General features: G+C 41.8%; 1 pseudogene; it reads right to left on the reverse strand.

Annotated features, from left to right (window-relative positions):
* Positions 1-39,394: 39,394 nt before the first annotated feature.
* LOC121175592 lies at positions 39,395-60,714 on the reverse strand (annotated as a pseudogene).
* Between the last annotated feature and the right edge of the window lie 234 nt (positions 60,715-60,948).

Here is a 60,948-nt window from a genome sequence, read left to right on the forward strand (position 1 = left end):
GTAATGTAGAGTCGAGTCATGTAGTGCAGAGTTGTGTAGAATAGAGTCATGTAGTGTAGAGTTGTGTAGAATAGAGTCAAGTCATGTAGAATTGTGTAGAGTTGTGTAGAGTCGAGTCATGTAGTGTAGAGTTGTGTAGAGTCGAGTCATGTAATGTAGAGTCGAGTCATGTAGTGCAGAGTTGTGTAGAATAGAGTCATGTAGTGTAGAGTTGTGTAGAATAGAGTCAAGTCATGTAGAACAGTTTAGAATTGTGTAGTGTAGAGAAGAGTCATGTAGAATAGTCAAGTCATGTAGTGTAGAATAGTGTAGAGAAGAGTTGTGTAGAGTCGAGTCATGTAGTGTAGAGTTGTGTAGAATAGAGTCAAGTCATGTAGAACAGTGTAGAGTCGTGTAGAATAGTCAAGTCATGTAGTGTAGAATAGTGTTGAGTTGAGTTGTGTAGAATTGTGTCGAGTAGAGTCATGTAGCGTAATGTCGAGTTGTGTAGAATAGTGTAAAGTCCTGTAGAGTTGCATAGAGTAGAGAAGAGTTGTGTAGAGTTGAGTCATGTAGTGTAGAGTTGTGTAGAACAGAGTCAAGTCATGTAAAACAGTGTAGAATTGTGTAGTGTAGAGTCGTGTAGCGTAATGTCGAGTAGTGTAGAATAGTGTAGAGTTGAGTTGTGTAGAATTGTGTAGAATTGTGTAGAGTCATGTAGTGTAGTCGTGTAGTGTAGAGTCATGTAGCGTAATGTCGAGTCCTGTAGAATTGCGTAGATCCCAAAGAGATGATGTAGATTATAGATTTTATATCATACATTGATATCACAGATAGAAATCTCTCCTCTAACTGTTGGCAAGCAAGAGAATAGCTTAGCAGGGCTTGACTCTTAACTCTTTTAAAAAGTAATGAAATCCACCTAAACCAGTGTCTGTGCTGAGATGTACTAATCTAACAGGAGCTGTATTTGTTTTATTGCAGGATCTGCCAGGATGCTGCTCCAGAAGCTGCAGGAGGGAACAGTGCAGATGGTGCCAAAGGTTCTTCAGGCTTTTGAATAAAGACTTCATCAGTGGTTGTAGTTCAGGTAAGTGTATCAGGTTACATGATTTTTAATAACAACAGCTAATGTTCTGTAGCGGTAGAGAAGAGTTGTGTAGAGTCAAGTCATGTAGAACAGTGTAGATTTGTGTAGAGTCGAGTCATGTAGTGTAGCGTTGTTTAGAGTCGAGTCATGTAATGTAGAGTTGTGTAGAGTCGAGTCATGTAGTGCAGTTGTGTAGAATAGAGTCATGTAGTGTAGAGTTGTGTAGAATAGAGTCAAGTCATGTAGAACAGTTTAGAATTGTGTAGTGTAGAGAAGAGTCATGTAGAATAGTCAAGTCATGTAGTGTAGAGTTGTGTAGAATAGTGTAGAGTTGAGTCGTGTAGAATTGTGTACTGTAGAGTCATGTAGCGTAATGTCGAGTGGTGTAAAATAGTGTAAAGTCCTGTAGAATTACATAGAGTAGAGAAGAGTTGTGTAGAGTCGAGTCATGTAGTGCAGAGTTGTGTAGAATAGAGTCAAGTCATGTAGAACAGTATAGAGTCGTGTAGCTTAATGTCGAGTAGTGTAGAATAGTGTAGAGTTGAGTTGTGTAGAATTGTGTAGAGTCATGTAGCGTAATGTCGAGTCCTGTAGAATTGCGTAGATCCCAAAGAGATGATGTAACTTCTATCCTTCATTATTTTCATCTTCATCACACCCACTCCATTTCCTCTTCCTGTTTTTATGCATGTATTATTTCCATGTCTGTCTGTAACATAAGGCATACTTTGTAAAGTTGAGTCAGTAGCTTTATTAATGTTGCTTTGTGGCCTTAGCTCTTCAGTTCATTGTGCATGTGTCCTTAAAGATTTTTTTAAAACATTTTGGGAAGTGCCAAGGGTTAGATTATAGATTTTATATCATACATTGATATCATAGATATAAATCTCTCCTCTAACTGTTGGCAAGCAAGAGAATAGCTTAGCAGGGCTTGACTCTTAACTCTTTTAAAAAGTAATGAAATCCACCTAAACCAGTGTCTGTGCTAAGATGTACTAATCTAACAGGAGCTGTATTTGTTTTATTGCAGGATCTGTCAGGATGCTGCTCCAGAAGCTGCAGGAGGGAACAGTGCAGATGGTGCCAAAGGTTCTTCAGGCCTTTGAATAAAGACTTCATCAGTGGTTGTAGTTCAGGTAAGTGTATCAGATTACATGATTTTTAATAACAACAGCTAATGTTCTGTAGCGGTAGAGAAGAGTTGTGTAGAGTTGAGTCATGTAGTGCAGAGTTGTGTAGAATAGAGTCAAGTCATGTAGAACAGTTTAGAATTGTGTAGTGTAGAGAAGAGTCATGTAGAATAGTCAAGTCATGTAGTGTAGAATAGTGTAGAGTTGTGTAGAACAGAGTCAAGTCATGTAGAGTTGTGTAGAATAGAGTCATGTAGTGTAGAGTTGTGTAGAATAGAGTCAAGTCATGTAGAACAGTGTAGATTTGTGTAGAGTCGAGTCATGTAGCGTAGAGTTGTGTAGAATAGAGTCAAGTCATGTAAAACAGTGTAGAATCGTGTAGTGTAGAGAAGAGTCGTGTAGAATTGTGTAGAGTTGAGTCATGTAGAATTGTGTACTGTAGTCATGTAGCGTAATGTCGAGTGGTGTAAAATAGTGTAAAGTCCTGTAGAATTGCATAGAGTAGAGAAGAGTTGTGTAGAGTCGAGTCATGTAGCGTAGAGTTGTGTAGAATAGAGTCAAGTCATGTAAAACAGTGTAGAATCGTGTAGTGCAGAGTCGTGTAGCGTAATGTCGAGTAGTGTAGAATAGTGTAGAGTTGAGTTGTGTAGAATTGTGTAGAGTTGAGTTGTGTAGAATTGTGTAGAGTCATGTAGTGTAGTCGTGTAGTGTAGAGTCGTGTAGAGTCGAGTCATGTAGTGTAGAGTTGAGTTGTGTAGAATCATGTAGTGTAGAGTTGTGTAGCGTAATGTCGAGTCCTGTAGAATTGCGTAGATCCCAAAGAGATGATGTAACTTCTATCCTTCATTATTTTCATCTTCATCACGCCCACTCCATTTCCTCTTCCTGTTTTTATGCATGTATTATTTCCATGTCTGTCTGTAACATAAGGCATACTTTGTAAAGTTGAGTCAGTAGCTTTATTAATGTTGCTTTGTGGCCTTAGCTCTTCAGTTCATTGTGCATGTGTCCTTAAAGATTTTTTTAAAACATTTTGGGAAGTGCCAAGGGTTAGATTATAGATTTTATATCATACATTGATATCATAGATATAAATCTCTCCTCTAACCGTTGGCAAGCAAGAGAATAGCTTAGCAGGGCTTGACTCTTAACTCTTTTAAAAAGTAATGAAATCCACCTAAACCAGTGTCTGTGCTAAGATGTACTAATCTAACAGGAGCTGTATTTGTTTTATTGCAGGATCTGCCAGGATGCTGCTCCAGAAGCTGCAGGAGGGGACAGTGCAGATGGTGCCAAAGGTTCTTCAGACTTCATCAGTGGTTGTAGTTCGGGTAAGTGTATCAGATTACATGATTTTTAATAACAGCTAATGTTCTGTAGCGGTAGAGAAGAGTTGTGTAGAGTCGAGTCATGTAGTGTAGAGTTGTGTAGAATAGAGTCAAGTCATGTAGTGTAGAATAGTGTTGAGTTGAGTTGTGTAGAATAGTGTAGAGAAGAGTCTTGTAGAATTGTGTCGAGTAGAGTCATGTAGCGTAATGTCGAGTTGTGTAGAATAGTGTATAGTCCTGAAGAGTTGCATAGAGTAGAGAAGAGTTGTGTAGAGTTGAGTCATGTAGTGTAGAGTTGTGTAGAACAGAGTCAAGTCATGTAAAACAGTGTAGAATCGTGTAGTGTAGAGTCGTGTAGCGTAATGTCGAGTAGTGTAGAATAGTGTAGAGTTGAGTTGTGTAGAATTGTGTAGAATTGTGTAGAGTCATGTAGTGTAGTCGTGTAGTGTAGAGTCGTGTAGCGTAATGTCGAGTCCTGTAGAATTGCGTAGATCCCAAAGAGATGATGTAGATTATAGATTTTATATCATACATTGATATCACAGATAGAAATCTCTCCTCTGTTGGCAAGCAAGAGAATAGCTTAGCAGGGCTTGACTCTTAACTCTTTTAAAAAGTAATGAAATCCACCTAAACCAGTGTCTGTGCTAAGATGTACTAATCTAACAGGAGCTGTATTTGTTTTATTGCAGGATCTGCCAGGATGCTGCTCCAGAAGCTGCAGGAGGGAACAGTGCAGATGGTGCCAAAGGTTCTTCAGGCCTTTGAATAAAGACTTCATCAGTGGTTGTAGTTCAGGTAAGTGTATCAGATTACATGATTTTTAATAACAACAGCTAATGTTCTGTAGCGGTAGAGAAGAGTTGTGTAGAGTCGAGTCATGTAGTGTAGAGTTGTTTAGAGTCAAGTCATGTAGTGTAGAGTTGTGTAGAGTCGTGTAGAGTCGAGTCATGTAGTGTAGAGTTGTGTAGAATAGAGTCAAGTCATGTAGAATTGTGTAGAGTTGTCTAGAGTCGAGTCATGTAGTGTAGAGTTGTGTAGAATAGAGTCAAGTCATGTAGAACAGTGTAGATTTGTGTAGAGTCGAGTCATGTAGTGTAGAGTTGTGTAGAGTCGAGTCATGTAATGTAGAGTCGAGTCATGTAGTGCAGAGTTGTGTAGAATAGAGTCATGTAGTGTAGAGTTGTGTAGAATAGAGTCAAGTCATGTAGAATTGTGTAGAGTTGTGTAGAGTTGAGTCATGTCGTGTAGAGTTGTGTAGAGTCGAGTCATGTAGTGTAGAGTTGTCTAGAGTCGAGTTATGTAGTGTAGCGTTGTCTAGAGTCGAGTCATGTAGTGTAGAGTTGTGTAGAATAGAGTCAAGTCATGTAGAATTGTGTAGAGTTGTGTAGAGTCGAGTCATGTAGTGTAGAGTTGTCTAGAGTCGAGTTATGTAGTGTAGTGTTGTCTAGAGTCGAGTCATGTAGTTTAGAGTTGTGTAGAATAGAGTCAAGTCATGTAGAACAGTGTAGATTTGTGTAGAACAGAGTCAAGTCATGTAGAACAGTGTAGAGTCGTGTAGAATAGTGTAGTGTAGAGAAGAGTCATGTAGAATATTGTAGAGCCGTGTAGAACAGTCAAGTCATGTAGTGTAGAATAGTGTTGAGTTGAGTTGTATAGAATAGTGTAGAGTAGAGAAGAGTCGTGTAGAATCGTGTAGTGTAGAGTCGTGTAGAGTTGAGTCATATAGTGTAATGTCGAGTTGTGTAGAATAGTGTAGAATAGAGTCAAGTCATGTACTGTAGTGTTGAGTTGAGTTGTGTAGAATAGTGTAGAGTCGAGTAATGTAGAGTAGAGAAGAGTCATGGAGTGAGTTAGTTCCAGAGTTTGTTTCGTCGTGAACGACGAAACAAACTCTGGAACTAACTCCTTCAGAACTAACTCCTCCAGAACTAACTCCTCCAGAACTAACTCCTCCAGAACGACGAAACAAACTCCGGAACTAACTCCTTCAGAACTAACTCCTCCGGAACTAACTCCTCCAGAACTAACTCCTCCTGAACGACGAAACAAACTCCGGAACTAACTCCTTCGGAACTAACTCCTTCAGAACTAACTCCTCCAGAACTAACTCCTCCTGAACGACGAAACAAACTCCGGAACTAACTCCTCCCGGGAGTTTTGTTTCGAGTTAGTTCTGGAGGAGTTAGTTCCGAAGGAGTTAGTTCCGAAGGAGTTAGTTCCGGAGTTTGTTTCGTCGTTCAGGAGGAGTTAGTTCCGGAGGAGTTAGTTCCGGAGGAGTTAGTTCTGAAGGAGTTAGTTCCGGAGGAGTTAGTTCTGAAGGAGTTAGTTCTGAAGGAGTTAGTTCCGGAGGAGTTAGTTCTGAAGGAGTTAGTTCTGAAGGAGTTAGTTCTGGAGGAGTTAGTTCTGGAGGAGTTAGTTCTGGAGGAGTTAGTTCCGAAGGAGTTAGTTCCGAAGGAGTTAGTTCCGGAGTTTGTTTCGTCGTTCAGGAGGAGTTAGTTCCGGAGGAGTTAGTTCCGGAGGAGTTAGTTCTGAAGGAGTTAGTTCCGGAGGAGTTAGTTCTGAAGGAGTTAGTTCTGAAGGAGTTAGTTCCGGAGGAGTTAGTTCTGAAGGAGTTAGTTCTGAAGGAGTTAGTTCTGGAGGAGTTAGTTCTGAAGGAGTTAGTTCTGGAGGAGTTAGTTCTGAAGGAGTTAGTTCTGGAGGAGTTAGTTCTGGAGGAGTTAGTTTCGTAGTTTGTTCGTAGTTTATTTCGGAATTTCAAAAAAAAAAAATTTTTCGTAGTTTGTTCGTAGTTTGTTTCAAAATTTTTTCATTTTTCGTAGTTTGTTCGTAGTTTGTTCGTAGTTTGTTTCAAATTTTTTCATTTTTCGTAGTTTGTTCGTAGTTTGTTCGTAGTTTGTTTCAAAATTTTTTCATTTTTCGTAGTTTGTTCGTAGTTTGTTTCAAAATTTTTTCATTTTTCGTAGTTTGTTTCATATTTTTTTTCATAATTTTTTTCGTAGTTTGTTTCAGAATTTTTTTCATTTTTTTTCATAGTTTGTTCAGGAATTTTTTTCATAGTTTTTTTGCAGTTTGGAAGGACTTAGTTCTGTAGTTTTTTAATAGTTTATTTAGTAGTTCATGCCCACTCCTGCAGGGTCACCACCTCGCCCATCTTGGACAGACTCCCCTGTTTGTTCTGCAGATGGATCAAGGGGGCGTCAAACTCCAGGATGGTACAGCTGTCTGGAACCTGAAAACAGGATAAAAGTTTAAATGGAATCCCGGTCTATATAATTTGACCACATACCGATACAATACCGCTAAAGAACATTAGCTGTTGTTATTAAAAAATCATGTAATCTGATACACCTGAACTACAACCACTGATTAAGTCTTTACTCACTACACTATTCTACACGACTCGACTCGACTCTACACGATTCTACACTACTCTACACTATTCTACACAACTCTTCTCTACCGCTACAGAACATTAGCTGTTATTAAAAATCATGTAATCTGATACACTTCCCTGAACTACAACCACCGATTAAGTCTTTACTCACTACACTATTCTACACAACTCCCTTCTACACTACACTATTCTACATGACTCAACTCTACACTATTCTACACAACTCAACTCTACACTACACGATTCTACACTGTTCTACACAACTCTTCTCTATACGACTACATGACTCGACTCTACACAACTCTTCTCTACCGCTACAGAACATTAGCTGTTGTTATTAAAAAATCATGTAATACACTTACCCGAACTACAACCACTGATGAAGTCTTTATTCAAAAGCCTGAAGAACCTTTGGCACCATCTGCACTGTTCCCTCCTGCAGCTTCTGGAGCAGCATCCTGGCAGATCCTGCAATAAAACAAATACAGCTCCTGTTAGATTAGTACATCTCAGCACAGACACTGGTTTAGGTGGATTTCATTACTTTTTAAAAGAGTTAAGAGTCAAGCCCTGCTAAGCTATTCTCTTGCTTGCCAACAGTTAGACGAGAGATTTATATCTGTGATATCAATGTATGATATAAAATCTATAATCTAACTGTTGGCACTTCCCAAAATGTTTTTAAAAAATCTTTAAGGACATTTTTGGGCTGCCAGACTTACTCTGGAAAGTTTGGTGGTAGCATATCTTAAAGTACTTAGTACATCTCAGCACAGGTCATATAGAATTCAGACAATAGGAAAAATATTGGCAGCTTCTTTTGGTCAGGGTGCTCTGCCCCTCTGTTTAAAGACTCTTCCTGCACAATGAACTGAAGAGCTAAGGCCACAAAGCAACATTAATAAAGCTACTGACTCAACTTTACAAAGTATGCCTTATGTTACAGACAGACATGGAAATAATACATGCATAAAAACAGGAAGAGGAAATGGAGTGGGCGTGATGAAGATGAAAATAATGAAGGATAGAAGTTACATCATCTCTTTGGGATCTACGCAATTCTACAGGACTCAACATTACGCTACACAACTCTACACTACATGATTCTACACAACTCAACTCTACACTACATGACTCGACTCTACACAACTCTACACTACATGACTCGACTCTACACAACTCTACATGACTTGACTATTCTACACAACTCTACACTACATGACTTGACTCTATTCTACACAACTCTACACTACATGACTCGACTCTACACAACTCTACACAATTCTACATGACTTGACTCTATTCTACACAACTCTACACTACATGACTCGACTCTACACAACTCTACATTACATGACTCAACTCTACACTACATGACTCGACTCTACACAACTCTACACAATTCTACATGACTCTATTCTACACAACTCTACACTACATGACTCGACTCTACACAACTCTACATGACTCGACTTTAAACAACTCTACACTACATGACTCGACTCTACACAACTCTACACAATTCTACATGACTCGACTCTATTCTACACAACTCTACACTACATGACTCGACTCTGCACAACTCTACACTACATGACTCGACTCTAGACAACTCTACACTACATGACTCGACTCTACACAACTCTACACAATTCTACATGACTTGACTCTATTCTACACAACTCTACACTACATGACTCGACTCTGCACAACTCTACACTACATGACTCGACTCTAGACAACACTACACTACATGACTCGACTCTACACAACTCTACACTACATAACTCGACTCTAGACAACGCTACACTACATGACTCGACTCTAGACAACGCTACACTACATAACTCGACTCTAGACAACGCTACACTACATGACTCGACTCTACACAACTCTACACAATTCTACATGACTTGACTCTATTCTACACAACTCTACACTACATGACTCGACTCTACACAACTCTACATGACTCAACTTTAAACAACTCTACACTACATGACTCGACTCTACACAACTCTACACAATTCTACATGACTTGACTCTATTCTACACAACTCTACACTACATGACTCGACTCTACACAACTCTACACTACATGACTCGACTCTACACAACTCTACATGACTCAACTTTAAACAACTCTACACTACATGACTCGACTCTACACAACTCTACACAATTCTACATGACTTGACTCTATTCTACACAACTCTACACTACATGACTCGACTCTGCACAACTCTACACTACATGACTCGACTCTACACAACTCTACACAATTCTACATGACTTGACTCTATTCTACACAACTCTACACTACATGACTCGACTCTACACAACTCTTCTCTACCGCTACAGAACATTAGCTGTTGTTATTAAAAATCATGTAATCTGATACACTTACCTGAACTACAACCACTGATGAAGTCTTTATTCAAAGGCCTGAAGAACCTTTGGCACCATCTGCACTGTCCCCTCCTGCAGCTTCTGGAGCAGCATCCTGACAGATCCTGCAATAAAACAAATACAGCTCCTGTTAGATTAGTACATCTTAGCACAGACACTGGTTTAGGTGGATTTCATTACTTTTTAAAAGAGTTAAGAGTCAAGCCCTGCTAAGCTATCCTCTTGCTTGCCAACAATTAGAGGAGAGATTTCTATCTGTGATATCAATGTATGATATAAAATCTATAATCTAACCCTTGGCACTTCCCAAAATGTTTTTAAAAAATCTTTAAGGACATTTTTGGTCAGGGTGCTCTGCCCCTCTGTTTAAAGACTCTTCCTGCACCATGAACTGAAGAGCTAAGGCCACAAAGCAACAATAATAAAGCTACTGACTCAACTTTACAAAGTATGCCTTATGTTACAGACAGACATGGAAATAATACATGCATAAAAACAGGAAGAGGAAATGGAGTGGGCGTGATGAAGATGAAAATAATGAAGGATAGAAGTTACATCATCTCTTTGGGATCTACGCAATTCTACAGGACTCGACATTACGCTACATGACTCTACACTACACGACTACACTACATGACTCTTCTCTACACAATTCTACACTACTTGACATTATGCTACACAACTCTACACTACATGATTCTACACTACATGACTTGACTATTCTACACAACTCTTCTCTACACAATTCTACAGGACTCTACACTGTTCTACATGACTTGACTCTATTCTACACAACTCGACATTATACTACATGACTCTTCTCTACACTTAATGATTCTACACTGTTCTACATGACTTGACTCTATTCTACACAACAAGAGTTAAGAGTCAAGCCCTGCTAAGCTATTCTCTTGCTTGCCAACAGAGGAGAGATGTCTATCTGTGATATCAATGTATGATATAAAATCTATAATCTAACCCTTGGCACTTCCCAAAATGTTTTAAAAAAATCTTTAAGGACATTTTTGGTCAGGGTGCTCTGCCCCTCTGTTTAAAGACTCTTCCTGCACCATGAACTGAAGAGCTAAGGCCACAAAGCAACATTAATAAAGCTACTGATTCAACTTTACAAAGTATGCCTTATGTTACAGACAGACATGGAAATAATACATGCATAAAAACAGGAAGAGGAAATGGAGTGGGCGTGATGAAGATGAAAATAATGAAGGATAGAAGTTACATCATCTCTTTGGGATCTACGCAATTCTACAGGACTCGACATTACGCTACACAACTCTACACTACATGATTCTACACAACTCAACTCTACACAATTCTACAGGACTCTACACTGTTCTACATGACTTGACTCTATTCTACACAACTCGACATTATACTACATGACTCAACTCTACACTACATGATTCTACACGACTCTACACTATTCTACACAACTGTTCTCTACACGACTACAGAACATTAGCTGTTGTTATTAAAAATCATGTAATCTGATACACTTACCTGAACTACAACCACTGATGAAGTCTTTACTCACTACACTATTCTACACAACTCAACTCTATACTACACGATTCTACACAACTCTACATGACTTGACACTATTCTACACAACTCTACACTACACGACTACATGACTCGACTCTACACAACTCTACACTACATGACTCGACTCTACACAACTCTACACAATTCTACATGACTCGACTCTATTCTACACAACTCTACACTACATGACTCGACTCTGCACAACTCTACACTACATGACTCGACTCTACACAAATCTACACTGTTCTACATGACTTGACTCTATACAACTCTTCTCTACCGCTACAGAACATTAGCTGTTGTTATTAAAAATCATGTAATCTGATACACTTACCCGAACTACAACCACTGATGAAGTCTGAAGAACCTTTGGCACCATCTGCACTGTCCCCTCCTGCAGCTTCTGGAGCAGCATCCTGGCAGATCCTGCAATAAAACAAATACAGCTCCTGTTAGATTAGTACATCTTAGCACAGACACTGGTTTAGGTGGATTTCATTACTTTTTAAAAGAGTTAAGAGTCAAGCCCTGCTAAGCTATTCTCTTGCTTGCCAACAGTTAGAGGAGAGATTTATATCTATGATATCAATGTATGATATAAAATCTATAATCTAACCCTTGGCACTTCCCAAAATGTTTTAAAAAAATCTTTAAGGACATTTTTGGTCAGGGTGCTCTGCCCCTCTGTTTAAAGACTCTTCCTGCACAATGAACTGAAGAGCTAAGGCCACAAAGCAACATTAATAAAGCTACTGACTCAACTTTACAAAGTATGCCTTATGTTACAGACAGACATGGAAATAATACATGCATAAAAACAGGAAGAGGAAATGGAGTGGGCGTGATGAAGATGAAAATAATGAAGGATAGAAGTTACATCATCTCTTTGGGATCTACGCAATTCTACAGGACTCAACATTACGCTACACGACTACACTACATGACTCTACACAATTCTACACAACTCAACTCTACACTATTCTACACTACTCGACATTACGCTACACGACTCTACACTACATGATTCTACACTGTTTTACATGACTTGACTCTATTCTACACAACTCTACGCTACATGACTCGACTCTACACAAATCTACACTGTTCTACATGACTTGACTCTATTCTACACAACTCTGCACTACATGACTCGACTCTACACAACTCTTCTCTACTCTATGCAATTCTACAGGACTTTACACTATTTTACACCACTCGACATTACGCTACATGACTCTACAGTACACAATTCTACACGACTCAACTCTACACTATTCTACACAACTCTACACTACATGACTTGACTCTACACAACTCTACACTACATGACTCGACTCTAGACAACTCTACACTACATGACTCGACTCTAGACAACGCTACACTACATGACTCGACTCTAAACAACGCTACACTACATGACTCGACTCTAAACAACGCTACACTACATGACTCGACTCTAGACAACGCTACACTACATGACTCGACTCTAGACAACGCTACACTACATGACTCGACTCTAAACAACGCTACACTACATCACTCAACTCTACACAACTCTTCTCTACCGCTACAGAATATTAGCTGTTGTTATTAAAAATCATGTAACCTGATACACTTACCTGAACTACAACCACTGATGAAGTCTTTATTCAAAAGCCTGAAGAACCTTTGGCACCATCTGCACTGTTCCCTCCTGCAGCTTCTGGAGCAGCATCCTGGCAGATCCTGCAATAAAACAAATACAGCTCCTGTTAGATTAGTACATCTTAGCACAGACACTGGTTTAGGTGGATTTCATTACTTTTTAAAAGAGTTAAGAGTCAAGCCCTGCTAAGCTATTCTCTTGCTTGCCAACAATTAGAGGAGAGATTTATATCTGTGATATCAATGTATGATATAAAATCTATAATCTAACCCTTGGCACTTCCCAAAATGTTTTTAAAAAATCTTTAAGGACATTTTTGGTCAGGGTGCTCTGCCCCTCTGTTTAAAGACTCTTCCTGCACAATGAACTGAAGAGCTAAGGCCACAAAGCAACATTAATAAAGCTACTGATTCAACTTTACAAAGTATGCCTTATGTTACAGACAGACATGGAAATAATACATGCATAAAAACAGGAAGAGGAAATGGAGTGGGCGTGATGAAGATGAAAATAATGAAGGATAGAAGTTACATCATCTCTTTGGGATCTTGGTAAGAGGACAGGGTGGTGCAACAGGAAGATAAATGAAGTGTGTGGTACAGTGCTCAGTCACTTCTCTTCTCAAACTCACCTCATCACTGCTCCTCTCCTCCCTGATGGATGGCACTGGGGGCCCCACGCTCTGCTTCCCCGACCTCAACTCCTCCTGCAGACGCCTGCCTCGGCCCCGCTCTACACCCCGCTGGCCTTGGTCTCTCTGCTCACTGTGACGCTCAACCTGCTGGTCATCATCTCCATCTCACCCTGCTCCTGTCTCTGGCCGTGAGACCTCACCCATCTTGGACAGACTCCCCTGTTTGTTCTGCAGATGGATCAAGGGGGCGTCAAACTCCAGGATGGTACAACTGTCTGGAACCTGAAAACAGGATAAAAGTTGAAATGGAATCCCGGTCTATATAATTTTCTGTATAATCTTATCTGTATATTGTGAGTGCCTGTGCCCTATTGCATCTGCTCTTTGCTGCTGTAACAGTGTAATTTCCCCATTGTGGGACTATTAAAGGTTTATCTTATCTTATCTTGACCACATACCGATACAATATCTCTACAGAACATTAGCTGTTGTTATTAAAAATCATGGAATCTGATACACTTACCTGAACTACAACCACTGATGAAGTCTGAAGAACCTTTGGCACCATCTGCACTGTCCCCTCCTGCAGCTTCTGGAGCAGCATCCTGGCAGATCCTGCAATAAAACAAATACAGCTCCTGTTAGATTAGTACATCTTAGCACAGACACTGGTTTAGGTGGATTTCATTACTTTTTAAAAGAGTTAAGAGTCAAGCCCTGCTAAGCTATTCTCTTGCTTGCCAACAGTTAGAGGAGAGATTTCTATCTGTGATATCAATGTATGATATAAAATCTATAATCTAACCCTTGGCACTTCCCAAAATGTTTTAAAAAAATCTTTAAGGACATTTTTGGTCAGGGTGCTCTGCCCCTCTGTTTAAAGACTCTTCCTGCACAATGAACTGAAGAGCTAAGGCCACAAAGCAACATTAATAAAGCTACTGACTCAACTTTACAAAGTATGCCTTATGTTACAGACAGACATGGAAATAATACATGCATAAAAACAGGAAGAGGAAATGGAGTGGGCGTGATGAAGATGAAAATAATGAAGGATAGAAGTTACATCATCTCTTTGGGATCTACGCAATTCTACAGGACTCGACATTACGCTACATGACTCTACACTACACGACTACACTACATGACTCTTCTCTACACAATTCTACACTACTTGACATTATGCTACACAACTCTACACTACATGACTTGACTATTCTACACAACTCTTCTCTACACAATTCTACAGGACTCTACACTGTTCTACATGACTTGACTCTATTCTACACAACTCGACATTATACTACATGACTCTTCTCTACACTTAATGATTCTACACTGTTCTACATGACTTGACTCTATTCTACACAACAAGAGTTAAGAGTCAAGCCCTGCTAAGCTATTCTCTTGCTTGCCAACAGTTAGACGAGAGATTTCTATCTGTGATATCAATGTATGATATAAAATCTATAATCTAACTGTTGGCACTTCCCAAAATGTTTTAAAAAAATCTTTAAGGACATTTTTGGGCTGCCAGACTTACTCTGGAAAGTTTGGTGGTAGCATATCTTAAAGTACTTAGTACATCTCAGCACAGGTCATATAGAATTCAGGCAATAGGAAAAATATTGGCAGCTTCTTTTGGTCAGGGTGCTCTGCCCCTCTGTTTAAAGACTCTTCCTGCACAATGAACTGAAGAGCTAAGGCCACAAAGCAACATTAATAAAGCTACTGACTCAACTTTACAAAGTATGCCTTATGTTACAGACAGACATGGAAATAATACATGCATAAAAACAGGAAGAGGAAATGGAGTGGGCGTGATGAAGATGAAAATAATGAAGGATAGAAGTTACATCATCTCTTTGGGATCTACACAATTCTACAGGACTCAACATTACGCTACACAACTCTACACTACATGATTCTACACAACTCGACTCTACACTACATGACTCGACTCTACACAACTCTACACTACATGACTCGACTCTACACAACTCTACATTACATGACTCGACTCTAAACAGCTCTACACTACATGACTCGACTCTACACAAATCTACACTACATGACTCGACTCTACACAACTCTACACAATTCTACATGACTTGACTCTATTCTACACAACTCTACACTACATGACTCGACTCTACACAACTCTACACAATTCTACATGACTCGACTCTATTCTACACAACTCTACACTACATGACTCGACTCTGCACAACTCTACACTACATGACTCGACTCTAGACAACTCTACACTACATGACTCGACTCTACACAACTCTACACAATTCTACATGACTCGACTCTATTCTACACAACTCTACACTACATGACTCGACTCTGCACAACTCTACACTACATGACTCGACTCTACACAACTCTACACAATTCTACATGACTTGACTCTATTCTACACAACTCTACACTACATGACTCGACTCTACACAACTCTTCTCTACCGCTACAGAACATTAGCTGTTGTTATTAAAAATCATGTAATCTGATACACTTACCTGAACTACAACCACTGATGAAGTCTTTATTCAAAGGCCTGAAGAACCTTTGGCACCATCTGCACTGTTCCCTCCTGCAGCTTCTGGAGCAGCATCCTGGCAGATCCTGCAATAAAACAAATACAGCTCCTGTTAGATTAGTACATCTTAGCACAGACACTGGTTTAGGTGGATTTCATTACTTTTTAAAAGAGTTAAGAGTCAAGCCCTGCTAAGCTATCCTCTTGCTTGCCAACAATTAGAGGAGAGATTTCTATCTGTGATATCAATGTATGATATAAAATCTATAATCTAACCCTTGGCACTTCCCAAAATGTTTTAAAAAAATCTTTAAGGACATTTTTGGTCAGGGTGCTCTGCCCCTCTGTTTAAAGACTCTTCCTGCACCATGAACTGAAGAGCTAAGGCCACAAAGCAACAATAATAAAGCTACTGACTCAACTTTACAAAGTATGCCTTATGTTACAGACAGACATGGAAATAATACATGCATAAAAACAGGAAGAGGAAATGGAGTGGGCGTGATGAAGATGAAAATAATGAAGGATAGAAGTTACATCATCTCTTTGGGATCTACGCAATTCTACAGGACTCGACATTACGCTACATGACTCTACACTACACGACTACACTACATGACTCTTCTCTACACAATTCTACACTACTTGACATTATGCTACACAACTCTACACTACATGATTCTACACTACATGACTTGACTATTCTACACAACTCTTCTCTACACAATTCTACAGGACTCTACACTGTTCTACATGACTTGACTCTATTCTACACAACTCGACATTATACTACATGACTCTTCTCTACACTTAACGATTCTACACTGTTCTACATGACTTGACTCTATTCTACACAACAAGAGTTAAGAGTCAAGCCCTGCTAAGCTATTCTCTTGCTTGCCAACAGAGGAGAGATGTCTATCTGTGATATCAATGTATGATATAAAATCTATAATCTAACCCTTGGCACTTCCCAAAATGTTTTAAAAAAATCTTTAAGGACATTTTTGGTCAGGGTGCTCTGCCCCTCTGTTTAAAGACTCTTCCTGCACCATGAACTGAAGAGCTAAGGCCACAAAGCAACATTAATAAAGCTACTGATTCAACTTTACAAAGTATGCCTTATGTTACAGACAGACATGGAAATAATACATGCATAAAAACAGGAAGAGGAAATGGAGTGGGCGTGATGAAGATGAAAATAATGAAGGATAGAAGTTACATCATCTCTTTGGGATCTACGCAATTCTACAGGACTCGACATTACGCTACACAACTCTACACTACATGATTCTACACAACTCAACTCTACACAATTCTACAGGACTCTACACTGTTCTACATGACTTGACTCTATTCTACACAACTCGACATTATACTACATGACTCAACTCTACACTACATGATTCTACACGACTCTACACTATTCTACACAACTGTTCTCTACACGACTACAGAACATTAGCTGTTGTTATTAAAAATCATGTAATCTGATACACTTACCTGAACTACAACCACTGATGAAGTCTTTACTCACTACACTATTCTACACAACTCAACTCTATACTACACGATTCTACACAACTCTACATGACTTGACACTATTCTACACAACTCTACACTACACGACTACATGACTCGACTCTACACAACTCTACACTACATGACTCGACTCTACACAACTCTACACAATTCTACATGACTCGACTCTATTCTACACAACTCTACACTACATGACTCGACTCTGCACAACTCTACACTACATGACTCGACTCTACACAAATCTACACTGTTCTACATGACTTGACTCTATACAACTCTTCTCTACCGCTACAGAACATTAGCTGTTGTTATTAAAAATCATGTAATCTGATACACTTACCCGAACTACAACCACTGATGAAGTCTGAAGAACCTTTGGCACCATCTGCACTGTCCCCTCCTGCAGCTTCTGGAGCAGCATCCTGGCAGATCCTGCAATAAAACAAATACAGCTCCTGTTAGATTAGTACATCTTAGCACAGACACTGGTTTAGGTGGATTTCATTACTTTTTAAAAGAGTTAAGAGTCAAGCCCTGCTAAGCTATTCTCTTGCTTGCCAACAGTTAGAGGAGAGATTTATATCTATGATATCAATGTATGATATAAAATCTATAATCTAACCCTTGGCACTTCCCAAAATGTTTTAAAAAAATCTTTAAGGACATTTTTGGTCAGGGTGCTCTGCCCCTCTGTTTAAAGACTCTTCCTGCACAATGAACTGAAGAGCTAAGGCCACAAAGCAACATTAATAAAGCTACTGACTCAACTTTACAAAGTATGCCTTATGTTACAGACAGACATGGAAATAATACATGCATAAAAACAGGAAGAGGAAATGGAGTGGGCGTGATGAAGATGAAAATAATGAAGGATAGAAGTTACATCATCTCTTTGGGATCTACGCAATTCTACAGGACTCAACATTACGCTACACGACTACACTACATGACTCTACACAATTCTACACAACTCAACTCTACACTATTCTACACTACTCGACATTACGCTACACGACTCTACACTACATGATTCTACACTGTTTTACATGACTTGACTCTATTCTACACAACTCTACACTACATGACTCGACTCTACACAAATCTACACTGTTCTACATGACTTGACTCTATTCTACACAACTCTGCACTACATGACTCGACTCTACACAACTCTTCTCTACTCTATGCAATTCTACAGGACTTTACACTATTTTACACCACTCGACATTACGCTACATGACTCTACAGTACACAATTCTACACGACTCAACTCTACACTATTCTACACAACTCTACACTACATGACTTGACTCTACACAACTCTACACTACATGACTCGACTCTAGACAACTCTACACTACATGACTCGACTCTAGACAACGCTACACTACATGACTCGACTCTAAACAACGCTACACTACATGACTCGACTCTAAACAACGCTACACTACATGACTCGACTCTAGACAACGCTACACTACATGACTCGACTCTAGACAACGCTACACTACATGACTCGACTCTAAACAACGCTACACTACATCACTCAACTCTACACAACTCTTCTCTACCGCTACAGAATATTAGCTGTTGTTATTAAAAATCATGTAACCTGATACACTTACCTGAACTACAACCACTGATGAAGTCTTTATTCAAAAGTCTGAAGAACCTTTGGCACCATCTGCACTGTTCCCTCCTGCAGCTTCTGGAGCAGCATCCTGGCAGATCCTGCAATAAAACAAATACAGCTCCTGTTAGATTAGTACATCTTAGCACAGACACTGGTTTAGGTGGATTTCATTACTTTTTAAAAGAGTTAAGAGTCAAGCCCTGCTAAGCTATTCTCTTGCTTGCCAACAATTAGAGGAGAGATTTATATCTGTGATATCAATGTATGATATAAAATCTATAATCTAACCCTTGGCACTTCCCAAAATGTTTTAAAAAAATCTTTAAGGACATTTTTGGTCAGGGTGCTCTGCCCCTCTGTTTAAAGACTCTTCCTGCACAATGAACTGAAGAGCTAAGGCCACAAAGCAACATTAATAAAGCTACTGATTCAACTTTACAAAGTATGCCTTATGTTACAGACAGACATGGAAATAATACATGCATAAAAACAGGAAGAGGAAATGGAGTGGGCGTGATGAAGATGAAAATAATGAAGGATAGAAGTTACATCATCTCTTTGGGATCTTGGTAAGAGGACAGGGTGGTGCAACAGGAAGATAAATGAAGTGTGTGGTACAGTGCTCAGTCACTTCTCTTCTCAAACTCACCTCATCACTGCTCCTCTCCTCCCTGATGGATGGCACTGGGGGCCCCACGCTCTGCTTCCCCGACCTCAACTCCTCCTGCAGACGCCTGCCTCGGCCCCGCTCTACACCCCGCTGGCCTTGGTCTCTCTGCTCACTGTGACGCTCAACCTGCTGGTCATCATCTCCATCTCACCCTGCTCCTGTCTCTGGCCGTGAGACCTCACCCATCTTGGACAGACTCCCCTGTTTGTTCTGCAGATGGATCAAGGGGGCGTCAAACTCCAGGATGGTACAACTGTCTGGAACCTGAAAACAGGATAAAAGTTGAAATGGAATCCCGGTCTATATAATTTTCTGTATAATCTTATCTGTATATTGTGAGTGCCTGTGCCCTATTGCATCTGCTCTTTGCTGCTGTAACAGTGTAATTTCCCCATTGTGGGACTATTAAAGGTTTATCTTATCTTATCTTGACCACATACCGATACAATATCTCTACAGAACATTAGCTGTTGTTATTAAAAATCATGTAATCTGATACACTTACCTGAACTACAACCACTGATGAAGTCTTTATTCAAAGGCCTGAAGAACCTTTGGCACCATCTGCACTGTCCCCTCCTGCAGCTTCTGGAGCAGCATCCTGGCAGATCCTGCAATAAAACAAATACAGCTCCTGTTAGATTAGTACATCTCAGCACAGACACTGGTTTAGGTGGATTTCATTACTTTTTAAAAGAGTTAAGAGTCAAGCCCTGCTAAGCTATTCTCTTAAATAATCTTAAGGCTGCTGGCCTTGGTCTCTCTGCTCACTGTGACGCTCAACCTGCTGGTCATCATCTCCATCTCACCCTGCTCCTGTCTCTGGCCGTGTCTGACCTGGTGATGGGGCTGCTGGTCATGCCCATCGAAGGCCTGCGCTTCGTGGAGACCTGACTGACTCCATTGATCGTTATCTGGCCATCTGTGACCCACTGCTGTATCCCTCTAAGATCACCATGAACAGAGTTAAAATTTGTATCTGTCTCTGTTGGGCCTGCTCTCTACAACGGGTTTCTTCTAATGGGACACTTAGGGCAACCGGACAGGTTCAGTTCCTGCCGCAGGGAGTGTGTGTGGTGGTCATCAGCCACATCTCAGACACATTAGATCTCTTGATCTCTCTTGATTTACGCTCTCTTCTACCGTTGGTTTAGAAAAGCTCTAAAAGTCATCTTCACTCTTGAAATACTGCAGCCTCACTCCCGGGAGGTCAAGATCCTGTAGACGCAGCTGAAACTATCTGCACTGGGTCGCTTTCCAGTTTGAATGAAACATGCTCACTGCATCATTTGTGTATGTGTGCTGTACATGTGGCCAGACTTACCGGAAATCCTGAATGTCGTGAACGGCAGAGACTCCACACGGTGGCTTCAGCTGCTGCAGGCTTTCTCATGTTGTCACACGCTCAGCAGCAAAACATTACTACACAAAAGAAAAGAAATTACAGTTACAAGATTTTTATAGATTTTAAATAAATACATTTTCATCATTGAGGAAACCTTTAGTCCTTTGGAAAGAACTCAGTCTGACTGCTGCTTTTGTCTTAGCCTGATAGTTAAAAACATCAACAAACCCAAAGACAAGACTACATAACATATATATGAATATATATAACAAATATGATGAGCATTCAAATTTTCATACTTTGCCAGTACATCTGCAATAAAGGTACAAAAAAACATATCATTAAACCACTTTTTTTTTTGGTCCTTTCTTTTAGGGACTGAACATCCTCATTCCCATACTTGACCGAACTCGTTACTTGCAAAGCCTTAAAAAGATTGTCACTAACATCCCTGAATAGTCAGCTATTTCCCTTAGTACGTTTTTATTTCTATTGCAAGGCAACTGCTGACATAAACATTTGTGTTTATGATTGGTTTAATTAAACTTGATGCAGTTCTTTATCTGAGAATCTTAGATCCTTTTAAGGTACGCTGGGGGGAAGAGTAGAAAAGTAACAGCATGTCAGTAACAGAGGGTCTCCCAGCAAGGACAGCCAGGTGGACAGAGACTGGGCCATAAGTTCTGTTACTTGTGTTCATCAGGTGTTGTACCTGAACTAAATCCAGTATGCTGTGAATACTATCTGCATTCTGCCAGTATACATGTTAACAGTGCACAAACAAAACCACAGAATCTGCTGCTGCTTATTGGACTCCTCACCTCGGAATGGATGTTTAGAAGATTGGAAAGGGATCCAAGAAAGGTTGTGAGTGTGCAGCCAAATAGCTCAAATGGGTTAACGAATGGTTGGGAACTGTGAGACCGTGGGTTCGATCCCCACGACTTCCCAGAGCGAAGGGAATTGGTGAACACAAAGAGCAGCACTGATCAGTATTGGCCAACATTCATCCTCATGGTTGTCTGGATCAGCAGCTCCTCCATCCTGCACAACACACAAAGAAACACACTCAACATTAGCCACAGGTGCTATGCAAGTCAAACTCTGCAAGTTAAAACATTTTACAACACTTCCACATGCAGCAGGGGGCGTACCTGGGCTCCACACTGGCCATGGCCTCATCCAAGCTGGAGTCCCACTCAGCCAGATGCAGCTACCTGCTAAACACACACAAATACATGTTTAAGTTTTGGGGGAGGTGAACACAGAGGGCACAAAGAGCAGTAAACAAAAAAAAAAAAAACCTTTTACTGCTCATTAAGATTACACTATTATTTAGTAACTACACTATTCTACTTGTAGCATGTGGTTGTGTAAAGGAGTATGTAAAGGTGTACATCTAAGAGTCAAAGCTTCCAACTCCATAACATAGGCTTGCTCTGCATGATCAACAGTTAAACCTAAACCTTTTCAAACCAAAAGAAATCCAGGTACAAGCAAAGGTTTCTGTTGCATCACCTAAGTTAAAATGTGGAGCCCGACACAGCAACACAGTGCACTCTCCACAGTCCATGCAGTTTTAAACGGGTCGCACATCATAAATGAAACAGAGCCACAAAAGAAATGAGTTTCAGTCACAACTTTATTTACAACCTCAAAAACCCCTCTACAATCCCAGCAGCAAACAAAACAAAACAGAATGCAATGACAGCAAGAGAAAACACTCAAGACTGAACCTATCAGCTGAGCTGCAGACACAAGCCTGCAGTGTACACACTGACACACAGAGGAGCAGAGAGCACAAGGGAGGGAGGGAGGAGAGACAAAAGAAAAAAAAAACTATACAACAACCTCCCTCTAACACTGGAGCACAAAATAACTAATTCAAACACTTGACAATAGGGCCCTCGCTCTCCTCTGGATCAGCTCCTCCATCCTGCACAGGACAAACACTACATCAGATACAGCCACCTGCTGAACACAAAGGAACAAACAAGAAAAAAAAACCCACAAAAAAAACCCACAAAAAAAAAACAACCCAAAAAAAAAAAAAAACCCAAAAAAAAAAAAAAAAAACAAAAAAAAAAAAAACAAACAAAAAAAAAACCCCCCCCAAAAAAAAACACACAAAAAAAAAACACACACAAAAAAAAAAAACACAAAAAAAAAACAGCAAGACACAATTGAGTCCTTGCTCAATGCAGAAACATTGAGCAATGTTTGCTAACATGCATCTTCTCATGGTCCTCTTGATCAGCTCCTCCATCCTGCACAACTAGTGATGTTATGCTCGACGCAGTATCCATCTTTTGAAGCAGAAGCGTTGAGACAGTGGTTCCATCCCTGCTTCAGCAGGCCGGCAGTCACATGACCACTCTGACTGATGAGTCCTTGAGGTTTTTTTCTCCAGGTCTTCCACTCAGATGCAGTACACACACGGTTGCTGGGGAGTGTACACAAATGAATCCTTCAGTGTAGAAACACTGAGCAGTATTGGCCAACATGCATCCTCATGGTTCTCTGGATCAGCAGCTCCTCCATCCTGCACAACACACAAAGAAACACACTCAACATTAGCCACAGGTGCTAGGCAAGTCAAACTCTGGAAGTTAAAACATATTACAACACTTCCACATGCAGCAGGGGGCGTACCTGGGCTCCACACTGGCCATGGCCTCATCCAAGCTGGAGTCCCACTCAGACAGATGCAGCTATCTGCTAAACACACACAAATACATGTTTAAGTTTCAGGAGAGGTGAACACAGAGGGCACAAAGAGTAGTTAAAAAAAAAAAAAAAAAAAGAGAAAAAGAGACCTTTTACTGCTCATTTAGATTACACTAACCACACCAACACACCACACAACTCACAATTAAGCCTGACAACACCACACGCAACTCAACCCATGCTTCCAACACTATCTGCCCATAGGCTTCCACATATACACAGTTGTGTTCAGATCACAACTGTGTATATGCTTCCACCTCTCTCTCTCTCTCTCTCTCTCTCTCTCACTAACACACACACACAGAAATGAATGCATGCATGTGTAGAAACACTAAACAATGTTAACCAACATGCAACGTCTCACCTGGTCTCTCATGACCCTCCAAATAAGCTCTGCCATCCTGCAAGAGAAACACAAACAGGAAGCATCAGCACACAAACCACCTTTGAAACAGCCCTTGATTTTTTTCTAATCCACTTACCACAAAGAGCTCTGACAACACACAACAGCCACAGTGTGTCCCTCACTCCCACAGGATGGCGCTCTATCCTCACCAGCAGCACCTTCACTGGCTCCACCCGACATACACCTACAACTCTCACTCTCTCTCTCTCTCTCTCACACACACACTCACACACACACAAAGTGTAAAATTAGTGCATGTATAAGTGTAGAAACACTACAATGAGGCTCTTGCTCACCTGGTCTCAAATGGTCCTCTCACTCAGCTCCTCCCTCCTGCTGAAAAACACAAAGACATTGGTTTTGGATACTAATCAAGTCAGTCCTTGAACTTGTAATATTTTGCTTGACTTCCAGCTGCAGCAGGGGCCTTACCTGAGCTCCACATTGCCCATGGCCTCAAAGTTGGATGGCCACTCAGCCAGAAGCAGCTGCACACAGAAAGAAAGGAGGAGACATTAATGCATGCATAAGTTTTATTCTCCATCAAGCAGCAACTATGTCTCACACACACTAAACCCACACTGACCCCAGTGCCATCCATATAGTGACTAATACCCACAACTAAGCCTGACAACACTAAACTACACAACACAGCCTGTGCTTCCAACACTACCTGCTGATGGGCTTCCACACATATACAGCTGTGTCCGGATCACAACTGCATAATGTGCTTCCACATACCAACACTGGTGCAACAGCCTGGAAATAGCAAACATACACTCTAAACCTAGTTGGACCCCAGTGCCCCCCCAAACTAATCTAAGTCCCATCTAAAGTGCATTAAAGACAAAAGCAGGCACTTCCTTCTTTCTGATTTTAATACAAACATTCTCTCACTCAGACATGGATGCATGCATACTGGTAGAAACACTGCACAATGTGGCCTTCATGCACCTGGTCTCAAAGGGTCCTCTGGATCAGCTCCGCCCACCTGCAGCAAAAGCCTCAAAAGCTTCATCTAAGCTGGAGCCCCACTCAGCCAGATGCAGGCACCTGCTGAACACAAAGGAACAAAAAAAACTATAAAAGAAACCCCACAACAAACAACCAGCAAGATATAACAGAATCGTTCAATGCAGAAATATTGAGCAATGTTTGCTAACATGCATCTTCTCATGGTCCTCTTGATCAGCTCCTCCTTCCTGCACAACTAGTGATGTTATGCTCGACACAGTATCCATCTTTTGAAGCCAAAGCCAAGCTGCTGATCTCTGGATCAGCAGCTCCTCCATCCTGCACAACACACAAAGAAACTCACTCAACATTAGCCACAGGTGCTAGGCAAGTCAAACATCTTATAACATTTCCACATGCAGCAGGGGGCGTACCTGGGCTCCACACTGGCCATGGCCTCATCCAAGCTGGAGTCCCACTCAGCCAGATGCAGCTACCTGCTAAACACACACAGACAAATACATGTTAAAATGTAGAAACACTGAGCAAGGATCAAGGAACTTTATTGTCATACCAGGACATTTGCATGTTATGGTACAAAATTGGTACTCAGGTCCCAGTTTTAAGCCATCAACAAGAGCAAAATATAAATATAAGGGCATTAGAATAGAAGAAATAAATATAAACATTAGAGAAATACAATAAACAGAGCAATGTTGACTTATGTGCTTTCTCTTACCCTCTGATGATTCCCTAGAGCAGCTCATCCTTCCTGCAGAGAAGGCACATGCACACACACACTTTTGATATTAAAACTAGAATTTTCAACATTCAGCAACACTTCAAAGTGCAGCTGAGGGCCCACACTGGCCATGGCCTCACCCACACTGCTGGACACACACCCTATACCGAACCCAGGGCCATCCACACCAAGTTACCCACAATTAAGCCTGACAACAGGACCCCCAACTCAACTCAACCCAACACTATCTGCTGATAGGCTTCCACATATACACAGTTGTGTCCAGATCTCAACTGCATATATGCTTCCACTTACAGACAACACCGACGCAACAGCCCAGCAAAAGCAAACACGCTCCAAAACTATGGAGGCCCGAGTTTCTTCCACACACTGAATCCATCCACAACTAAGCCTTGCAAACACTCACAAACTCCAAAGCGCCTATACTGGTTACAAAGCCCATCTCAACCGAGCTAAAGACACAAGCCTGCACTTCAACACTCAGATCACACACACGCATAAGCGTAGGGCCGATGAGCGACGCCAAGCGCGGCGCATTCTCCCGCCAAGCGCGGCGATTTCTCCCGCCAAGCGCGGCGCTTTCTCCCGCCAAGCGCAGCACATAATCAAACATGTTAGCCTCTGGTCACAAATCAACTCAAGCTCTGCATTTTAAACGTTCTGTGTGGGCCTTACCTGGCCTCCACGTCCGCCATTTTTCCTCTGGACTGCTCCGGACATGTGAACCTCATTTCTCGGGCTCACGCCGAAGTTCCAGCTCCACTAGGCCTGAATCGTCTCTCTTCTCTCAGCCACAGCTTTCACTGTGCACCACAAAGCACAATAACAAATAACCCGTTAAACATGAACACACAGGCTTCTTCTGTCTACAGGTAACGAGTTCAGTTCGATCCACTAACCAGAAAAAGAGCTTCGACAAAACAGAGCGACACGAACGTATCGCGTATTCACCCGAGAAACTCGAGCAAGTGTTACCCCAACGCCTTTTAAGCCCCACTACATAAAATTCTGCCCTGCTATTGGCTGAGCCCTCTCCTCCCCGGTCACATGGGTGTGATTTGCGCATGGGCAAAAGGTGCAACGGATTTTTGGCGCGGCTCAAACTGGACTCTGATTGGACGGAACTAATGGCGGAAGTGGTAGGAGGGACCTGCGGTAACTGCCCTCTTAAAGCAGCAGTAACGTCTGAATGGGAGTCCAACACAGAACAGGTGTTTGAAATGGTCACAGGTTGCCAGGGGTTCATTTTCAGTCTGACTCCATGGCTTTATGCATTAAAGACTTCAACCAGAATCAGTTTTATTGGCCAGATTTATGCATATACACAAAAACAAAAAAGGAATTGGACTTCGGCTTTCCTTTGCTCTCTGGAACTACAGAACAACACAAACAACAGAACAACTTCTTTTTTTTTTTTCCCCACAAATACCAATAGTGTAGTGGGTCAGTCTGAATCTGGATAATGCAAACTATATATATATATATATATATATATATATATATATATATATATATATATATATATATATATGTGTGTGTGTGTGTGTGTGTGTGTATATGTGTATGTATGTATGTATATCATATATATCATATATCATATAAGGTGTGTTCAAAAGCAAACAACGTCAACCAGTGAATCTGCTGTTAATTGTCTTCCAACATGGTCATTATAACCATGTTACAATATGAAGTAGTATCAACAGTTTACCAAAAGCTTCCTACTTAAATTTCCTTCAAAGGTGTGTGTCACCTGTGGCCTTCCCATCACAACTACTCAGCAAAATCTCCAGTTATGTTTTTGCTCCACACATACACACAGAGTGAGCTCTCAGTAGGAAGAGCTCACTTGATTTTACTTTTATTAGTGTTTAAGGTTCATGAGGCATGTCTTATTGTTTCAGTTCATGCACAGTAAAACTGTCAAATCCATTCAACAGTCCTCATTGGGAAATGTGTCTGCAAAAGAGTTAAGAAATATCAAAAGAGGCAACACAACAGAGTTTATTTGGACTTTTACACACATAATAAAGACCTCAAAACAAATAAAGTCTCATTAAAAGACATCATACAATCACAATCTAAAGAAAAAATGAAGTAAACTTACAAAAAACCAGTACACAAAATACAAAAACAGTAAAAACTATACAATATGCTAATTTACATGATGTTGGAGGGGTGAAGAGTAGGATCCTGTGGGAGAGAGAAAAAACATGGACAAATGAAATGTTAGACCAGACCAGTCCACAACTAAACAGTAATTGTCACACTAAAGAATACAAATTGATCATATGATCAGTGACTACATCAGACACATCATTAGCTGATATATGTGAAAATATGCATTTAGCTGTTTTTGTAGGACACAGACGTCCTTAGGTTGATAGCAAGCTGGGGGAAAATACAAAAACTCAAAACCTAAACATCAACATCATCATCATCATCATCATCATCATAAAGAGGAGGAATCCAATCAGTAAATAAATCAGTTGGGTTTTCAACATCTGACAGAAGACGAGTCTCAGCCAGAGAGGCCATCTGGTGTGTGATTGACCTATAGACCTTACAATGACACTTCTAATGCAGGGAATAATACAACATCCAATCAGACTGAACACACTTGCACCAATAAGGATACCAGTGATTCCTTGCAGTAGCAATGAATGGGCATAAAATGACATCTGTAGCACGACAAGATTCAAACCTCAGCTATGGCTTTCACCACCTCCAACTCCAAATGCGTGTCGGGCAGTCCCATTAAACTGCAGCACAAAGTTTTCAGATATTTCTTGCAGAAAATCCTCTTCTGGTCCCGCTTTCTAGTGAAATTCGTGCAGAGATTTCTGTAGAAGAAAGGCCTTGTTTAGCCGTGGCTAAAATAATCTGTGAGGTTCCAAAGACATTTTGGTTTGGTTGTGAAAAAGAAGATGAAAACAAATGGATGCCAAAAATTATGTCCATCATATGTTTTATGTCTGTAAATTTGATTTGACTATATGGAAGCATTTTTGTTGTTGTTCAATAACTCTGGACATTTTATTAAATATTCTGATTCTACAAAACTGCTTGATTTCCATTTATTTCTGAAGCTATTCTAAACTCTACTTAAAATTCAGCAGTGCCAATAACTTTGAGCAGGACTGTAAATAAAAGAACATATTTATTAACATGACATAATCAATACACAAACAAATTTGTCAAAAATCCTGAACATAGACACTTTAAAAAAATCCAAAATATACATTTCTTGTATCTTGTGAACAGCTATATCACAGTCCATCAGCCAACAGCCCACCATACAAATCAAGTGACAATTAACGAGGCATCAGCTCCGAGCCTATGCATGGTAATGTTATCAGGATGTTAGCATGGACTCTGCAGGCTGTACCAGAGGCACATGCTTTAACACACAGTGTGAAGTATCCATGCTGTGTAGTGAATAAAACAGTAGAACTATAGATAACAAGTACACTGATTAAGACAGAGCATTCACCTGGGTCTTCTTCATGCAGCATAGCACATATGTTTGTCATGATGTAAACCAATAAAGAAGAAAACAGGGCAAAGAAAAAATGAAATCAGAAATGTTCTCTTGCATTGTAATGTTTGTCTAAGAACCATCTTCAGTAGTTTCAGCCACAAAGTGATCATGAGTACTTCAGTGCTGTAAAAGCAGAAAATCTAATAGTACCTATTCACGTACAGCCCCACTTTAAAGGTGTGACTGTAGAGAGCGTTTGTAGCCGTGGAATAACTGAAGCAGGCGCGCGCACACACACACACACACACAAAAGCCAGCACACAGGCTAAACAGGGCTGAGGTCAGAAGACCAAGTCTCCCCACCACAAACTGTTAAGAAAAGAAAAAAATTAAAAATTAAAAAAATAAAAATACATGGAGTTAACCATTCACTTATATTGTCTATAAATTTGAATGTTGCAACAAGCATTTGGATTTAGTTCCAAAACCTCCACACTACCAGAGATTCAATTCTGCTGGGGAAATGCTGAACCCTGGAATCACCCTGTAAAATATCAATGAAGAGTTTGTTTTTAGTTGTGAAATCCACAGAGGTTAGACCCTCCAAATCCCCAGCAAAAACAATAGAGAAAACAGTCCAGGCTGGACAGACCTGAGAACTTCAGCGTCCCCCAAATGCTCCAGGTTCATGGTGTCGATCACTTGATGGACTATAGGTTTGTTTAGAAACAGCTGTGAGTGATATGGAGAAAATCCACAGTGACAATTATTTCTTTTAGGGGGGAAATATTTTAAAACCTCAGGTAAACTTACAACATGTAATATGTGAACGTCATTTGATGCCAGCGAAATAAAAGTTAAAAAAAAAAAAAAAGAATAACATTACAATATATATATAAATTTATATTTCAATGTGGTTATATATTGGGATGTAAAACATTTTTTGGAAATAAATAAAATGAATCACTTGGGGCCCCAAGGCTCATTTTTGCCCCACAAGGCTAATCCAGCACTGACAACAATGACTTTCCATATGTGTAAAAACAGCTGGTATTTAGTTCTAAATGAATGCACTACCAAGAAATACCACCAACCCACATGTACACAGGAGCAATGTTCAATTCATGTCCATCTGAAATAATGACAGCACCACACAGACGGCTGGTCTGATTGAAAAAACAGTGATACAGACGTCTGCTGCTGAGGGTCCACGTTAACTGTGTGAACCAATCACAGTCGGAAATCCAACGTATATGTGGTGGAAAAATACTTTCCTCCTTTGGAGAAGTGAAATAGAATTCTTTAGACAGTTATTGTCTTTTGATGCTTTATTCTAAAATAAGGTTTACAGAGTAATCCATTTGTGCAGAAAGGACAGAGCTCACGCAGCATCAAATGCTACAGAGGTCTGACCCCAGGTTACAAGTTCCAAGAGTACTTATGCCTGTTTCTCACATACCAGCATGGCAAGGATGGCAGGGAGACAAAATAATCTGAAGGTCAAATAATAGAGATAAGTTGTGCTCGGAGACACCGGAGACATAACAGGTGTCCTCACAAAGTACAGTAAACAAAGTACATTAGGCCACTACAGGTCATGTTATATGTACTTCACCCAGAATTGAATATACGAGTTCATGGGAATATACGAATGCTTGATAAAAGAGTATATGGTTATATGATAAATTGACATTACAATTCCCCCTTTGGCCATAAAATGGCCACACCAAAGTATATACAAATTGATCATATGATCAGTGACTACATTCCTTTGGGTTTAAGTAAACACATGATTAGCTGATAAATGTTAAAATATGCATTTAGCTGTTTTTGTAGGACACAGACGTCCTTAGGTTGATAGCAAGCTGGGAAAAAAGTACAAACAGTCAAAACATCAATATCATCATCATCACAAGTCTCAGCCAGAGAGGCCATCTGGTGTGTGACTGACCTATCAATAGACCTTACATTGTTGCTCTTGTTGGTGACACAGAGCTTTACTCTGTAGTCACTTGGTTGGAGCTTGGCATGCTACTGGTGGAGGAGGGCGCTCTTTCACCCCTCACTCTTATATTGCAGACGGTTCCACCGCAGCTGCAGGTTAGGGGCAGCGCACGGCGTGCACCCCAGTTGTCTTCCTCAGCGTCTGGATGAGTCAGTTTTCCCTAGACCATTATTCTGGGTCTAAAGAATTTATGTGGCCTCCTTTGCTTTGATTCTCTGGTGGCTGGTTGTCGGCCTTTGGTTCAGGAACCCGTTTGCAGTGGCTGGCGTGTACCCATGCGGCCTTCTCTGCAACCTTTCCAGCTGTCTCAGTGGTCAGCAGAACCTGGAACGGGCCCTGGAATCGCCTTGGTTTCCAGTGACGGCGTCTGTGGTCTTTGATGAGAACCCAATCTCCAGGCTGTAAGTTGTGGAGGACTGCTGTGGCTGCAGATGGCAGGGCACTTTTCACCTGTGAATGTAATGCTGACAAGGTTGTAGACAAGTTGGCACAGTATCTCAACATAGCATCATCACATGCACCTGTGGTAAGGGGAGGGCGCCTAACTGGACCTACTGGATGATATGAACAATGATGACGTCTGTCAAACCCAAGATAGTCTGACACTTCTTTCAGGGCTTGGTTGACAAAACCTGGTCCATTGTCACTGCTGATGACTGAAGGAATTCCCCACCTAGGAATAATTTCAGTTAGCAGTGCTTTAGCCACAGCTCCAGCATCCTGTTTGGAAGAGGGGAAAACTTCAACCCATTTGCTGAACATGTCAACAATTACAAGACAGTATCTTTTCCCTTCACTTGGTGTTAGTTCAATGAAATCCATCATTAAATGTTCAAAGGGTTTGTCAGGAGGTGGATGACCAGCAGGTGGCATATGAAGAGCCCCTGATGCATTGTTGGCTGCACAAATGATGCATTTCCTGCAAAAGTCCTGTGTAAAAGTTGAAAAAGCACGTGTGTACCATGATGAATTAACAGCAGCACACATTCCCCCTTTGCCCACGTGGTCTCTCCCATGGGACAGTTTAGCATAACAGTGGAAAAGAGCACGTGGCAAACAAGGTTTGTTATCTGGACCCATCCACACTGAGTCTTTAAATGTGGCACCTGATTTTGACCACATGGTGGAAAGAGACTGCAGAACAGAAACATCAGCAGGTGAGCAGGTGTCAGGAGTGTTAGACAACATCAAACAGTTAACCGTGAAAGGTGAAGCAGACAATGCAGCAGCTTTAGCGGCTGCATCTGCTGCAGCATTTCCTGTAGAAATAGAGTCAGAACTGTTAGTGTGAGCTTCAAATTTGATCACAGAGATGGATGCTGGAAGGAGGATGGCATCCAGCAATGCAGACACAAGTTTATGGTGTGAGATGGGCTTGCCAGAAGATGTAAGAAATCCTCTATGTCGCCAGAGGGCCCCAAAATCGTGCACCACTCCAAACGCATAACGCGAGTCTGTGTAAATATTCACAGTTTTACCTGAAGCCAGTTTACAGGCTTCAGTCAGAGCTACAAGTTCTGCAGCTTGTGCTGAAAAGTGTGGTGGCAGTTTGCCACTGAGCAAAATGTCATGTGGTGTCACTATTGCAAAACCCACTGGAGCAGCACCTGTGTCCACGTTGCGAGACGCCGAACCGTCCTCAAACAGCTCCATGTCTGCATTTGGTATGGGCTGAGTGGAAAGATCTGGTGTGGGTGTGCAAACTTCATCAAGAATCTGAAGACAGTCATGTGCTTCTCCATCTGCTGCAGTTGGGGGGAGAGTTGCTGGATTAAGTACACTGCATCTTTTAACAGTAATGTTAGGCATATCAAGCAAAGTAGTGTGATATCTTAACCAGCGCTGTGCAGAGAGATGAGAGGTCTTCTGTGTGTGCAGAATGTGAGCAACAGCATGAGGAACCATAAGAGTCAAATCTCCATAACCCACAATATCACGTGATGCAACCACAGCCTTCTCTGCTGCAGCTACAGCACACAGACAGAGAGGGAGACCAGCGGCAACAGCATCAAGCTTGGTGGAAAAATAAGCTACAGCTCTCAGTCTACCCCCATGTTCCTGTGTCAAAACAGAGGACATGTATCCGTCCTTCTGGACAACAAACTGAGTAAAGGGAAGGTCAGGGTTTGGCAGTCCCAGTGTGGGAGCAGCCTTTGTCAGTTTGGTCAGTCCAGGTCAGTTTGTCATGTGCACAAAGATTGTTTCCATGAATCATGGAAGAGAGAGGTGCCTCTCTCTGAATAATTTAGTATCCACTGTCTGCCATATGACGTCAAGCCTAAGAAACTCATCATTTGCTTTTTGGTGATTGGTTTTGGTACAGATTGAACTGCTTCAATATGTTTGGGAGAGAGAGATTTGCCCTCTGCTGTGATCACATGTCCCAAATATGTAACACAAGTTTGAACAAACTGCAGTTTTGACAAGCTAGCTTTATGGCCATTGTTTGCTAGGTGTTTTAGCAATGCTATTGTATCTGTTTTACATGCTTCCTGTGATGGACTACAAATCATCAACATACTGTAACAAGACAGAACCTAAAGGCAAATGGAGGCTCTGTAAACTGTCACGCAGTGCACTGTGGAATACTCCAGGACTTTCTGAATATCCCTGTGGACAGCGAGTCCAAGTGTAGCCCTTACCATCAAAAGAAAACGCAAAGCAGAATTGACTGTCTGGATGAACGGGAACGGAGAAAAAAGCATTTGCAAGATCAAAAGATTAAAAGTGAATCAAAAACAGACCTGATACCTTTTAGCGCTTCTGGTTTCAATGGATATTGTCTCATGCATGGTCTGTACTCTGATTTTGGGTGAACTACAAGAGGTGTGGCTCCCTCAATAAGCCCCACGTCATATTTGTGACGCGCCCACAAACAGGGCGGCACCTCAGATAGTTCAGCCATGTCAACTGATGTGTCATGTAAAAGCATGCAAGGTGTGGTGTGTGTATTAGGAATCAAACAAATGGTTCTGTCGACAAAGGCAGTAGATGGAAGTTTTGTTTTCTATACATCAGCCCTTTCACTGTACAGTGTTCTGGGATCCCCATTCATGGGCCTGAAATCAGAGAGGGTCTGTTGTCTGTGGAGCCATGGTCCCATATCCTGCCATGTCCAGTGGGCAGGTTTTGCCAGCGACACGTGTGGAGACGCACCATCAAACAGTTCATCTTGTGAATGAGAGACAGATACAGAGACAGCAGCAGCCTTCTTTGTCCAATAAATACATGTCATATTCAATTTCTCCACTTCAAGTGGCTTTCTGTTCCAAACTTTCTCAAACCTTTCACCTGGCCCTTCTGAAACATGTGCTGTGCAGTGTAGTGAATCAGGTGATATGTCCTGTAGTGTGTGAGCAAAGCTGGTCTTCATTGCAAGCAGTGTGTGAGTGTGTGTTAATGTGTGTGTGTGTTACCTCCTGTAGTCTGTGAGTCAGTGTTGCTGTGGTCAGATTGCTCCTCTCCTCCCGCCCCGTCCCGCCCTCACTTTGCAGCAGTTGTAGTCTGCACAGAGCCATTCTTCTGAGGACAGTCTTTAGCCCAGTGTCCTTGCTGATGATAGTCAAAACAGATGATTAGGGTCATATCGCCAGTGTCCATCTCCACCGTATTCACGTTCTCGTCCCCGACCTCCATGTGGCCGGCCGCGGCCACATCCTTGTTCGCCAGCCACAGGTTGAACACCCCTGTACATGGTCAAGGCTGCCGTGTGTAGGTCCTCGTTGACTTTGTCTGTCTTTCTCCTCTGTTGATAGTGGTCTCAGCATGTACAGCGTGTTGTCTGAGATCATTTAATCAAGCTTTGTCCCTTATTGCCAGATGTGTTCTCACCCAGCTGTGGGAGTTCTTCTCTCTGCTGTGACACAGTCCTGGTCTGTAAAGCATCAGGTTTAGATGTGGTTGAATCAGGGGATGAGGATGATGTTGGTGGAGGTGATGAAGTTTCTGTTAGACGTCTGGAGGATCCTTCCTGTTCCCAGATCCCCACCAGGCTCATGTGGCAGTGGAGGTGCGGTCGGAGGGCAGGAGTTGAGGTCACGATCCACCTTGACATATTGACTCACAGAGAACAGAAGGACAAGGTGTATTAGTTTTTTTTTCCATAAGGAATGTCATGTACTTTTGTGTTTGTTTCTTTTCCCTACTGCTTCCTCTATCCACACTTTCATTGCTTTTTTGTTCTTTTCAATCTCCAAAGAAGTATACAACGTGCTAGTGTGTCCAGATTGTTTTTTGTCCTTTTTTCGTGTTTGTGCTCTTAATCTTCTCCTTCTTTCCCTCTCCTCTGCTTCTTTTCTCCACATGCTATATGCCTTCCAGTCTGCTTTAAACTGTTCATGCTTCTCTGGTTTACGTTTGGACAACGCTGCATGCTGCTCTGCACTTTTTTTTCCCTTTTGCCTCCAAACATGACTTCAGTTGGTCTAATTGTCTCAGGCTAAAGCTGCCATTTCCTGGAAACCCCAAATCAACCCATAGTTTGAACTGATTCATGCTTCCAGGATTTTTCTCCATCATCAGTTTTATTATTGGTGGGAGGATTTTGGGAGTTGGCTCCACTTTGGACTTCACCTTACTCTGACTTTTACCCATCCTTTATCTCTGATTATTTTGTCTCTTGTATTCACAGAATAAACTGCTCCACTTTTTCAAGCAGATACACCAGAAATCCTCAAATACTACAATAATAACCAAGACACGTCTGTCTGCAAGTGCTTATGTGAGATATACCGGTTTAATTCCCTGATTAACTCTGCAAACTTTCACAAGCAACATCAAAACACTTCTCACCGTGTGTGATTCTTTCCCCTTAAATCCTTCGGGATTGGAGCGATGACCGGGCTCCGTCTGAGGACAGCTTCTCACCCACAGGGAGGAATCTTTCTTTGCAGCCGGCTTTCTGTCTTTCCAACAGAGTCCAGATCACACGTCCAATCCCATCCTCGTCGCCACGTTTGTGGTGGAAAAATACTTTACTCCTGATGAGAAGTGAAATAGAATTCTTTAGACAGTTATTGTCTTTTGATACTTTATTATAAGATAAGGTTTACAGAGTAATCAATTTCTGCAGAAAGGACAGAGCTCACGCAGCATCAAATGCTACAGAGGAGCTGCTGATCTCTGGATCAGCAGCTCCTCCATCCTGCACAACACACACAGAAACACACTCAACATTAGCCACAGGTGCTAGGCAAGTCAAACATCTTACAACATTTCCACATGCAGCAGGGGGCGTACCTGGGCTCCACACTGGCCGTGGCCTCATCCAAGCTGGAGTCCCACTCAGACAGATGCAGCTACCTGCTAAACACACACAGACAAATACATGTTTAAATGTAGAAACACTGAGCAATGTTGACTTATGTGCTTTCTCTTACCCTCTGGTGATTCTCTAGAGCAGCTCATCCTTCCTGCAGAGAAGGCACATGCACACACACACTTTTGATATTAAAACTAGAATTTTCAACATTCAGCAACACTTCAAGGTGCAGCTGAGGGCCCACACTGGCCATGGCCTCATCCACACTGCTGCACACGCACCCTATACCCAACCCAGGGCCATCCACACCAAGTTACCCACAATTAAGCCTGACAACAGGACCCCCAACTCAACCCATGCTGCCAACACTATCTGCTGATAGGCTTCCACATATACACAGTTGTGTCCAGATCTCAACTGCATATATGCTTCCACTTACAGACAACACCGACGCAACGGCCCAGAAAAAGCAAACACGCTCCAAAACTACGGATGCCCGAGTTTCTTCCACACACTGAATCCATCCACAACTAAGCCTTGCCAACACTTGGCCAGTCCCAAACTCCAAAGCGGCTATACTGGTTACAAAGTAGTGCTGCACAATTAATCTAATCGCAATCGCGATGTCACGCTGTGCGATTACGTAACCGCATAAAAGACTGCGATTTGCGATTTAATGTCATGTTCAATGTAAAGCAATGTGGAGTAATTGACGGCACATCCACACGCTGTGGGCAGCCGCAGGTATGGTCACGTGACTACCCGGCTTTCGGCAAACAGTAGTGAACGACATGGACGCTGAGGAGGAACATGAGGGACAAGCAGAGTTGGTAGCGAAAAAAAATGCTACTTCTGTTGTATGGCGATACTTTGGATTCAGGTATCATGACCCTGAACAGCAAGACGTGCTGTGTAAAACCTGCAAAGCTAAAGTCGCTACGTCTCCAGGTAATACGACCAATCTCTATCAACATTTGAGACAACAGAAAAATTCGATGAGCGCATGCAAATAAAAGCCCAACCAAGTAACGTGAAAGATAAAAGTGAAAACCGCCTGAAAGAACCACAACGTACTATCACGGATACATTTTGAAAATATCTTTATTTTCAAACTTTTTTTTATTTTTTGATATTAAGTTATTTGGAACAAACAGTCTGTAATCTTCAGGTTTTGTATTTTTGTGTGTGTCATGTGTATGTTTTGAGTTGAGTAATACACAAACTATCATTATTCTGTGTTGTCCCTGATATTCAAGCAAGTGGACTCATGACACCATTCATTTAGAATATCGTAATCGCAATATTGTCCACAATAATCGCAATCGCACATTTTCATCAAATCGTGCAGCACTATTACAAAGCCCATCTCAACCGAGCTAAAGACACAAGCCTGCACTTCAACACTCAGATCTCTCTCACACACACATAAGTGTATGCTTAAGTTCTAGCTCCACTAGGCCTGAATCGTCTGAATATATATATATATATAGTTATCTTTTTGCACTACCCACATTCAGACTGACCCATTGCACCATTAGTAACTGGGGAAAATAAATAAATAAATAAAATGAAATAAAATTGTTGATCCGTTGGTTGTGTGTTGTTGTTTTGTTGTTGTACTGCATGAGAGCAAGAAAAACCGGAGTCAAATTCCTTGTTTGTATGTACAAACTTGGCCAACAAATCTGATTCTGATTCTGAATCGACTCTCTGCTCTCAGCCACAGCTTTCACTGTACACCAGAACGCACAATAACAAATAACCCGTTAAACATGAACACACAGGCTTCCTCTGTCTATAGGTGACGAGTTCAGTTCGCTCCACTAACCAGAAAAAGAGCTTGGACAAAGCAGAACGTTACAGAGGCGTCCCGTATTCCACGGGAGACTCGAGCCAGCGTCACCCCTCACCTGCAAAAAAAAAAAAAAATTCTGCCCTGCTATTGGCTGAGCCCTCTCCTTCCTGGTCACATGGGTTTGATTAGCGCATGGGCAACAGGTACGACTGATTTTTGGCGCGGCTCAAACTGGACTCTGATTGGACGGGACTAATGGGTGAAGTGGTAGGAGGGACCTGCGGTGACTGCCCTCATAAAGCAGCAGTAACGTCTGAATGGGGGTCCAACACAGAACAGGTGTTTGGAATGAGCACAGGTTGCCAGGGGTTCACTTTCAGTCTGACTCCATGGCTTTATGCATTAAAGACTTCAATCAGAATCAGTTTTATTGACCAGATTTATGCATACACACAAGGAATCTGACTTTGGTTTTCCTTTGCTCTCAGGCACTACAGAACAACAACACAACTACTTTTTTTCCACAAATACCAAAAGTGCAGTGGGTCAGTCTGAATCTGGATAATGCAAACTACATACATATATATATATATATATATGTGTGTGTCATTTAAGGTATGTTCAAACAAAGTCAACCAGTGAATCTGCTGTTAATTGTCTTCCAAAATGGTCATTATAACCATGTTACAATATGAAGTAGTATCAACAGTTTACCAAAAGCTCCCTACTTAAATTTCTTTCAAAGGTGTGTGTCACCTGTGGCCTTCCCATCACAACTACTCAGCAAAATCTCCAGTTATGTTTTTGTTCCACACATACACACAGAGTGAGCTCTCAGTAGGAAGAGCTCACTTGATTTTACTTTTATTAGTCAGTCACTGAACTGTGAAACAAGCTACATGAAGATGTCTTTCTTCTGATGATCACTCTAGAACTTTCTCCTTAGCGACTCTGTGTGGTGCTGCAGTGGGTGATATCTGACACAGAGTTCTAAATTAAAATCTCTTACAGTTACAGCAGGACCGTTGAGGATGTAAGAGCTAAACTGGCTTAAGCACAGATGAACCATAGAGCATACAAATGATGTGCTAACTTACACCACAGGTACAGTGAGACACCACCAGGTATTGCTGAACGGACTCTTTATCCACAGAGGCTGAGAGCGGTGGACGTAGCTGAGGGAGATCACCACTGGAAAATAAGGTCAGCAACAAGAGAATGTGAACAACAATGTGAACAACAGAAGAAAGGGATTGGTTTGAATGATATAAAAAGACACGAGTAAGCTTGACCACAGCTTACAGTACAGTATTCAATATGACAGAGAGACTTCCTACCTGTGTGTAAGACGAGGAACCCTGCCATGACCTTCTGAGTCAGCAGCAGGCCATTAGACAGCTCACTGAACCACTGAGGAGCCTCGTCTGAAGAGCTGCAGTCACACAGGAAAACTGTTACTTCATTCATCAGCTCATCGATTCTTGTGTGTCTGTTCTCACAGCTGGTACAGCTGGTGTACTTAGGACAGTGGGACAGTTAGAGACAGTGCTTCTCTTTACCTGGCTGTGAGTATGTGGCAGGTGATGGTGGTGTTGTCAGCTAAGGTGTTGTTGCCTCTGCTTAGGCAGACCTCCTGCAGCGTAAACCCAAAGGCCAACAGGTAGGCACACACTGTCAGAGCAAACTTCAACAGGAAACAGCCAAGGAAGTAGTTCTGGGTCTGGTCAAAGAGGAGTAACAGTTTAAAGGAGATTAAAAAGCACACAGAAGTACATGTATACATAACTAGTCATTCATGTTTGATCAATGGCCCCAAGTGTAGATGCAGTAAATACACAAGGTGCAGAAAGAGCAGCTGTTTGTTGTCTGTGGTATTTATCATTATCATTACTGCTTTTATGAAAGTTTTCTCCTGGAATATTTTTCTAGAGACTTCATTTGACTGGAAGAAGTTTCCACTATATCACTACACAGTATGTACACTAAATGCTACTAATTAATATTATATAAATGTTTGTCTAAGCTTTAGCAGTAATAATCCAGTAAGTGAGGCTTCTAGGTTTAGTAGATGTGGAAGATCTGAGAGGCAGGATCCCACCTTTCTTGGAATGAAATCTAGGTTCTTCCCTGTGGCAACTGCCATGACTGAAGTGTCTGGAGGCTTCCCCAGAAGTGACACACTGAGAACACAAATGGACCATTACTATAATGTATAAACACAGTGAAATAACACAGTGTTGTCAGTTCACAGTGTTTTATTATGTGTGTACCTTAGAAGTGGGCAGCTGAAGCAGGACAGCCAGAGGATGTCAGTGGTGTTCATTGGAGGAGGAAGCTGAGCCAGACAGGCTAAGAACTACGGACAAACACCAGAAGCACTTCCTTCATTTATTTATTCAGAAATGTACATCACAATATTAATTAGGTCTTTAGCCTTTTAGCCTGTTAGCAATGATACACACAGAGAAAGGAGAGCAATGTATTTGTACATATAAATCCATATAAATCCACATGCTCTGAGTTTGTGAAGTGCTCTCTCACCTGGATGATGACCAGACTGAGCTGACACTGCAGCAGGAAGAGGAAGCATTTGCGGATACCATAGGTCGTGTGTCGCGCCTGGAAAAGATTCACCCAAAAAGCAAATGAATTCATATATAAGTGTCTCGTTCTGACTTAGTGTATCTGTGTGTGTGTGTGTCCAACCTGCTCTATGAGCTTGACCATGCTGACGCTCTCTCCTTGGTGGAAGGTGACAGAGCAGCCCAGACTGTTGAGCTGTCCTGAGAGCCTCAGAGGAGACAGACCCTCAGCGTCTCCGTTGAAGCCTCCTCCGGTGGCATAGCCAAATGTCTCCCACGAACACTGAGACGGGTACAGAGGGTCCAGAGCGATGCTGTGGAGAGAGGACGATGAAAAATCATGTGGACTGAGAATGAGAAGTAGTTTGTTACATAATTATTGTATAATCAGTCAAAACAATGTTGCTGGACTATGGCAAGCTGTTAAAGGGTCAGTACACACAAACTAGAAAATATTTTCCCATTTACCTCTAGTAGTGAGGTATCTGTCTCCATCTAGTACAATGGAGGTGAAAGGAATTGCATTTGTACTGGACAATAAGTTTTGGGATGGAAGTAGGAATCTCAGTGACAGGTATCCCTGAACCCTGACAAACAACAACTCTCTGCATGGCTAGATAGTATTACTATGAGTTTTCATTTTTTTAATAGCAGAAATATTGCTTCAGAATTCAACATTTACTGGTTTTAATTGTGATAAAAATGAAAATCTAGTCTCATTAACATTGATTTTCAAATTTGAAAAAACAGGATGTGCTTCATTAATGAGTGTATACCTGATGTCACTCTGTAGGAACAGGCGGCTGTTGCGGAAATTGGCGGAGCTTCCCAGACAGCATGTAACCTCCCTGTTCTCCTGCATGATCTTCATCATCTCACACATGGCTGTGAAGAGAACTCCACTGTAAGTAAATGTCTACAGTACTCTAAAGCAAACACTGAGTATATCGAAGACACAGATCTTTCATTCTTTCCTTGAAATAAGCCTCGTTGGTTATTAATCATCGCTTTTCCTTATTAGAATCTGTTTCACCATTGACGAGCAGAGGAAGACAATGGAGTCAGAGGACATCTTTAAAAAGTAAGATGAAAAAGTTTTCCAAAAAAGTGGAATTACCCATAAGCAGAGTGATTCATTCTATAAAAGACATAAAGAATACTGACTGTCAGGGGTGCAGTCAGTGAAGAGTGGCACCAAAAGAGGCACATTATCAATGTTCTTCAGATGAGGACGGACCTGGTGGATCCCACGAGGTAGCTTGGCCTGACAAAGGGCAGGGAGAGAAAATGATTCAGACTAATGTAAAATAATTTCAAAACAAAGCACAATTTCCTGCTGGTTACCAAAGCATAAGACAGAGGAATCTGTCTGTATTATACAGCTGCATGAAAAACAGATACTGATATTTCTCCATTGTAGTTTCAGTGGTTTTAATAAAAGGTATTGTTACCCTGTTGCAGTCCTCCAGGAAGCTGGGCACATCACTGTCTGTGGGCTGGAAACTGGCAGCAAAGGACCTTCTGCTTCATCCCGAGAATCTGAATCACATATGAAGACAGTCGGCAAAGTTAGAGATACTCTGTAAAACTCAAATGAACAGACATCACTCATGTCAGACCTGCACTTCTACAGGACTCCTTTCTGTTATTTCCCCTAAAAGAAGCATAAAGTAACATAAAATTGAAAATCTCATGTAAAGTTATACAATGTAATTCAAACTGTGACCACCCCATAGAACAGGGTAATGTCATAATTTGACGAGATCTGATCCAGAAATCATGTGGGTTTACTCTTCAAATGATAAATCTATGTCTGTGTAATTAAACAGCAAGACTAAACACAGAAACCTTGACAACCTACATTGATGTCCACATCACACCTGCAGACAGAAGGACAGTCATGAAGTGCACCCCAACAGTAAATGTAATAAAATGAATAATTTCCTCAGTTTGTGCAAACACAGGTTTGGTACCTTGGTTCAGGTCTTCGTGCAGGGAACCGTGACTGGGGCTGGATGGAGCTCCATCACAGGGACTGTCTCCGTTTGGGGTCAGAGAGATGTGGCAGTTCCAGCCCGTCTCTAAACCCATCTTCTCAGCAAAAACCTGCACAGACACAAAATGAGCCACATAAACACACACTCTCAAAATGACAGCTTTTTGTTGTGGACTAGAATCAGATGCATGCTGGGAAATGCACATTTATTTTGGTGAATGTGGAAAAAACAGTGTGCTGTCAGCAGAGACACAGAGAGACATCAGATGAAGGAGTCCATTTATTGTCCAAATGAAAGAGTACTATACCTTGATCACTTCAGCCAACATAAACTAGATACTATCAAATGTTTATTGGAGCTTGTGTGTGTTCACCTTGCTGCGGAGCTCATCCTCCATAGAAAAGTAAACAAAGGGGATGCAAGCTGTGACCAGGGCATCGATAAGCCGGACTGTGTCCAGCCTCGCCTGGAACTGAGACGACACCATTCCCATGAAGATCTGCCCACTCAGGGCCTGGACGCAGTCCTCACGCTCCACCCCCTCACCTATACCCTCTGCACACATGACAAGGGAAGACAATCAAAGGAAAAGAGACAGGAAAATTAGTTGTGTTATTACTGTTTCATTACTTGAATTAATCCGTCCCTCCGTCACTAACTCTTACCATCTGAGCTCCAGCTGTTCCTACAGGAGTTGTATTTGATGGGGGTGGTGGAGGGCAGCTCCACTCCAGAGAAGAGGCTGGGACCGGGGGCCAGTTCTACACACTTCCCATTGAGTTGGCTTGACAGTGACACTTGCATGGGTTTGTAGGCAAAGGCTGAGCAGTAACCTGACAGACAGGCCCGCTGGTAGAAGTCCAGGACCTTCTTTCTGTAACACAAGAGCAGAGTGTAGAAATAAACACTCAGGTGGCAGCTTCTATTATCTTGTTCACCCTATTGATATCAGTGAGGGCAGGTTAAATAACAGAAAGACCTCTGTATATACTGTACAGTTCAACAGCATCACAAACTGCAGCCTCCAAAATGATCAGAACGCTGAAGCAACGTCTCTAAAACAGTTTGAAGAAAACCTGAACATGATGAGCTTCATGGATAATAAAGTGGCAGCTGAGTGTAGATATGGATGATATCACCTGTGCTGTGCTTATGAAACTTTGATACTTGTGTCTGACTCAAGATTTACAGCCACAGAAGAGCGATCAGTGTGACGGCACCTGTCTGAGCCCGACAGGGGGTAGATATCAGTTCCATCCCAGAAGTCAGTGCAGGCTTCCAGGATGAGGTCAGCCGAGCCATGTGACAGCATCTGGATGTTATCTACAACAGAGAGGTTAGAGAAAGACAGTGAGAATAACATTAGCAGACATGAAAATACACACAAACACCTTTTTTTTTTTAACTTGCTCATCTATTTGGTGAAGAGACAGACAAAGGACAAGTAACACAGCAAAATGCAACAAGTACATATAAGAAAAAAATCCGCTCTTTTCATTAAAAACTGTAAAATAAAAGAAAACAGAGCAGTAGAACGACACAGGTTGACTGAAGTGTGTATAGACTTACTGGAGGAGGAGTCTCGTACGAACAGAGAGATGAGGTGGGACATGGGAGGCTGGCGTTTGGTGAAGTAATGAAGGTGGCGGAAGGTTAACGCCTTGGTTTTCTCTCCAGATGGCAGCTGGTACAGAGCCAAGTGGTTCTCCTGTTTGAACAGCTCCCTTGCACCGGGAGTGAATCCTGACACACAAACACAAACAGACACACAAAGGAAAAGATGAGGGTAATAGATAATAAGACATGATCTAATTTGGTTCTGAAAACTTCTCTTACTTCCCACAAACAGCACATCATCTGATACTGATGATCAGTTTAAATGATGTTTCACACCAACCCGGAGCCTCTGCCTACAGTGAAACACCTAAACATTGGGAAATGGATGAATGTCTTTACTGGCCAACAACAACTCTGCACATCACTGCCATCATCTGGTGAGGAGTGGGACAGACGCTGAGTCTCAGCTGTTTAAACCTATGATTGTGATTGCTACAACCTGCTGCTTACAGCCACTGCTGACGGGAGCTCCACAGGGGACTGTCCTGTCCCCTTTACCCTGTCCACCTCGGACTTCAGGTACGGCATTCTGACCTGCCACCTACAGAAGCTCTCAGATCTCTGCAGCTGCTGGATGCATCAGGGGGGAGGATGTGTCACCAGAGGGCGGTGGCTGGTTTTGTGGACTGGTGTGAGCTGAACCACCTGCAGCTCAGCATCAGCAAAACAAAGCAGCTGGTGGAGGACTTCAGGAGACCCAGGACTCCTGCTACTCCTCTTTTCATTAGGGGACAGATGGTGGAGGTGGTACAGGAGAACAAATACCTGGGTGTCCACTTGGACAGCAAACTGAACTTGAGCAAGAATTCAGGAACTTGCAGCTCTCTATAGGAAGGGCCCTTCAGGGCCATTTTTTAATTATGGTTCACTCTCAGTTCAGCCAGGTGCAGTACTCCCACTCCAGTCCATCAATCCAACATAGCAGCAACTTGCTTGTAGCCTTAATTTATCATGAAGACCATGTGAGAAATAGATCTTCTCACAGTGCTCGGAAATTTAATCTACAGTTGGAGACAAAAGTATTGGCACCCCTGTCAGTTTGACATGTTTTGCATAAAGCAAGGGTTTAATGCAATTTTTTATTGAAGCAAACTAAATGAACATTTCAAAACAATGATGTGATCAACAAAAAACAAGAAATTATTTTGCAGTCTGACAGAAATTTTACAAAAATGTAATCGGTTGGTGACAAAAGTATTGGCACCTTTTATATTTTGTTAACTTTTCAAGACTGAATCATGCAGACAGATTCAGGGTTGTTAAGTGTTGACACACCTGTTGGTAGTTGTTAGATGGCTTTACCCAGAGATAAAAAGGGGGACAGCCAAGTTTTATTCAACTTGAACTTGCTCACTAGCCAAGCATCATGGGGATGTCTAAAGAAGTCAGTTTGCAAGTTAGAGAGTGCATTGTAACTGACCACCAGAAAGGGAACAGCTACAAGAAAATTGCAGAAAAGTTCCAAATGCCTAAGTCAATAGTGAGAGAAATGATCAAAAAGTTCAACCTGGCTGCTACAGTTGAAAACAGGCCTAGATGTGGACATCCATGAAAGATTGAGAACAGAAGTGCTAGAAAAGTTGTGTGAGAGGTCAAAAAGAACCCTGGACTTACAGCCAAGGATATCAGGAAAAACTTGGAAACATCTGGAACATTTGTACACACAAGAACTGTACAGAGAACACTCAGCAGAAACGGCTACAGAGGATGTCGATTCATCAAAAAGCCTTACTTGAGAGCTGTCTACAAGAAGACGCGACTGGAGTATGCTAAAAAGTATGTAAGTGAATCTGACAGCTTCTTCTCAAAAGTACTGTGGTCAGACGAGTGAAAAATAGAGTTGTTCCGAATTAATGGCCCTCACTATATTTGGACAGAGCTAGGACAAGCCTTGGACGAAAAGCATCTGGTGCCTACTATAAAGCACAATGGCGGTTCCATCATGGTTTGGGGATGCTTCAGTAGTGCAGGCACTGGGACTCTTCACATCATGAAGGAAAAGATGGATGCCACCATGTATCAAGAAATAGTTTGTGATCAAATGCTCCCATCAGCAAGGCAGCTACTGGGTCGACGTTTCTACTTTCAGCATGACAACGATCTGAAGCACACAGCAAAATCAACGACAGAATTTCTGAAGGAAAAGAAGATTTCTGTACTACAGTGGCCGTCCCAGTGCCCAGATCTCAACCCTATTGAGATGTTATGGGCAGATCTGAAAGTTGAAGTTGCTTCAAGAAAGCCTTCCAGTCTGACTGAACTGAAGACCATCTGCCAGCAAGAATGGGCCAAAACACCTGTGCAGAGGTGTCAGCAGTTGATATCAAGCTACAAGAACATATTACAAGCAGTTGTAAAGGCCAAAGGTGGACACACAAAGTACTAACTGCTAAGTGCCAATACTTTTGTCACCAACCAATTATGTTTTTGTAAAATTTCTGTCAGACTGCAAAATAATTTCTTGTTTTTTGTTGATCACATCATTGTTTTGAAATGTTCAATTAGTTTGCTTCAATAAAAAATTGCATTAAGCCCTTGCTTTATGCAAAACATGTCAAACTGACAGGGGTGCCAATACTTTTGTCTCCAACTGTATGCAAGGACTTTATTCTGGGGTAAAATGTAATCTGGAGTTCATGCTGAGTGGGATGAAAGCCAGATCAGCTTTTACCACTGAAGAAAAATCCTCTGAACCTCTGATCACTGTGTTTTCACATGACCTAACAAAAAGCCAAACTATGAGACAAACTAGGTCATGGTATTAACAGGTGGCTCTAAACCAACCAGATGTCAAAGCAGCTCACCTATGAGCCTGGAGAGCTCACAGAGTCCCCAGGGTACGTAGACAGGCAGTACAGAGCCGTGGCTCTCCTGCAGAGCCAGGTTGGACAGGTGGTCAGAGAAGCGGCAGAGCTGCTGGGTGACGCTGGCGTTGCAGAGGTTCAGCATGATGTTGAGGCCCAGTGGCTTGAGGGAGGGCAGGTGGCACTGCCAGGAGAGATGATCAAACTGGATGCTGGTTGGGTTCTGCTGGTCCTGTGACAGGCTCAGCATCTCCAGGTGGTAGTCACACACAAAGTCCTCTGCCTCCACCTCTGGGCAGCCCATTGCAAAGTCCTGGAGACAAATGGGACAGAAATGAAAAGACCAACAACATCACAACATAGCAGGAATAGTAAAGTTACATCAGCTTACTGAATCAATAGCATGTTTCCTATTTTCACAACAGCTGGTACAGTTTCAGGTCTAAGCTTTACCTGGGCCTGGTCGTCCTCGCCTCCCTCAGTATCGTGGCTGAAGCTCACGTTGGATCCAGAGTGGTGTTTGGTGCGACTGTGTGCGGGCTGGCAGGAACGCCGAAGCCGGACCGTGTCAGATGAGCGAATGCTGTCGTGTGAGGTCTCGCTCGGCCCGGGCCCCTCCCCCAGCTGGGTGGAGGACTCTGCCGGTAGACAGAGCAGAGCCTGCCCCTCCTGGGCCTGTACAGCAGTCACAGTTAGTCAGGAGTGGATACAACACTGTGCCTTATCAGGTGGTGAATTGGGGCTGCTGGTGAGGCTAAAAGGTGCCAGAGAAAACATAAACACACACCTCATCTAACTAACTATACATCTAACACCTACATCGAACTATGTGCAATTTTCCTCTTCATTTTCAACTGGGAGTTAAGTAACAGTAAGAATTTCCCTACGGGGATCAATAAAGTTATTCTGATCTGATTCTGATTCTGATCCCTGTCGTCATCCGTCTCCATTCGGCAGTAGGAGTTGACGGACAGGTCGTCTCTGAGATCATCCTGGCTGTTGTGAGGTGGTTCGACCCGTCCACTGAAGAACAGCACGGTCTCTGGACTGAGGTTAGGCCACGACAGGATACCCTGTTTGTCCACACAACACAGCACCTACACATACACACACAATATCTGCAAATTAGACACATACTGTCCACTCAGCAACAAGTCTATAAAATGGTTTCCATGTCTATGGGCATAATGATGGTTTCTGGCTTTTTATGGCCCAAATGTTGCCGTGGGCTACACCAGTCAATGGTAGAGTGTGTAAAAGGCTGGAAGTGTAGCACAGTGTCTGAGACTCTCCCTTTAAGACGCCAACCAGGTGTCTCCACACACAACGTAGCATCTCCTGCATAAATGAGTGCATATACACGCTCAGATATATATAGTAAGCAAGAGAGCAGCTTAATACAATATACTAGAGAGGATAAACATGTCTGAATAAATAAATGCATAAAATTCATACCTATTAGTCATAAGTCATTGGTCATAAATAAAGTGACAATAATTAAAATGTAAAAAAAAATAGCTTTAAGTAATAAGGAAGAAGCTGAATTTATAGCTCTGCCTAAAAAGCCCAAACCAGCTCTAAAACAGATAAATGTCTGTATGTTTCCACCTACAGACGACACTGACACAAACAAAGACTCTAAACTTACACTGACCTCAATGCTTTTCACACACACTGAATCCATCCACAACTGAGCCCTGACAATACTCAGCCACACCCAAACTCCAATGCACCTGGATACAGAACAAAGCCCATCTAAACTGAGCTGAAGACAGGCCTGCACTTCCAACACTCACCCTAGCTCTCTCTCTCTCACACACACACACACACAAAAATGAATGCATGCATGTGTAGAAACACTAAACAATGTTAACCAACATGCAACGTCTCACCTGGTCTCTCATGACCCTCCAAATAAGCTCTGCCATCCTGCAAGAGAAACACAAACAGGAAGCATCAGCACACAAACCACCTTTGAAACAGCCCTTGATTTTTTTCTAATCCACTTACCACAAAGAGCTCTGACAACACACAACAGCCACAGTGTGTCCCTCACTCCCACAGGATGGCGCTCTATCCTCACCAGCAGCACCTTCACTGGCTCCACCCCACATACACCTACAACACACACGGACTAAAATTAGTGCATGTATAAGTGTAGAAACACTACAATGTGGCTCTTGCTCACCTGGTCTCAAATGGTCCTCTCACTCAGCTCCTCCCTCCTGCTGAAAAACACAAAGACATTGGTTTTGGATACTAATCAAGTCAGTCCTTGAACTTGTAATATTTTGCTTGACTTCCAGCTGCAGCAGGGGCCTTACCTGAGCTCCACATTGCCCATGGCCTCAAAGTTGGATGGCCACTCAGCCACAAGCAGCTGCACACAGAAAGAAAGAAGGAGACATTAATGCATGCATAAGTTTTATTCTCCATCAAGCAGCAACTATGTCTCACACACACTAAACCCACACTGACCCCAGTGCCATCCATATAGTGACAAATACCCACAACTAAACCTGACAACACTAAACTACACAACACAGCTTGTGTTTCTACACACAGTGGTTCCATCCCTGCTTCAGCAGGCCGACAGTCACATGACCACTCTGACTGATGAGTCCTTGAGGTTTTTTTCTCCAGGTCTTCCACTCAGATGCAGTACACACACGGTTGCTGGGGAGTGTACACAAATGAATCCTTCAGTGTAGAAACACTGAGCAGTATTGGCCAACATGCATCCTCATGGTTCTCTGGATCAGCAGCTCCTCCATCCTGCACAACACACAAAGAAACACACTCAACATTAGCCACAGGTGCTAGGCAAGTCAAACTCTGGAAGTTAAAACATCTTACAACACTTCCACAGGCAGCAGGGGGCGTACCTGGGCTCCACACACAAACAAATACATGTTTAAATGTAGAAACACTGAGCAATGTTGACTTATGTGCTTTCTCTTACCCTCTGATGATTCTCTAGAGCAGCTCATCCTTCCTGCAGAGAAGGCACATGCACACACAGGCTTTGGATATTTAACCTGGAATTTTCAACATTCAGCAACACTTCAAGGTGCAGCTGAGGGCCTACCCTGGCCATGGCCTCATCCACACTGCTGAACAATTAAGCCTGGCAACAAGACATGCAACTCAACCCATGCTGCCAACACTATCTGCTAGTGATGGGTAGATGAGGCGTCATGACACATTGCCAAACTGTATTGATACTGTGTCACTGAATACTGACACCTGCTGGACCTTAAAAATCCCTACAGGCAACCTAGTTGACAGACTCAACTGACACTGATTTGATGACCTAGTATATACAATTATATAACTTATGTTATTGTATTTTATATTGTATTATTTCATATCTTCATTTAAATTTAAAATCTTTGATATTTTTAGATACAGTCAATAAATAATGTGAACATGTATCATAACATGAAAACCTAGGTGAACGTGTTGTGAATGAGGATGCTTGTGGACTGGGATTTTCTTTTTTTAAAATATATTTTTATTTAAAAAAAAAAACCGTTTTGAAATTCAGTCTGTTACACTTTTTTGATACAACTTCTCCAGCTGTAGAAAACACCCGCTCACACGGAACAGATGAGGATCCGATATGAGATCAAAATGGTCCCACACGGTGGAAACCTTTCTTTTGGCTTGAGGCTGCTCCATAATTATTGATTAATTTGACAATGAACCGCAAAAGATCAGAGATTCTTTTGGCAGATGCATCCCGTTAACATATGCGCTTCTTTATAAACAGTTTTGCGCGTCAGTGTCAGTTCCTATATCAGTCATGTGACTTTCTTTAAACGACAAGCGCACCGACACGGGTTTTGCACTATGAGCTCGACGCATCGGTGTTGCCGGAGCCATCACTACTATCTGCCAATAGGCTTCCATATATACACAATTATGTCCAGACCACAACTGCATATATGCTTCCACTTACTGACAACACCGACGCAACAGCCCAGCAACAGCAAACACGCGCTCCAAACCTATGCAGGCCGAGTTTCTTCCACACACTGAAACCATCCACAACTAAGCCTTGCCAACACTTGGCCAGTCCCAAACTCCTAAGCGGCTATACTGGTTACAAAGCCCATCTCAACCGAGCTAAAGACACAAGCCTGCACTTCAACACTAAGATCTCTCTCACACACAAATACGCGCGCATAAGCGTAGAGCCGATGAGCGACGCCAAGCGCGGTGCTTTCTCCCAAATGGTCTCGGCTGCTCCGCTGGATCCCTTCGTCCGTCCTGTGGAAACCCGGCACATAAACAAACATGTTAGCCTCTGGTCACAAATCAACTCAAGCTCTGCATTTTAAACGTTCTGCGTGGGCCTTACATGGCCTCCACGTCCGCCATTTTTCCTCTGGACTGCTCCGGACACGTGAACCTCCTGTCTTGCGCCGAAGTTCCAGCTCCACTAGGCCTGAATCGTCTCTCTGCTCTCAGCCACAGCTTTCACTGTGCACCAGGAAGCACAATAACAAATAACCTGCTAAACATGAACACACAGGCTTCTTCTGTGTACAGGTAACGAGTTCAGTTCGCTCCACTAACCAGAAAAAGAGCTTGGACAAAACAGAACGTCACGGATGTATCCTGTATTCCACAGCAAAATCGAGCAAGTGTTACCCCAACGCCTTATAAGCTGCACTACATAAGATTCTGCCCTGCTATTGGCTGAGCCCTCTCCTCCCCGGTCACATGGGTTTGATTAGCGCATGGGCAACAGGTGCGACTGGGTTTTGGCGCTGCTCAAACTGGACTCTGATTGGACGGGACTAATGGGTGAAGTGGTAGGAGGGACCTGCGGTGACTGCCCTCATAAAGCAGCAGTAACGTCTGAATGGGGGTCCAACACAGAACAGGTGTTTGAAATGATCACAGGTTGCCAGGGGTTCACTTTCAGTCTGACTCCATGGCTTTATGCATTAAAGACTTCAATCAGAATCAGTTTTATTGGCCAGATTTATGCATACACACAAAAACATATATATATATATATATATATATATATATATATATATATATATATATATAGATATAGATATAGATAGATATATAGATATATAGGTATAGATAGATAGATATAGATGTTATATAAGGTATGTTCAAAAGCAAAGTCAACCAGTGAATCTGCTGTCAATTGTCTTCCAACATGGTCATTATAACCATGTTACAATATGAAGTAGTATCAACAGTTTACCAAAAGCTCCCTACTTAAATTTCTTTCAAAGGTGTGTGTCACCTGTGGCCTTCCCATCACAACTACTAAAATCTCCAGTTATGTTTTTGCTCCACACATACACACAGAGTGAGCTCTCAGTAGGAAGAGCTCACTTGATTTTACTTTTATTAGTGTTTAAGGTTCATGAGGCATGTCTTATTGTTTCACTTCATGCACAGTAAAACTGTCAAATCCATTCAACAGTCCTCATTGGGAAATGTGTCTGCAAAAGAGTTAAGAAATATCAAAAGAGGCAACACAACAGAATTTATTTGGACTTTTACACACATAATAAAGACCTCAAAACAAATAAAGTCTCATTAAAAGACATCATACAATCAAAATCTAAAGAAAAAATGAAGTAAACTTACAAAAAACCAGTACACAAAATACAAAAACAGTAAAAACTATACAATATGCTAATTTACATGATGTTGGAGGGGTGAAGAGTAGGATCCTGTGGGAGAGAGAAAAAACATGGACAAATGAAATGTTAGACCAGACCAGTCCACAACTAAACAGTAATTGTCACACTAAAGAATACAAAATGATCATATGATCAGTGAGTACATCAGACACATCATTAGCTGATATATGTGAAAATATGCATTTAGCTGTTTTTGTAGGACACAGACGTCCTTAGGTTGATAGCAAGCTGGGGGAAAATACAAAAACTCAAAACCTAAACATCAACATCATCATCATCATAAAGAGGAGGAATCCAATCAGTAAATAAATCAGTTGGGTTTTCAACATCTGACAGAAGACGAGTCTCAGCCAGAGAGGCCATCTGGTGTGTGATTGACCTATAGACCTTACAATGACACTTCTAATGCAGGGAATAATACAACATCCAATCAGACTGAACACGCTCGCACCAATAAGGATACCAGTGATTCCTTGCAGTAGCGATGAATGGGCATAAAATGACATCTGTAGCACGACGAGGTTCAAACCTCAGCTACGACTTTTCACCACCTCCAACTCCAAATGTGTGTCGGACAGTCCCATTAAACTGCAGCACAAACTTTTCTGATATTTCTTGCAGATAATCCTCTTCTGGTCCCGCTTTCTTGTTAAATTCGTGCAGAGATTTCTGTAGAAGAAAGGCCTTGTTTAGCCGTGGCTAAAATAATCTGGCTGTAAGGTTCCAGGGACATTTTGGTTGGGCGCGCCGCTCTGACAGGAACCAGGCTATCTCCTTCTTCCTGGCCGCTGGATTCTGCCGTTCGCCCAAACGCGAGATTATTATAAATAAAGAACAGTAGGTGGCGAAAATTCTGCAGCCGGCAGCAGCAGGTCTCCGTTAAACAAAAGAAGAAGAAAACAATGACAACATCCGGTCTGTGGGCACGAGAAAACGGTCCTTTTTTGTTTCTGCTTCTTTGTGATTTTGTATTTTGTTACGCTAAGTAGAGAAAGAAAATCTAAGTTATTTTTAAATTTCGAAGATTCCCTTAAGACCCACAAAAAAGTAAAATGTTTTTTGTATTTTAAAACGAAAATCAAATAAGCACTTTATTTTATTTTTTTAAATATCAGCGTTTGAAGGAAAATTCAAATCCCAAAAGATACACGGACCCTTTTGTCTCTGTATGTTAATATTGTAGAGTCACAGAGTTTTGATATTTGTAATATAAACTGAAACATTATCATATAAACTTACACCAACCACGTATTACGAACACGCTCCTCTTCTTAGCTGCGTGAAGAGCTGATCCATTATATTCAGATGCGTAAGGTCATGAATGCAAATAAACTCCGCCAGGACAAGGAGGTGATTGGACAACTGCACCAAACGTAGCGGTGATTGGCTCCTGCCAGACCACATGTCAAACATGAAGCGCCGGTGGAAAAGCTCCGTTCTGAAGGTGCAGGCTTCTCCTTTTTGGCCCAAAAGGCCACACTACTGCCTGAATGTAGGCGGTCCGCTCTCACCCATCTTTCTATTTGACTGAATGTAATGACGGTGCATCTAAAATTCACTTTGCGTCCTCTGTGAATCCACCTGAACACACACACAACACTTCTTCTTTACAAATTCTCATTTTAATGATACAGAATTCAGTGGAAATATGAATAAACGTAACATCAAACCTGAACAGAGAAACATTTAAGTACTGATGTCAAATTGCTTTGCAACTTAAAAACATGCCAACTCCCCGATCGTGTTACAGTACGCCCAAATCTTCTCCCAGTGGAAGTTTGGGAAGGAATTAATGAGTGCTGTTTAAAAAAAAAAAGAAAAGAATAAAGGATTAAAGGTGACTATAGATAATGGTTTTCTTTACTGGCCTTACTGAAAGAGGATGGCTCACAAATCTTATATCTCATCTTACAACACTTCCACATGCAGCAGGGGGCGTACCTGGGCTCCACACTGACCATGGCCTCATCCGAGCTGGAGTCCCACTCAGACAGATGCAGCAAGATACAACTGACGAGAAAACGGTCCTTTTTCGTTTCTGCTTATTTTTGATTTTGTATTTTGTTACGCTAAGTAGAGAAAGAAAATCTAAGTAATTCTTAAATTTCGAGGATTCCCTTCAGACCCACAAAAAATTAAAATGTTTTTTGTATTTTAAAACGAAAATCAAATAAGCACTCTATTTTATTTTTTTAAATATCAGCGTTTGAAGGAAAATTCAAATCCCAAAAGATACACGGACCCTTTTGTCTCTGTATGTTAATATTGTAGAGTCATAGAGTTTTGATATTTGTAATTTAAACTGAAACATTATCATCTTAATTTACACCAACCACGTTTTACGAACACGCTCCTCTTCTTAGCTGCGTGAAGAGCTGATCCATTATATTCAGATGCGTAAGGTCATGAATGCAAATAAACTCCGCCAGGACAAGGAGGTGATTGGACAACTGCACCAAACGTAGCGGTGATTGGCTCCTGCCAGACCACATGTCAAACATGAAGCGCCGGTGGAAAAGCTCAGTTCTGAAGGTGCAGGCTTCTCCCTTTTGGCCCAAAAGGCCACACTACTGCCTGAATATACAAGACAGAACAAAATGATGGAGTCTACACTGTGTTAAAATTATTATGCGAGTGATCTTTTCTTGAAAATCTGGACGGCTGCTGTTCAGAAACAAATGCTGTTTTAGTGTGATGTATCTAAGACCTTGAGCTTTAATAAAACCCTTTTGTTGGAATCTACAAAGCTTTCTCATATCCTTTATCACAGACGACATGTATGTAAGTGTGGTGGAAATATACTTTCTTCCTGATGAGAAGTGAAATAAAATTCTTTAGACAGTAACTGTCCGTCACACTAAAGTATACAAATTGATCATATGATCAGTGACTACATTCCTTTAGGTTTAAGTAGACACATCATTCGCTGATATATGTGAAAATATGCATTTAGCTGTTTTTGTAGGACACAGACGTCCTTAGGCTGATAGCAAGCTGGGGGAAAATACAAACACTCAAAACCTAAACATCAACATCATCTTCATCATCATCATCATCATAAAGAGGAGGAATCCAATCAGTAAATAAATCAGTTGGGTTTTCAACATCTGACAGAAGACGAGTCTCAGCCAGAGAGGCCATCTGGTGTGTGATTGACCTATAGACCTTACAGTGACACTTCTAATGCAGGGAATAATACAACATCCAATCAGACTGAACACGCTCGCACCAATAAGGATACCAGTGATTCCTTGCAGTAGCAATGAATGGGCATAAAATGACATCTGTAGCACGACGAGGTTCAAACCTCAGCTATGGCTTTCACCACCTCCAACTCCAAATGCGTGTCGGGCAGTCCCATTAAACTGCAGCACAACGTTTTCAGATATTTCTTGCAGAAAATCCTCTTCTGGTCCTGCTTTCTAGTGAAATTTGTGCAGAGATTTCTGTAGAAGAAAGGCCTTGTTTAGCCGTGGCTAACATAATCTGTGAGGTTCCAAAGACATTTTGGTTTGGTTGTGAAAAAGAAGATGAAAACAAATGGATGCCAATAATTATGTCCATCATATGTTTTATGTATGTAAATTTTATTTCACTATATGGAAGCATTTTTGTTGTTGTTCAATAACTCTGGACATTTTATTAAATATTCTGATTCTACAAAACCGCTTGATTTCCATTTATTTCTGAAGCTATTCTAAACTCTACTTAAAATTCAGCAGTGCCAATAACTTTGAGCAGGACTGTAAATAAAAGAACATGTTTATTAACATGACATAATCAATACACAAACAAATTTGTCAAAAGTCCTGAACATAGACACTTTCAAAAAATCCAAAATATACATTTCTTGTATCTTGTGAACAGCGATATCACAGTCCATCAGCCAACAGCCCACCATACAAATCAAGTGACAATTAACGAGGCATCAGCTCTGAGCCTATGCATGGTAATGTTATCAGGATGTTAGCATGGACTCTGCAGGCTGTACCAGAGGCACATGCTTTAACACACAGTGTGAAGTATCCATGCTGTGTAGTGAATAAAACAGTAGAACTATAGATAACAAGTACACTGATTAAGACAGAGCATTCACCTGGGTCTTCTTCATGCAGCATAGCACATATGTTTGTCATGATGTAAACCAATAAAGAAGAAAACAGGGCAAAGAAAAAATGAAATCAGAAATGTTCTCTTGCATTGTAATGTTTGTCTAAGAACCATCTTCAGTAGTTTCAGCCACAAAGTGATCATGAGTACTTCAGTGCTGTAAAAGCAGAAAATCTAATAGTACCTATTCACATACAGCCCCACTTTAAAGGTGTGACTGTAGAGAGCGTTTGTAGCCGTGGAATAACTGAAGCAGGCACGCACGCACACACACACACAAAAGCCAGCACACAGGCTAAACAGGGCTGAGGTCAGAAGACCAAGTCTCCCCACCACAAACCGTTAAAAAAATAAATAAATTAAAAATTAAAAAAATAAAAATACATGGAGTTATCCATTCACTTATATTGTCTGTAAATTTGAATGTTGCAACAAGCATTTGGATTTAGTTCCAAAACCTCCACACTACCAGAGATTCAATTCTGCTGGGGAAATGCTGAACCCTGGAATCACCCTGTAAAATATCAATGAAAAGTTTGTTTTTAGTTGTGAAATCCACAGAGGTTAGACCCTCCAAATCCCCAGCAAAAACAATAGAGAAAACAGTCCAGGCTGGACAGACCTCAGAACTTCAGCGTCCCCCAAATGCTCCAGGTTCATGGTGTCGATCACTTGATGGACTACAGGTTTGTTTAGAAACAGCTGTGAGTGATATGGAGAAAATCCACAGTGACAATTATTTCTTTTAGGGGGGAAATATTTTAAAACCTCAGGTAAACTTACGACATGTAATATGTGAACGTCATTTGATGCCAGCGTAATAAAAGTTAAAAAAAAAAAAAAGAATAACATTACAATATATATATAATTTTATATTTCAATGAGGTTATATATTGGGATGTAAAACATTTTTTGGAAATAAATAAAATGAATCACTTGGGGCCCCAAGGCTCATTTTTGCCCCACAAGGCTAATCCAGCACTGACAACAATGACTTTCCATATGTGTAAAAACAGCTGGTATTTAGTTCTAAATGAATGCACTACCAAGAAATACCACCAACCCACATGTACACAGGAGCAATGTTCAATTCATGTCCATCTGAAATAATGACAGCACCACACAGACGGCTGGTCTGATTGAAAAAACAGTGATACAGACGTCTGCTGCTGAGGGTCCACGTTAACTGTGTGAACCAATCACAGTCGGAAATCCAACGTATATGTGGTGGAAAAATACTTTCCTCCTTTTGAGAAGTGAAATAGAATTCTTTAGACAGTTATTGTCTTTTGATGCTTTATTATAAAATAAGGTTTACAGAGTAATCCATTTGTGCAGAAAGGACAGAGCTCACGCAGCATCAAATGCTACAGAGGTCTGACCCCAGGTTACAAGTTCCAAGAGTACTTATGCCTGTTTCTCACATACCAGCATGGCAAGGATGGCAGGGAGACAAAATAATCTGAAGGTCAAAAAATAGAGATAAGTTGTGCTCGGAGGCACCGGAGACATAACAGGTGTCCTCACAAAGTACAGTAAACAAAGTACATTAGGCCACTACAGGTCATGTTATATGTACTTCACCCAGAATTGAATATACGAGTTCATGAGAATATACGAATACTTGATAAAAGAGTATATGGTTATATGATAAATTGACATTACAATTCCCCCTTTGGCCATAAAATGGCCACACCAAAGTATATACAAATTGATCATATGATCAGTGACTACATTCCTTTGGGTTTAAGTAAACACATCATTAGCTGATAAATGTTAAAATATGCATTTAGCTGTTTTTGTAGGACACAGACGTCCTTAGGTTGATAGCAAGCTGGGAAAAATACAAACAGTCAAAACATCAATATCATCATCATCACAAGTCTCAGCCAGAGAGGCCATCTGGTGTGTGACTGACCTATCAATAGACCTTACATTGTTGCTCTTGTTGGTGACACAGAGCTTTACTCTGTAGTCACTTGGTTGGAGCTTGGCATGCTACTGGTGGAGGAGGGCGCTCTTTCACCCCTCACTCTTATATTGCAGACGGTTCCACCGCAGCTGCAGGTTAGGGGCAGCGCACGGCGTGCACCCCAGTTGTCTTCCTCAGCGTCTGGATGAGTCAGTTTTCCCTAGACCATTATTCTGGGTCTAAAGAATTTATGTGGCCTCCTTTGCTTTGATTCTCTGGTGGCTGGTTGTCGGCCTTTGGTTCAGGAACCCGTTTGCAGTGGCTGGCGTGTACCCATGCGGCCTTCTCTGCAACCTTTCCAGCTGTCTCAGTGGTCAGCAGAACCTGGAACGGGCCCTGGAATCGCCTTCGTTTCCAGTGACGGCGTCTGTGGTCTTTGATGAGAACCCAATCTCCAGGCTGTAAGTTGTGGAGGACTGCTGTGGCTGCAGATGGCAGGGCACTTTTCACCTGTGAATGTAATGCTGATAAGGTTGTAGACAAGTTGGCACAGTATCTCAACATAGCATCATCACATGCACCTGTGGTAAGGGGAGGGCGCCTAACTGGACCTGCTGGATGATATGAACAATGATGACGTCTGTCAAACCCAAGATAGTCTGACACTTCTTTCAGGGCCTGGTTGACAAAACCTGGTCCATTGTCACTGCTGATGACTGAAGGAATTCCCCACCTAGGAATAATTTCAGTTAGCAGTGCTTTAGCCACAGCTCCAGCATCCTGTTTGGAAGAGGGGAAAACTTCAACCCATTTGCTGAACATGTCAACAATTACAAGACAGTATCTTTTCCCTTCACTTGGTGTTAGTTCAATGAAATCCATCATTAAATGTTCAAAGGGTTTGTCAGGAGGTGGATGACCAGCAGGTGGCATATGAAGAGCCCCTGATGTATTGTTGGCTGCACAAATGATGCATTTCCTGCAAAAGTCCTGTGCAAAAGTTGAAAAAGCACGTGTGTACCATGATGAATTAACAGCAGCACACATTCCCCCTTTGCCCACATGGTCTCTCCCATGGGACAGTTTTGCATAACAGTGGAAAAAAGCACGTGGCAAACAAGGTTTGTTATCTGGACCCATCCACACTGAGTCTTTAAATGTGGCACCTGATTTTGACCACATGGTGGAAAGAGACTGCAGAACAGAAACATCAGCAGGTGAGCAGGTGTCAGGAGTGTTAGACAACATCAAACAGTTAACCGTGAAAGGTGAAGCAGACAATGCAGCAGCTTTAGCGGCTGCATCTGCTGCAGCATTTCCTGTAGAAATAGAGTCAGAACTGTTAGTGTGAGCTTCACATTTAATCACAGAGATGGATGCTGGAAGGAGGATGGCATCTAGCAATGCAGACACAAGTTTATGGTGTGAGATGGGCTTGCCAGAAGATGTAAGAAATCCTCTATGTCGCCAGAGGGCCCCAAAATGGTGCACCACTCCAAACGCATAACGCGAGTCTGTGTAAATATTCACAGTTTTACCTGAAGCCAGTTTACAGGCTTCAGTCAGAGCTACAAGTTCTGCAGCTTGTGCTGAAAAGTGTGGTGGCAGTTTGCCACTGAGCAAAATGTCATGTGGTGTCACTATTGCAAAACCCACTGGAGCAGCACCTGTGTCCACGTTGCGAGACACCGAACCGTCCACAAACAGCTCCATGTCTGCATTTGGTATGGGCTGAGTGGAAAGATCTGGTGTGGGTGTGCAAACTTCATCAAGAATCTGAAGACAGTCATGTGCTTCTCCATCTGCTGCAGTTGGGGGGAGAGTTGCTGGATTAAGTACACTGCATCTTTTAACAGTAATGTTAGGCATATCAAGCAAAGTAGTGTGATATCTTAACCAGCGCTGTGCAGAGAGATGAGAGGTCTTCTGTGTGTGCAGAATGTGAGC

The sequence above is a fragment of the Toxotes jaculatrix genome, chromosome 21 (genome assembly GCF_017976425.1).
Source record: "Toxotes jaculatrix isolate fToxJac2 chromosome 21, fToxJac2.pri, whole genome shotgun sequence".
NCBI classification, from domain to species: Eukaryota; Metazoa; Chordata; class Actinopteri; family Toxotidae; genus Toxotes; species Toxotes jaculatrix.